Source organism: Gobio gobio (genome assembly GCF_949357685.1).
Source record: "Gobio gobio genome assembly, chromosome: 17".
Lineage (NCBI taxonomy): Eukaryota > Metazoa > Chordata > Actinopteri > Cypriniformes > Gobionidae > Gobio > Gobio gobio.
In genome coordinates this window covers 18,259,896-18,331,984 of record NC_137110.1, presented here as the reverse complement: position 1 = coordinate 18,331,984, position 72,089 = coordinate 18,259,896, and the positions used below count along the sequence as shown (strand labels likewise).

The following is a 72,089-nucleotide window of genomic DNA, read 5'->3' as shown; positions in this document are numbered from 1 at the left end:
AACTCTGCCCAGTGCAGAGGATCTCTTTTCTCGGTATGGAGATCGACTCGGTCGCCATGTACGCGCAGCTTTCGAGCGAGCGCGCGCAGTCTCTGCTGACTTGCCTCCGACAAATCGAGAGCAAGAATGCGGTTCCACTGAAACTTTTTCAGAGGCTCCTGGGGCATATGGCATCTGCAGCCGCGGTAACGCCGCTCGGATTGCTTCATATGAGACCGCTTCAGCACTGGCTTCGCGATCGAGTCCCGAGATGGGCATGGCAGTCTGGCACGCTCCGGATCCAAGTGACTCGGGCCTGCTTACAGACACTCACCCCGTGGTCGAACCTCAGCTTTCTACGGGCCGGTGTGCCCTTAGAACGAGTTTCCAGGCATGTTGTCGTATCGACGGATGCCTCTGCCACGGGCTGGGGTGCCATGTGCAATGGACAAGCAGCCGCGGGCTCCTGGACAGGACCCCAGCGCCTCCTGCATGTCAATTGCCTCGAGTTGCTGGCAGTACGGTTCGCCCTGCACCGCTTCCGGGCGTTGCTGAAGGGTCAACATGTGCTCGTCCGGACAGACAACACGGCCGTAGTAGCGTACATCAACCACCAGGGCGGTCTACGCTCCCGCCGCATGTCTCAACTCGCCCGCCATCTCGTCTTATGGAGTCAGAAGCGCCTGAGGTCCCTTCGTGCTGTCCATATTCCGGGAGTCCTGAACCACGCAGCCGACGAGCTCTCGCGGTTTCAGCCTCTCCCGGGAGAATGGAGACTCCATCCCCGGACGGTTCAGCTGATTTGGGAACAGTTCGGCGACGCACAGGTAGACCTGTTTGCCTCCCACGACTCTTCCCACTGCAGCCTGTATTATTCCCTGACCGAGGGCAAGCTCGGCACGGATGCACTGGCGCACAGCTGGCCGCGGGGCCTACGCAAATATGCGTTTCCCCCAGTGAGCCTACTCGCACAGCTTCTGTGCAAGATCAGGGAGGACAAGGAGCAGGTCCTTTTGGTCGCCCCGTACTGGCACGGCCGGATCTGGTTCCCCGAACTCATTCTCCTTGCGACAGCCCCTCCCTGGCCTATTCCTCTGAGACCGGACCTCCTTACTCAGAGACGGGGCACCCATTGGCACCCGCGTCCCGACCTTTGGAACCTCCACGTGTGGCTCCTAGACGGGACCCGGCAGGTTTGAGTGGCCTACCACCTACGGTGGTCGCCACCATCACTTCCGCTAGGGCAGAGTCCACTCGGCATGCCTATGCGTTGAAGTGGAACCTCTTCGTCACCTGGTGCTCTTCCCGCCAAGAAGACCCCTGGAAATGTCCGATCGGGTCCGTGCTTGAGTTTCTCCAAGAGGGGCTGGAGCGAAGGCTGTCTCCCTCCACCCTCAAGGTATATGTGGCCGCAATATCTGCCCACCACGATCTCTTGGAGAACAAAAAGGTAAGTCAGCACGACCTGGTCATCAGGTTCCTGAGGGGAGCTAGGAGACTGAATCCTCCTCGCTCTCCTCTCGTACCCTCTTGGGACCTCGCAGTAGTACTAACTGCTCTGCAGAGACCTCCCTTTGAGCCTTTGCGGTCGGTCGATATTAAGTTTCTGTCTATGAAGACGGCTCTGCTGACCGCATTGGCCTCAGTCAAGAGGGTCGGGGACCTGCAGGCATTTTCGGTTGACGAAGCGTGCCTGGAGTTCGGGCCGGCTAACTCTCACGTGATCCTGAGACCCCGGCCTGGATATGTGCCCAAGGTTCCCACCACTCCGTTCAAGGACCAGGTGGTGAACCTGCAAGCGCTGCCTTTGGAGGAGGCAGACCCAGCCTTGGCATTGCTCTGTCCAGTACGCGCTCTCCGCGCCTACGTAGACATGACGCAGTGTTTCAGGACCTCAGACCAGCTCTTTGTCTGTTATGGTGGAGAGCGGAAGGGAAGTGCTCTCTCAAAGCAAAGGCTGTCTCACTGGATAGTGGACACCATTGCTTTGGCTTACCAGCAGCAAGGCCGACCATGTCCCCTTGGTGTGAGGGCACACTCCACCCGGAGTGTGGCTTCCTCTTGGGCTCTAGCGCATGGCGCCTCGCTAGCAGACATCTGCAGAGCTGCAGGCTGGGCGACACCCAACACATTCGCCAGATTCTACAATCTCCGAGTGGAGCCAGTGTCCGACTATGTACTCGCCCCCCCGAGGGGCCGGTGATGGGCCAGGCTCAGGTGTCTTCGCTTGCTCGCCACTCCACTCCACGGACTGGATACGTGCGATATTTTCCTCAGGTGAGCTCCCCGAGAGCCCTGAGCTCCTCCAGCACTGTCGACGCCGACATCAGTTCAGTCTGCCCTCTCGAGCCCAGACCCTCATGTCCGGCCAGGTGCCCCATGTGCATGGTTCCCTCCGGCGACCCCCACATGTGTATTTCACCGTAAGTCTCCGCAGTGAGCGGGTTTCTTCCCTTGGCGTGTCCCCGCCACCCCTAGGGTTAAAAATCCACCTTCGGCTGGTACCCTAGAGATCTTCCATATGCAGCCCTCTCCGGGTCATATGTGTCTCTTAAGTCCTCCCCACGGGTAGGCATCTTGGCATTCCCTCACTGGGATATGCTTCCCAGTGTACCTTGGTAATCCTGTGTTAAGTGGGAGTCCTTCGTCCGTACTAGTCTTACGACAGGGAACTCACACTTATGCAGGGCGCTGGAAGACGGCTGAGTGGCGGGATTATATTGGGACCCCCATTCGTTAGTCACTAACGTTACGTCGTAGTGACTGAACGAAAGGGAACGTCTCGGTTACGGATGTAACCCTCGTTCCCTGAGGAGGGAACGGAGACGTAACGTCCCCTTGCCACATCAGCTGTGTTGCCTGGAACGCAGGAGTTCAGTCTTGGCTCCTCAAGCAGGTTACATAATGCGATATTGCCTCGTACTTCCTTATATACTCACGCAGTGAGGCGGAGCTACGTATGCAAATTCCGCATGCCCCATGGCATTGGCACGCCATTGGGCGTTTTCTCAAAACTCGAAGTTGATAGGCTTCTAAGCGAAACCCCCATTCGTTAGTCACTAACGTTACGTCTCCGTTCCCTCCTCAGGGAACGAGGGTTACATCCGTAACCGAGACGTTCTTTGATGCTGATCTAACCAGCAGAAGACACGAGCCAGGTTTAAATCCGAGTTGTTTTTGAGGTGTGTTTGCTGTCAAACTAAAAAAAAATAGTTTATTTTTAATGATTAAATACCATTATTTTTATTCGAAAAAGTTAATAATTGTATTTTATTGACAAAATATTTATTTTTTGTTAATTATATCAGATAACATTTTAAGCTGTCATTTGGTCATGTTACAATGTGCCCCTCACATGTTACAATGTACCCCACCTACGGGGCATGCTGTCACATTTCACTTCCATTCTTTCGGGGTAAATCAAGAAAAAAGTATACTCTCTATTAATGAAACAAAACCACATAATTGTACTAGACATGTGTGAAATTAATGTGGGGAAAAAAAATAATATTCTGAGCCCCAAGTTGATTTACACAAATTGAGAAAGTCAAAAAGCGTTAGGTTGTGCCCCGCTCTCTCTCCTACACAATATTAGGAAGGTGATCATAATGTTATGATATATATATATATATATATATATATATATATATATATATATATATATATATATATATAGTATAACAGTATAGAATATATAACAGTTTAGTAACAGTAATAGTAACTAGTAATAACAGTAATATATTTAATAATGTATAAGTATTTACCGTCTTACTTTTGATCAATTTAATGTTTTCTCAAATAAAAATTCAAATATTGACCTTAAAATGTTGAAAAAATAAAAACAGATAAAAAAATACATTTACATTAAGTATGCTTTTTACTGTAATGTTGTATTTTATGTAAAACCTTCTCTAATTATAAATTAAACTTTGCATGTCCTTTTTTTTTTAGATAAATTGTAAGTAAATATTAAACATGCAACATGTTATAGCCTACTGATAAATGGTATTACTATGGATAAGTGTGTAAACAAACACCGGATTAAAGTCCAGCACATGCCACTGTTATCTGTTCACCTAATAGATTATGATTTGTGACAGAAGGCAGTGCCCTTTCAGCAATGTGATTGTAAAGAGTGTTGACATGTTCTGCCATTCGCTTTTAGAGCTTTAGTGCGTTACTGCATTCCTCCAGCTTTCAGGCATCCGACAGGAGCCGCTCATTAGGGGGCTTGCCTGACTACTGTCAGCCCGGGAGTCTCTCCCGTGTAGTGGAGCAGCCATCACACCATCACACCCTCCCACCTCTGTCCCCTCATTCCTATCTTTCCTATCTGCACCAGGCTTGTTAAACAGAGCCCCACATTAGTCCGGCTTCTCCCTCCGTAGAGGCTCGCAGGCCTGTCAGCCCCGAGGTTTAGTTAATCACTCAGTGAGATCAGCCCTACGCTCGGGCCCCGGACGCTAATAGAGCGACGAGTGAGACTCAAACACAACATGAGGGCCTCGTTAGCACAGCAGGTATTTAAGGAAACACTCCGTTTCAAATGAAAGGATAATTTGTCTTCGTGCAGAACCACAGGGCCCATTTTGAGGGATGGCTGTGCGTTGTCAGCACTAGTGGCATTGGGAGGCTGTAGGCTGGCACCGTTGACACCATCAATTTGACGTTTAATAAATATTTCCGCAGAACAGCTGTATATTTTATCCCCAAATACACAAGTCATTTTGTAGCGTTGAGGGATTTTTGCTGACTGCTTTTTTCCCCTTTTTTTAGATAGAGACTCAATAGGGATAAAATATTATTTCTCTCTGCAGTCCAGTGCTGGTCCAAATAATAGTGCTAGCCGATAAAGGTCAAAGCAATTCCAACAGGTCCTCATAACTAGCCTATGTTTTTTGAAGTAGTTTACGGCAAAGTCCGTGACATCAATAGGCTTCTGAAGAGCAGTTTTTGAAGCCTCAAAGTCGGTCGCCCGTTGCCATCTTGGCAGCGCGTCACTCCCGGATAACAGAAAATGGGAAAAAGAGGCAGGACGTGCCTCTTTAAGAACTTTAAGGCTTTATATAATGTAAACGAATGAGTTAAAAAAAAAATCACCCCTCACAGTTGTCATGAAGGGCAAAACCACAATTTGTAACAGGCTGTAAACATGTTTTTTTTTTTTTTTCTGCTGTAAATTTGGGCATTTTTACATGGGGCTCAAAGAGATTCTGCTCCTTTCTGGAGCCTGTCTCTAGCGGCCAGTTGATGAATTGCAGCTTAAGTCACTTCCATATTGGCTTCAAGAGAACCTGTGGGAGGTTGCCGCTTGGTTTACGCACACATGCACACACACACACACACGCACGCACGCACACACGCACGCACGCACGCACGCACGCACGCACGCACACACACACACACACACACACACACACACACACACACACACACACACACACACACACACACACACACACACACACACACACACACACATTCAGTTGCTTCAATTCAATTATGCACAATTCAATATGTATAATCATATGAGTCAGTTCTTAAATTCTTCAACCAAACTGTCAAAACACAATTTGAAAATAAATAGAATAGTTGAGTTAGTATTTTAAATGAATTTCATTTAAATAATATATACATATTAATAATAATAATATCAAAAGTCATTTATAGGGGCCATTTTACCTCTTTGAATTAATTTAGCAGAAGTTTCTATTTACTGAGAGATTTTTGCTGACTGCCTTTTCCCTTCTTTTTTTTTAAAGTAGAGACTCAATAGTGATAAAATATAACTTCTCCCTGCAGTCCAATGTTGGTCCAAATAATAGTGCTAGCCGACGCTGATCAATGCAGTTCAAATAGGTCCTCATAACTAACCCGTGTGTTTGCATTGCAAAATCAATTCCGCCTTCTAAGCTGAATGGCAAGAAAAAAGTGAGGTATTCTTCCTAAAATATTTTTCATCTCTGGAACTATTATTCTCCAGTAGAAGATGCCACAAACATGCTTCTTTTTCTATTAATAAAGCACCCGAAGGCAAACACGTTTTTAAATGCACAATGTGGTCCCCAAAGGCAGAACGGTCCCTCAGGTGGGGTCTCCATGTTCTCGGGTGTTTGTTATTATGCAGTGTTAAAATGCCGTATATCTGCCATAATGAACTATTCCCCGACTTCCCTCACTGCTGCGCGGGCATTAATCCACCATCTCTGTCACGGCAGCAACGGTCCCTTCTCTCATTAGTGCTGGCAGGTATCAGAATGCAAATAATGAGGAACTGCCCGCCAGTCAAACTACATATATATGAGAGCGAAAGAAGGGGATTTAGAGTCCAGGAAGTGCCAAGAGTAAAAAGCAATCATAAATGAGAAAATGCCCAAGAGAGCACTCCTACATGCACTAACTGCAGGGGAGCACAGTGTCAAGCCACGCGCCTTCATTTTCGCTGGAAAACTCTCAGCGCGATGTGCCAATCAGCGTATAATGTCACTCTCATCGATGATCGGAATTAGATGGGGACAAAAGACTGGAGAACGTTTTGTGTCAATAACGTTCACCGTTCATCCTCAGAATTCCCTTTCATTTTGTTTACTGTATGGAGACATGATGACATGCAATACAAACAATTATTTTTCCACCCTGTTGATTTCGTCTGACACATTCTCTAGGGAGGGAAAAAGGCAATTTTCTGTATTTTCAAGGATGTGTCTGCATAGCATCGGGGTGTCTCTGTGGGACGATTGTGCGTAAAATCACTGCAATTATCGCAGGCGGTACAGCTTAAACGATGTGCAACTATACTGTATATGCATTATGAATGTGAGGTTTTGACCAACTTAGTGCAATGATGTGAAGCTTTAAAACAAATTACAAAGTACATCAAACTCCTTTTTCCCACTCAAATTAAATGCTTCTTGGCTCTGAAGGACATCCATAAACTGGAAATAAGACTGCAAAGTGCAGACTGAGCCCTGAAATGATTTAGATACTAGTACATTTTCGAATTATTAAGAATGTGATACACAATATATAAGCTTTATTATTGCAGTACACATAAACCTTAAAGCCACAAAGTTAAGTCTCAGGAAAGTGGCTGATTACAAATGAGGTCTGTGCATAAATCCTTGCGCTCTTAAAAAGTTAATGGTGATTGTCCTGTTTAATTGCCTTCTGTACACACCGGAGCACAGAAACCTGACAGGAAACTGAGAGTTGCACTAATTACCTCTGTAGCACTTTTAGACCCATGGCCTAAAAAGATCAACACTTTTAATTATAAAAATATTTCATAGGGATATTCCTTACATGAGCATCTTTAACATCATAAACAGTAAAGATCAGATTACGGTCCAATTTGATATGAACCTTTAATTTACTTTAGGTCACATACAGTAAATGTGTCTGTCAAATCTAATATTCCTGTGCTATATTCGAATATTTGTTGATTTACATGATAATGCTCTTTATGATATTTTTCTTGGGGTTTTTGAGTCAGTTGCTCCATTCATGTGTCATTATTGCTCATTGACATTTGGATTGTTGAGTTCCAAAACATGGTCTTCTGGAGTATCAAAGTCTATGTATGCAAGTCAGTCTTTAGAATCCATATGTTTGCGAGGAACAGATCCAAATTCAGCCCTTTATCCAGCGATCTTCATCTCCACTCTCAGCAGCAACTGTAAATATCAATATAACTGTAAATATTCATGGAAAAAATCCAGATCAACATTTTCATGGATTAATAACATAAATTCTGCTCTGTACCTCGTACAAAACTATTATATACCACCAGAAAGAATTGGGACTACAAAACATTGTCATCTGAATTACTTTTGGTAGTGCTTTTGCTATTTTCGCAATAAATAAATGATCTGTCTGTTGTGCTTGGTTTTGAGAAATGGTTATGGGTAGGTTTAGGGGTAAGTGTAGGATTAGCGGCTCCAAATATTGTTTTAATGCTATATTGTCACTAAAATTGACATCTCTGTCCATTACGTTTTATTTGTTTAATATTCTGTATAAAATGGGTATGTTTAGGTTAGGGGATCTTACATTTATCATATACAGATATCTTTAGGAAAGATTTGTAAATATTTAACGTTTTTAGATGTAAAACGCAATAATGCTACGTTTCAATGCCGCTAATATGTCCATATTTTACGTTTCAGCATCTATCCAAATGTACAAAAACACGTTTTGTGTTTTTGAAAGTTACGTATTAATACCTACGTATTAACAATGAGACCAGGCTGGCCAGTCACATCTTGTCTGCATTTCAAACCACCTCCTATTCTTCTCCAAAGTGCCTTGAAGGACATTTACACTTGGTCTTTTCATCATTGGATAGCTACCAGATCAGTAAAAATGCACAAAGTGACCAAGTGTAAATAAAATCCCCCATATATAGTCCCGTTATTATGAGGCTCTGAGCTTTTAACAGAGTATACTTGGCATTATGAGGCTCTGAGCTTTAAACAGAGTATACTTGGCAAACTTTTGTTTTAACTTATGTAGATTAATTAGATACAGTACAGAACCTAATTGTCAGAAAGTGTTTATTGATTTATATATATTGGAGGGCTGCAGATCAATGTGAAAACTCTCGACGTTCTACATGCCTGAGCAATTTTCTCCAGAGCCTATATTGCCACCATTAGCCACATCTGAATGCCCTGCTTCCAGTTCATTAAATATGCTGAAACGGTTTTAGAACTGGGCCAGATCCATGTCTTTCTTGATCCAAATGGAGCTGATGAGCTTTGATTGAAACTTGGATAATTCCAGCGAGACGCATTTATTTTTGGCATGTAAAATCATTACTTTTTATGAGGCCCTTTCCACAATTACATACTCACTGTTAATATAACTTTCAAACAGAATTACTTCTTTATGTGCTCAGATGCTTGTAGTCCATTAATTTAGTTTTATTGCCACTAAATTAGTTTCACTTACCCCCTCAGGCAGCATAATGTAATGTGCATAAATATAATTTATGCCCCTAAACATTTGCACTACAAATATGCGGCCCACACAAATGTCAATTACCTGCCATGTGCAGCCAGTTCACTCTAGCTCATATAAAATGGATGCACTTTAGACCATTTCAAGTTCGGGGGGCGGGGGTATTCTTGTTAGAAACGGCCACACACTGCTAGGGCACCTTGTGCTAGATAAGATAAAGTTACAGAGGAAACGATTTTCTTGGAGATTTTATTTTTTGTGTTACAGTGTCACCTTCACCTAAAAAAAACTTTCCTACGCTATTGCACTTTCATATTATCTTTTAGTGCAACCATTACATTTATATGGGAGCACATATTCCTTTTGGATAGGCTGGGTTTCAGTAAGGCGATGGTGTGACTTTGGGAGTTTTTCTTGATTGTGCTTGTGTGATGAACTATGAAGAACACTGAATGAGGTTGCAAAAATGGCTCTTCTGGGGAACATTGAGTTTTCAATAGAAGGAGTAAAAACAAACAGTATAGACAGTTCACGGATGGTAGATGTTTGTAGCATGCGATAGGAATGATATAATGTAGAGTTGTTGCATTTGTGCTTTTTTTTAAAACAAGTATGCTTCGAAAATGTTCTTTTTGGCATATAATATTGGTATATAAATGCTACAGTATTGGTATATAAATGGGACTAAATAAATTTAATCCAAGTTTAGTATGGTAAAAGGCTTTTATATTTTAGGTTTATAGGTATATTTGTGTGTGTGTCCGAGATACATAATATTAACATTATATAAAACCTTTTATCTGACTGAATTTAGTTTCCTCAATTGCAGCTGTAAGTGCATGAATCTTAATTGTGTGCGGTAATCATTGTGCCATTGTGAGGGCAGTTTTTCTTTCTTTGCATAGTGTGAATTTTACACCAATTGACAAGTGATGTAGCAAAACTGACCTTTTGTTCTTTAAATGTGCTCATATAAATAGCTCCAATGAAAGTTACAAATAGTTGAAAATAACAATTACAGTTTGTTGTGCACATAAGGGAGAATAATTTAAAAGGACAGTTCACTGCGAAATAAAACATGTTCTTTATTCACACTCATATTCCAAACCAATATGACTTTCCTTTGTATAACACAAAAGGTCAATTCAAAGAATTTCTGAGTCTTTGACATTTAATGAAAGTGAATGAGAACTTGAGTTGTCGAGCTCCAAATTGACGAATAAAGAACCATATCATAAATCTTAAAAGTGGTCCATGACTCATGTACTGTATTTCAAGTCTTCCAATTATAACTTTGTGTGAGGAACAGACCAAACGTTAAGTCGTTATTCACGGATAATCTTAAACCCCGGTGGGCTGTTAACCGCTGTGATCAGATCATTGAGCTTCAGTTCCCATTCACTGTAATTGCACCAGAACATTATTCAAACTTTCTTCTTTTGTGCTACATGGAAGAAACTGGTGATATCAACCTTAGGTAGTAAAATACAATCCACATAAATAGCAAATAGTTATGCATCCTTCGCAAAGATGTATCTGCTCGATTTTAGCCTTACTGAAGAACCACCAGATAATCACCAATCCTCCACCAAATTACACAGTGAGTGCGAGAGACTGTGGGTTGTAGGCCTCTCTGTTGCTGTCTCTGTTGCACCAAGACCAGGTGTTGGGCAAAGCTGAAAATTGGACTCACCAGAGAAGATCAGAATCAGTCAGATCTGTCTTTGTGAATGAATGCTTGACTCAAGCCATGTATAAGGTTATCCTGGAAGAAAACATGCTTCCTTCTGCTCTGGCAATGTTCCCCAACTCAAAGGATTGTTTCTTCCCGCAGGACAATTCTCCAATCCACACAGCCAGGCCAATCAAGGTGTGGATGGTGTACCACCAGATCAAGACTCTGTCTTGGCCATCACAGTCTCCAGACTTGAACCCCACTGAAAACCTATTAAATAGGTTATATTACTTAAAGGGGACCTATTATGTAAAATTCACTTTTACATGGTGTTTGAACATAAATGTACTTGTGTTGGCGGTGTGTGTACACAACCACCCTATAATGGTAAAAAAACAACCACTCCTTTTTTAAATCACCATAAATCATAAACAGTGTCTCAGAACAAGCTTTTTACAGATTCCTGGCAAATGATGTCACATTTTACAGGCCCCGTCCACGAGTGTTGATGGACACTGCCATATTAGCAAAGACCTCGCCCTCAGAGAGCTGTACAAAGTCTGACATGTTTATCTCCTCCCAGAGCGTTTAACAGCAGCAAGTAAGAAATGTGTTCTTAATAAAGCTACTAAAGTTCATTCAGTCAAGAGCATGAGTGATTTTCTGTTTATCTTTTGTTGTTTGATTCATATTAACAGCATATATAGCAGTAGGTACTGTATATTACACTGCTTTCACTTTAGTAACGTTACACATATCTAATATACACACAGGATTTCCGTACTTGCTGCATAAGTGCAGACATAACCAACTGTTTTCATGTGAACTTTGTGTGTTTCTGACATAACCTTGTGTGCATTTGACAGTTTAATCACAACAACACATGAAAGAGAAGTAGTCTAGTTTAAAATACTCATGGACGCACCGACATCCAGCTGTGCACATGCGTTCGGGGTGTGTGTGCTCATGTTGAGAGTGATGGCTTTAAAACTCATGCAGATGATAATATTTCATGATGATGAAGAACTGCAATGTCACTTGGTTGTGTCCGCGATAGAGGCTCCGCCCTCTGGGGTGGGGAGCAGCAGCTCATTTGCATTTAAAGGAGACACACACAAAACAGCTAATTTTTCTTAAACCCAAAAATTGGCATTTTCAAAGTTGTATATTAAATGATCCGTTAGGAATTTTGATCTGAAACTTCACAGACACACTCTGGGGACACCTGAGATTTATATTACATCTTGTAAAAAGGGGCATAATTGGTGCCCTTTTAAAGCCAAGCTATTTAAATTTTTTCGCCAGGAGTGGCATGAATTCGCCAAACAGCAATGTGACCGACTGATAGGGAGCATGCCAAGACACATGAAAGCTGTGATTGGAAATCAGCGTTATTCCACCAAGATTTCTAAACTCTTGTTAAAACCAAGCAGCAACCTTCCAGTCTCTCTCTTGAATCCAACACAGAAGTGATTTAAACTGCAATTCCTCAACTGGAATTTCTCAAAAGCAATGTTGTAATTAGATTGTAGAATAAATTAAAAATCTTCATTTTACTCAAAGAAAAACTTCAAATTTTGCAGTGGTCTCTTAATTTTTTTCCAGAGCTGTATATATATAACAATCTGACAGATTGCAGACTTCAAGATGGCAAGAGAAACATCTAAGATAATTGGGTGATCTCTCAGCTGACATGCATTTGTTTAGTGTAAATGTATGAGAAAATTTCAGAATTCAACTGGGCGGAAATCATTATTTTAGAACTGTCTATGCAAGAAAACAAAGTCTCTCCAGATGTGTCTGATGTGCAATACTTTATGTTCCAGTTGTTGATTACCAATATTTAGTCATCATATCTGATAAATGTTTAGTCATCATATCTGATATCCCTCATAATTGCTTCCTATAATGCTCATTAGCCTGGCCTCTTCTGTTGCCCCTTCTGTTGTTGTATTTTTGCAGGGTCGTTTCTTCAGATATATCACAGCTGACCAATCAATAACTAATTTAACTTTTGGTTTATCTGTTAGAGATGTTGTCTAACTCTTCTCTTTTGTGGCAGTTTCATTATTTGTTCCCTAATGATGTGGCTTACTTCGTCTCAAGGTGAATCTATAAAAAAAAGTTGAGGAATAAGTCATCAGTGGTCTCATTTATAAAACGTGCGTACGTAAAATCCATGCCAATGTCCAGATTTATACAGTCTTTGACGTGGAAAAGTTCTTAGTACCACATCAAGTTCTAAGCAGGCATACGCATGTTTCCTTGTGGCACAGTCGGAGGACTGCAGGTATTTAGAAATCTAAGCAGCAATAAACATAATACATAGAGTGAGGGTACGCTAAAATCTACTTTTCTCTGCATCACACATGCACGCATTTGAGAAATTATCTTTGATCACATGTAGGACGGTTTCTACGCAAAATTTTCTAAATGAGGCCCCAGATATGCTAAAGCAGTCAAAACTGCTCCAACGTGGGCTTTTATTTTTTTGCTGTCAAAGCTTTTCTTATAGGTGAATTGGCTCTCGCAAGAATCAGTTTTCAGAAAGACTTGCCTGTCAGCTTTTTAAAAAAACGTATGGATAAGTTCACCTGATGAGATGTACTGGTATTTACCATAGACTGTAAAAAAAATATGGACGTAGTATCCATGACATCACTCATAGGGTTCTGAAGAGCAGTTTTGAAGCCTCAAAGTTGGCTGCTGCTATCTTGGCAGTGCATCATCGTGTGTCACTCATGGATAACAGAAAATGGACAAAGAGGCGGGATGTGTGTGGAGCTGAGGTGATGTGATGACTAACAGACAGCAGACAAACGGCAATCCACCTGCCACTCAAAGTGGCCATGCCTTTAATTATGCAGAACTTTAAGGCTTTATATAATTTAAACGAATTAGTTATAAATAAAAATCACCCCCCTCACAGTTGTCAAGAAGGGCAAAATTTTCCATATACACCAAAACCACAATTTGTACCAGGCTCTAAACATGTTTTTTTCTGCTGTAAATTTGGGCATTTTAACATGGAGCTCAATGAGATTCTGCTCCCTTTTGGAGCCTGTCCCTAGCGGCCAGTCGATGAATTGCAGCTTAAGTCACTTCCGTATTGGCTTCAAGTGAAACTGGTGGAGGTTGCCGCTTGGTATTTACTAAAACCAAGTTTTTAAAAAAATTACTTGTTCTCTCTCTCTCTGTCTCTCTCTCTCTCGTGTGTGTGTGTGTGTGTGTGTGTGTTTAAATATCCCAAAACTCTTCGGACTGTCCATGTGTGTTATATATATATTTTTTAATAAAAGTTGTAATATTTTTTCACTATACAGTGCCCTTCACTAATATTGGCACCCTTGGTAAATATGAGCAAAGGCGGCTGTGAAAATAAATCTGCATTGTTTATCCTTTTGATCTTCCCTTCAAAAAATACTCAAAATTCTAACCTTTCATTGAAGTAAAACAATTGAAAGGGGGAAATCTCATGAAATACAGTAAATGTTTTGCTCTAGTTCACGTTGTCCACAATTATTGGCACGCAATTATTGCAATGTCCTTTTCCCAAGACAGCTCTGAGTTTTCTCCTATATGCCTGATGAGTTTGGAGAACACCTGACAAGAGATCAGAGACCATTCCTTCATGCAGAGCTCTCCAAATCCTTCAGATTCCCAGCTCCATGTTGGTGCTTCTCCTCTTCAGTTCAGCCCTCTCATTTTCTATTTGGTCAGGTCAGGGGACTGGGATGGTCATGGCAGAAGCTTCATTTTGTGTTCAGTGACACATTTTTGGTGTTTATTTTGATCAATTGGATCATTGTCCTGATAGACTATCTAACCACGGCTCTAGCAGAAGCGGTCAGGTTTTGATTTTTCATCTGTTGGTATTTTCTAGAATCCATGATACCATGTATCTGGACAAGATGTCCAGGACCTACAGCAAAAAAATAGGCCCACAACATTAAAGATCCAGCAATATATTTAAAGGGGCTATATGCGTTTTTCTGAAATTTAAACTCGCGACTGACACCTGTGGCCAAAAAACAGAACTGCTCTCATTTTCTGCTCGCTCTCGCAGTGGTGGTGACGTCACATCTGCAGACAGCGTGGGAAAAGACGACCCGCCAGAAAATAGGAAAAATAGGATACAGGCTTATAGGTGCACCCACTGTGAGCGGACAAGGTGTCAGTATGCTCATCAGGAGATGTTTGAGTCATAAATGGTAAAATAAAAAGGCTATTGTTACGTTTATTTTGGGGAAAAAGTTGCATATAGCCCCTTTAACCGTGGGCTGGCAAAAAGCTCTTGTTTGTTTTTTTTTTTTTAGATTAATCTGACCATAGGACCAGGTCCCTTTTGAAGTCCCAGTCCTGTCTGACAACTGAATATGCTACAGTTTGTTTTTGGATGAGTGAGGAGGATTTGTCTTGAAACCCTTCCAAACAACTTGGTGGTGATGCAGGTGATGTTTGATACAATTTTTTTTTAGGATTTCTGACCCCAAGACTCAACTAATTTATGCAATTCTACAGCTGTGATCCTTGGAGAGTCAAACTCAAACTCTCACAGTATAGACACACGTCCTCTTCCAGGCAGATTCGTAACATCTTTAGTTGAATATAACTTCTTAATTATTGCCCTGAAGGTAAAAATGGGTATTTTTAATGCTTTATCTATTTTCTTACAGCCATTTTTTTTTATTTTGTGAAGCTCAACAATCTTTTTCTGCACATCAGAACTATATTCTTTGGTTTTACTCATTGTTATGGATGATTAAGGGAATTTGGCCTTTGTGTTTCCTTATATTTATCATGGCTGGACAATTTCATGCTCCCAGTCACCCTGTTGTGCTAAAAAAAACATACATATGCATGGGAATATACTTCAGAGATATTTTACTCATAAGAATTTCTAGGGGTGCCAATAATTGTGGCCAACATGCATTGTAGAAAAACATTTTTCCCTTTCAGTCGGTCACGTTCGACGTACGTCGGAACTGACCGACGAATTGGGATCTCAATTCGTCGGTCAGTTCCGACGTACGTCGAACGTGACCGACTGAAAGGGAACGTCTCGGCTACATATGTAACCCTCGTTCCCTGAAGGAGGGAACGGAGACGTACGTCGGAACTGACCGACGAATTGAGATCCCAATTCGTCGGTCAGTTCCGACGTACGTCTCCGTTCCCTCCTTCAGGGAACGAGGGTTACATACGTAACCGAGACGATTTCATAATAAACTTTCCACTTTCAATTGTTTTACTTCAATGGAAGTTTATAATTGTGTGTATTTTTTGAATGAAAGATCAAAAGGATAAACAATGCAGATTTATTGCAAAGGGTGCCAAAAGTAGAGGAGGGCACGGCAACTTAAGACAACAAACAAAGCCTCTAAATAAAATGACAAGTTTTGTGCAATTCAAGCAATTAGATATATTTACAGACGGCACATAAAAATGACTTTTATTTAGAGTATTAACAAATTCATGTTCTATACATTTTATGGACATTACCTTTGTAACTTGTCACAAATAATTGATTTTATAAAAATAAATGTACATGAAACAGCATATATAATAAGTACCTTGCTTATGATGTGATTTAATTTTTATTTATTTCCTCCTACATTCATATTCAAACAAATACTGTAAAAAAAAGTTTTAAGCATCAACAAAACCATCTATTGTTGATTAGGATACTGATATTTTTGAGAGTTACAGTGTTGACAGACAGCATAAAAAAGGGGAAATACTGAAAGTAAGTTGGAATTTTGCCCAGACACAACACACCTGATTACACTAACAAGGTTTGGCTCACCATGTGTTTACAGCCTCTGTTTTTCTTGAAGAGAATAAAAGTACAAAGAAAAAAGTTTCTGGACAAGTCCAACTGCACGCATTGTTTATTAGGACTGGGGCTGATGTTAAATTCTGCAGTGTGCCATGAAACTGAAATAAGGTCATCACTCTATGGGTTATTGTAAATCATCATTGCAGTTAAGAAAAGAAAAGGCAAAGGTTTGGCCATTCTTCTGAAGTGGCCCATTACATCAGTGGTTCAAACAAACACCATAACTGTGGCATCACCATCAACACTGTATCCCAGCAGCTGTCCAATGTTTTTTCTTTTCTTTTTCTTTTTGAAAGTATACCAGGCCATTTAACTACAATTACAGAAATAGCTACAAATATACTTGCAGTGCCTTATTAGCTACATAGTTTGGTAGTTTCATACTCCATTGAGTTGGGCTGCTTGGCGCTAAAGGCCTGAAGAGCAGTCTGGATTCGGACCACATCAGTGGTAGAAAGTTTGAGACGGTGGCGTAATAAACAGGCGAACAGGTCCAAAGGTTGCTGGCCCGGTGGAGAGAGTCGGTTGACCCGGTCTCGGATCTCCAGCAGCTGGAGCAAGGCCGAGTCCTGCGAGCCCTGTGTGTATGGGTAGTCCAGCTGCAGGATCAAGTCCTGGATGGCATCTGGATCAAAGTGCATACTGTATCCAAACACCTGCATACTGTTGATTTTCATGTAGCCCAGGTTACGGGATGAATCCATGTATTCCAATGGCTCGAAATGGACGCTGCCATTACCCTGAGCTGATGCTGTTTTGACACGGCTCCTCAGGTAAATGTGTACTGTCTCAAAAAAGGTTTTCCACTTGTTACCTAGAGTCAGGGTCCAGTTATAACAGTCAAGTGGGATGTCTAACTTGGTCCTTTCCCAGTCAGGGTAACTGTTCTGGTCAATGGGCATGATCCAGCTCTCAGAATGACTCCCTCCAAATGGGTTGATGTAGACGGACAGCACGGGTTCCAGGGTGCTGTTTTTAGTAAGGCATATCTGCAGGGAGATCCCAAGGAGCATGTGAACGTGGTTAGACTTGAACTTGTTGCTCTTCAGTGTCAACAACATCCTCTTCCTCCAGCTGGGATCAAACCAGTTGTTGAGTCTGACGTCATTGCTTATGAACATGGCATGAATACTAATCCGCCCGTCCTTCTTTTGCAGCAGGTAACGCAGCTCCAGGTCCTGGAGGTCGGTCTCAAAACCGATGTAGTTGTCGGTAGAATCAGGTATGGTATTCCTACAGGTCCCTTGGCTCAGCATGTAGCCGGGATTGCAGCTGGCACAGCGAGAGCGGTTCTCATAGGAGCAGGAGGCGCAGTGAGGACCGTCACCCACAGAGCACGGGATAACACCCTGGCAGGACGGGTGCTCATAATGACAGGAGCAGGTTCGCGTTTCCTCCATGTAGGATCCTATCTGATTGTTCTCACTGCAGTACATGATGGACAGGATATACCTCAGCCAATAGCTGAGAGGCCTATGGTAAAGGAAGGAATGAATGTGATAAGTCAGATTGCCTTGAAAGTCCTAAAGGATTTTGTATTTCATCATAGATAGAATCGGACGATAAAGTAAGTGGCAATATTAAAGATGTCACAAGAATTAATCAAGGTACTTGATGCTCATGGGAACATGTTTTATTTTGTTCATTCTCCAATAGCTTGAAGCGTAACCATGTATGCTTTGTATTGGGGTGTCATGATTTGATACATATCACGATACTGATATGATATTATTGCGATACACCAAGACATATAGTAAAAGGTTAACAAAAAATGTACTGTTGATTAAATTGCTACATTTGGTATTACATTGGGGTGTAAATTAATAGGCTTGGATTTTGTGCTGTAACCCAATGCACAGGACAATGGTGACACCAGAATACTCATGATTCTGAAATACAGAATTATTTTAGACGAAGATGCTTGCACTCTGTCACTGACAACTAGATATATTTAACATAATGTAGGCCACTTTTTACTGGTAACATAAGACATTTGGCATCAGGACCCACAAATATTCCCCCATTGCAATATTATAGTAGTTTAATGTAGTACTGACACTAAAACTCTGTAAACTTGCATTTTTTCATCACATAGTAACTATTCACAATACACATTGTCACTATCCACGATACATATTGTTGCATTTTTGTATTGCGATATATTGTGACATGATATATTGTTACACCCCTTCCTTGTATTGAACAAAATAAAACATATAATGTATGTATGTGTATTGTACAGTTTCTCACTATCAAAAAAAGAATTGAGCAAAACATCCAATATAATATAAAGAAATAGTTGTGATTTAAATGTTGCTTGCATAAAAATGTACTCAAATAATACTAATATATATTACTAAATATTTTTTTAATTAGTCAACAAAGAAGAAAGATTGAAACTAAGATTACTTTATTCATAGCAATGCACATGCTGTTTTTTTCTCATAATAGATTACTTCACCCAAGTAGAAAATTAGTAAAAATCAATACTTAAAAAAATAACACTAGTCACTAAATTATTTCCAAACAATTTCATCCATTTTATGAGCATGAAAAAAATGCCATCCAGCAAAAATTAACATAACATGCATATTCAGACACTGTAATGATTCTCTCTGCTGCCACTGGCAAATGAACTCAGTGGAGTGGATCAGCACGATCTGTCACATGGAGTCAAATTGTAAACATCAGCTAAACTGTACTTGTTTCCCATTTTCCATTTCACTTTGTTTTTCCAAAAACAACAACATAGTAAAAATTAATCTCATACAGCATTTTTCAATCTTAAAAGTAAATGATGCGTCTATCTAGTACCATGTAGTCTGTGAAATATTTGAGCCAAATCAGTCACTTTTGACACATATTAATTTCATTGGTTAATAATCCTCACTAAAAAACACAAATCATAATCAACCTGAAGAGGATAATCTTTGGGTTTAAATAAATATTCTTAATTCTGCTTTGAAATGGCTTACTATGTATGGTAATTCTTCTTTTCATAGTGCAAAAATCTATTTCAGCAATTGCCCTCTTATGCTCTCCTGAGAGATAGCCAAAGATTTTCATTGCCATGGAATTTCCACTTGCGCAGAGAAAAACAGTTTACCCTGGATTAAAACATAAGTGATGGCAACAGAATGTATAAATATTCATGGCACCAGGCTGCCTGAGAGACAGTCAGTATGCAGGTGGTTGGCAATGGAAGAAATCTCAGCAGCCTGTCAGCATATTTCACTGACAGCGAAACGGAAATTCACACCAGAGACAAAACATGCTCATGCACATTTATTCCACGAGACCACAATTTCATGAGAATTTCCATATTTCTAGAGTGTAAAAAACATCTGATGGAAGAGCAACAATAGCTTAAATAAGCGTTTTTGCTCTTATGGAAAATTACACCCATTAAGGAAAGCGTATTTGTAATCGCTCAAAACCAGCTATCGGATTCAGACTGTATTCGACTATTATTTTAAAGCACCAACTCCGTTTAAAGCAATAGTGAAAGACAAAGTGATATGAAAACAAATATATGGCAATGCATTTTATGAACAAATTTACCAAGCTGTTGATAAATTCCGCCTGACAAAAGAAATGGGGAAAAAAGTCATTTAAAGGAAGTGTGAAAATCAAATAAATCAAGTGTGAGTGATGAAATGACAAAGAAAACAAAACAGTAAATCAGGAACTCAAAAGCAGTCTAATAAAATGTCTTTTCCATTTGTGTGCTTTATTTTTCTTGCTGAAACTTGAATCATATGTTATCAAAGTGGAAGGATGCTCTTGAAGATAGATCAAGGCAGATTGCAGAAACATTTCAAACATATGCAGTTATTGTTCTCATGCCCTAGACTCCTCAGTCCCGAGATAGGAAACTTTGCAAAGTATTAGTATACTGTACATTGGGACTTGCGATCTGCAAATATAGAAATGTTTGTTTTCACAAGTGCTGCAAGATAAAGGCTGTTTACTTCACATATTTAACTAACAGCTTTATAAAATAGAATCATATTATAATAATAATAATTAATTATCTGTCTAAATCTGTGTTAGTGAGCACTTCTCCTTTGCCGAGATAATCCATCCACCTCACAGGTGAAGCATATCAAGAGCTTCTCTGAGACGGTTTCTGACATTTTGTGCAGAAATTCTTTGGTTATGCAAACCGATTGTTGCAGCAGCTGTCCGGGTGGTTGGTCTCAGACGATCTTGGAGGTGAAGATGCTGGATGTGGAGGTCCTGGGCAGGTGTGGTTACACGTGGTCTGCGGTTGTGAGGCCGTTTGGATGTACAGCCAAATTCTCTGAAAAGCCTTTGGAGACAGCTTATAGTAGAGAAATGAACATTCAATTCACGGGCAACAGCTCTGGTGGACATTCCTGCAGTCAGCATGCCAATTGCCCAGTCCCTCAAAACTTGCGACATCTGTGGCATTGTTCTGTGTGATAAAACTGCAGATTTTAGAGTGGCCTTTTATTGTGGCCAGCCTAACGGCCGTTTCACGCCGCAAGCGTGAGCGGCGCGTGAGCAGCGCATATTTTTTTCGCCGCCCATGTTAATCAATGAGTGCATTCACACCGGGAGCAGGAGCAGCGTGTGAGCGTCAAGCAGGAGCGTTGCGTGAGCAGCAGTGAAGCGGGGGTTTCGCCGCCGAGCCTATTTTTGCTGCGCTGCTGACACTCAATTAAAGTGAAAGCACACTTTTAATGGACAAAATAAATATGATTTCACACAAAAGGTGCTCAAAATGCACACAAGAAGCACGTGTAGTGTGTTTTAACAAGAACTGAAGTGTGTCAGAAAAGAAAATGAAAAATAAAAAGATATTTGTAGAAGATTTACCCATTTAAACCATTTTAATTAATTAGCTTGGGTGAAAGATACACTCACCTAAAGGAGTATTAGGAACACCATACTAATACTGTGTTTTACCCCCTTTCGCCTTCAGAACTGCCTTAATTCTACGTGGCATTGATTCAACAAGGTGCTGAAAGCATTCTTTAGAAATGTTGGCCCATATTGATAGGATAGCATCTTGCAGTTGATGGAGATTTTTGGGATGCACATCCAGGGCACAAAGCTCCCGTTCCACCACATCCCAAAGATGCTCTATTGGGTTGAGATCTGGTGACTGTGGGGGCCATTTTAGTACAGTGAACTCATTGTCATGTTCAAGAAACCAATTTGAAATGATTCGAGCTTTGTGACATGGTGCATTATCCTGCTGGAAGTAGCCATCAGAGGATGGGTACATGGTGGTCATAAAGGGATGGACATGGTCAGAAACAATGCTCAGGTAGGACGTGACATTTAAACAATGCCCATTTGGTACTAAGGGGCCTAAAGTGTGCAAAGAAAACATCCCCCACACCATTACACCACCACCACCAGCCTGCACAGTGGTAACAAGGCATGATGGATCCATGTTCTCATTCTGTTTACGCCAAATTCTGACTCTACCATCTGAATGTCTCAACAGAAATCGAGACTCATCAGACCAGACAACATTTTTCCAGTCTTCAACTGTCCAATTTTGGTGAGCTCGTGCAAATTGTAGCCACTTTTTCCTATTTGTAGTTGAGATGAGTGGTACCCTGTGGGGTCTTCTGCTGTTGTAGCCCATCCGCCTCAAGGTTGTGTGTGTTGTGGCTTCACAAATGCTTTGCTGCATACCTCGGTTGTAACGAGTGGTTATTTCATTCAAAGTTGCTCTTCTTTAAGCTTGAATCAGTCGGCCCATTCTCCTCTGACCTAGCATCAACAAGGCATTTTCGCCCACAGGACTGCCGCATACTGGATGTTTTTCCCTTTTCACACCATTCTTTGTAAACCCTAGAAATGGTTGTGCGTGAAAATACTCAATCTGCTCAATACTCAGACCGGCCCGTCTGGCACCAACAACCATGCCACGCTCAAAATTGCTTAAATCACCTTTCTTTCCCATTCTGACATTCAGTTTGGAGTTCAGGAGATTGTCTTGACCAGGACCACACCCCTAAATGCATTGAAGCAACTGCCATGTGATTGGTTGATTAGATAATTGCATTAATGAGAAATTGAACGGGTGTTCCTAATAATCCTTTCGGTGAGTGTATATATATAAAAACATTATTTTAGGCTACACAGACAGGTCTAGGCTCTAGCACTACCCAAATCAAACAAGAGTGTGCATTTTATTTTCGTCTGCGGTCTTGTAAACTCATCGAAGTATGAATGAAACCACATGATCGCAGTTTTCTTGGTTGTGTTTGTCATTTACCATTTACATGCAAATGTTGCAGCCAACACCTCCCCATGTTAACAAAGTTTCAAGACTATCAAGTTTATAAATGACCACCTTCTAAAAACAAATATAGGCTAATTGTCTTTATAAAGAAATGCTCACATATGATATAAGTGAGCATTATATGTAGTATTGGAGCTGCTGCTGTGACGCTGTACAAACACTTCCAGTGTGAATACTCTTGCGCGTCTGCAGCTGCAGTCACGGTGTAGTTAGGCTGACGTGACGTTCACGAATTGCTCACGCTTGCGGTGTGAAACGGCCATAGGGCACACCAGTGCAATAATCATGCTGTCTAATCAGCATCTTGATATGCCACACCTGTGAGGTGGATGGATTATCTCGGCAAAGGAGAAGTGCTCACTAACACAGTTTTAGATAGATTTGTGAACAATATTTGAGAGAAATAGGCCTTTTGTGTACATAGAAAAAGTCTTAGATCTTTGAGTTCAGCTCATGAAAAATGGGGGCAAAAACAAAAGTGTTGCATTTATAATTTTGTTCAGTGCATTTCCTACCGGGTGTTCAAAATACATCGTTTTGTGTTTTATATTGTGTAAGTTTCCGGCTAAACGACTAACTCACGTTATTACTGTCTTACTGAAATACTACTGCAAATCAGCTGTGGGCAGTGTTGGGGGTAACTCATTACAAGTAACCTGAGTTACATAATCAGATTACTTTTTCTAGTAACTAGTAAAGTAAGGTATTAGTTTTAAAATTTACAACAAAATATCTGTTACCTTTTCATATAAAACAATATAATTTAATTACAAGTACTTAATTTGGAATCTGATTATGTAATCCATATTACATGTAATCAGTCACTTGGACACTAAGTGTCAAGGTCCTGTCCTGACAGTCTTGTCTCTGTTCAATGTCTCTTTGTTTGTCTTGTGTCTGACCACATGGCTCTGTCTTTGTTTGTGTTGGCCATGTGCTCCTCTAGTCCCACCTCCTTGTTTGCTGTTACCACACCCGCTTGTTTAGTCTGGTCTAGTCGTTGTTTCACAAATTGTGCTCACCTGATCCTCATGTGCTCTGGTCCCTTTATATTGCGCTACCTTCACTCATGTTCTTGCTGGTTCGTTGCGTGCCTTTGTTGTATGCCTTGTGTCTGGTTTATCTAGTAGTGATAGTTATTGATCTTGTCAAGTTATAGTTTTTTGCTATCTTTTCCCTAGCCTAATTTTTTGGATTTCTCTAGTTTTGATTTTGTTACTCTCTCTTGTTTAACAGTCTTATTTTTCTCCTTCTAGTTTCCAGCCAGGTTGCAGTTTAGTTTTTTTGTTCTTCGTTTCTAGTATTTAGCTTTTTAGTATTTATTTATTTAGCTTTTTCTCTTATTTGTTATAGTTTATTTTGAATTTTATATTTATCTCTTTTGTTTTGTTTTTCGATTCCTGATACTAAGAGCGTTTTCACACCTACCTTGTTTGGTCCGGATTTTTGGACTTTTCAGTTTGGTCCGAATCAAAATTGCAGGTGTGAAACCTCCCCCGTACCACGGTCCGGACCAAACAGACAAAATTTGGTCCGACGAAAAGAGGTAGTCTCTGTCAGGATCAAACTGAACAAAGGTTCGGTTCGTTTCTAGTGTGAAAGCATTTTCTGTATGGTTCGGACTTTCAGACCATTTACAGGAAGTTTATGTTTAAATATTATAACGTTATTTTTAAATTCAATCTAGGCTACATTGATTATGAAAAGTGAAAATATGCGCAATATGTCAGACAGAAAGTCAGAAATAATTTTGTATGATTTTGCTTAGAAAGCATTTCTTTAATGGGAATTTCGTTCTGTATAAATTTTATCTTAATTTTAATCAACGTTTAATCAGATAATTGCCTGGATTTAATAAATAAGAAGCAAATAGTCTATAGCAATAATCACGGGAGCGATCACATGCTTTGCACATGAACTGGAGCGCGTCTCAAATAAACCGAAACTCAGCAGGCTACTTGCCTCACAAACATGAGAAATATGTGTATATAAAGCTTGAAATGTCATTTTTTATGTAACGAATAAAAAAATAATCCAGCAATGCGCACTGTTCAATAGTGGCAACGATATGCGTCCGTTCATTCAACTTGTCAAAGACGCTGACGTCAGATGCACGTCCGTTTACAAACCAATCAATGTCCAGATGCAGCCCACATAGATGATGACGAGTGGACGCAAGTGCTTTTCCTGCGTTTCCCCTGGTCATTGACTCTCCTGACTTGGCTACCAGTCTGGTTCTACGGCAAGTCACATCACCAACTGTCAAGCCTGGTTCCCTGAGCCGCTGCCTTATCTCCATCGTTGGCCATCACATCCTTGCTGTCTCAACCTTGACAAGCCAGTTCTCCCTTTGTGTCCTGCCCCTATTTTTTGGACTTTGTTCCTGCCTCACCATTCTTGTGCTGTGTCTGTTATTGTTAATAAATTTGACCCCCCGGTCATTCTGCATCTGGGTCCTCACTCTCAGTACCTTGACACTAAGGGCCTTTTTACACCACTCTTTTACACCACCGTCACTTCATGCATTTTTACTGATCGGATAGCTCTGTGATTTGTTAAAACGGTTCCATTTACACTTGGACACATGTGTCGCCACAAAACGGATATAGATTTGATCTTCAATTCTATATGCAAATTTAACACGTCATGTCAACAAAAGCAACAGATATGTGCTATATTTTATTTATAATCAGCTAATTTCAAGACCAAAGACCGAAATAGGAGAACGAGCAGCATCTGCCCTGGTAAGATCATGTCACTACTTTTAATGAAGATGATTGTGTTTTGAGCATCTGCGACTTTCAGTTTACACGTTGGCTTGCTGAAGAGATACTCAGCTACTCATCTGCGGCGATATGCTATATAATGCTCACATGTTTTTTTTTAGTTTTTTTACATTTTGGGAGTAGTCAAATTTACATATGTGGTTTCAACAACCAGGTACATTTACACTTGTCCAGTTTCGTCTGGAATGAGTCTCAGACCAACTCCGGAAGTGTTTTGAGCGCTCGTAAACGCGCCTCGAAAGCATTTCAGAGGACATTTACACCTGGGGCCTCATTTATAACATGGTGCATGTTGAAAATGTAGAAACTGTCCTAAATTTGATATTACGATCATTTCTCAGTGTGCGTACGAGTGATTCATAGAATGACAAAGCACAGAAAACATGAAATCTATAAATTGCAAATTATCTTGTACTTGCGCACAGCTAAATGGTTTCAGTATTCCGCCTTGTAAATGATGCCTAATAAATGTAATTTACATATAAAAGAGCACCAGTCATCGCCTACATACCTTTTAGAAGGGCGAGCTGCAAGAATAGCTTAGATTTCCAAAACACTGCAGTACCCCGACAAGGAAAATTGCGTACGTCTGTTTAGACCCTGATGTGGCACTAAGCTAGCCTAGAAATCTAGACGCACCCTAGCGGTAGAAAATCTAATTTGCAGCCAGGGTAGTCTAGCAACTCTCCGTTGGCTTGCGAGCTGCAAAAAACTAAACTCTGGTCAGGCCAATCACATTGTGTATAGAGTCAGTGGGAAGGCTTAACATAATGACGGTAGAGTTGGCGCAGTTCCGCATGCTACTTGTAAACAAAGAAGCTGGCGAACAGTGGTAAAATCGGCTTTAGCCACGACTCTGGAAGATTTGGAGTTAAGCTTTTCTTTGAGAAAAGAACAAAGAATGGCACTGAAGTCATTCTTAACAAAGGAAGATTTGTTCTGAGTTTTGCCGACCAGATACGGTGAAAGATTAATCTATCAACTAGCTCAGCTTAACCTTCTTCGTTGCTCTGGTTGGTTGTAGCGCTATCCTATAGCATGCAGAGGGAATTTCAAAGACAACCGTTTATCCCGCCCCTCGGATTGAGCCCTGCCAATGGTGAGTTCCCAGACCCAACATCTTGATGTGGGTCTGGCTTGTCAGACTAGCGCTAAGCATGTCAATGACAGTTTTATAAATATGAGCATTAGCATGGATTTTAGTGTAGGGGAGATCGGGGCTCAACCTAACGCAGGTTAGTTGTAACACATGGTTTAACACTTTCCACATGCCAGGATGACAAAATTTAGTGTATTTACTAGTTGCCATATCAACATTATATAGAGAAAAAATTGCGTCAAAATTAAAAAATCTTAGAAAGATGTCACTGAACATTTATTTAACAATAGCAAAAGTAAATGTCTTGCGTTCATTTTTCATCTCAGTTTTTTGTGTTTATTTAAAATAAAACAAATCTGATATTATTTTAATATTATATGTATTATTTAAGAGTTCTTTAATGCTGATCTAACCAGTAGAAGACACGAGCCGCGTTTAAATCCCAGTTGTGCAGGTGGGGCATGTTGTAACAGCGTTACATTGTGGCCCTATAAGAAATATGCCATTATATTCTATACTTTTCTTAATTATATTCAGAAACCGTGAGAAAAATGTGAATAAAGACTACGAGTCAATGTTCAGAAATGCTTAATTATGATTATTTATTTTTTTTAACTAGGCTGTATAACTCTTTTTGGAGGTGTGTTTGTTGTCAAACTCAAAAATGTGTTTATTTTTAATGATTAAAAAATTTCATTTTTTTTATTCGAAAAAGTTAATAATTGTATTTTATTGACAAAATATTTTAGTTTGTCATGGATATTTTTTTGATTATATCAGATAACATTTTAAGCTGCCATAAGTTAATGTTACAACATGCACCTCATGTTACAATGTACCCCATGGGGCATGTTGTCACATTTCACTTCCATTCTTTCGGGGTAAATCAAGAAAAAAAGTATACACTGTATTAATGAAACAAAACCACATAATCGTACTAGACATATGTGCAATTAATGTGGGAAAAAAAGAAATACTCTGAACCCCAAGCGTTAGGTTGTGCCCCGCTCTCCCCTATGTATGTTCTATAATCAAATCTGTGCGTATGCACACTTTATAAATGAGGCCCATTGTCTCAATAGTTCATTCATACTTCAGATGCGCTACGCTAAGGAAGCATCCCCAAAGTGTTGTTCCGACGCAGTGCGGCCCTTAAATACATCTAGTATACTAGGCAAATCTGCAATAAAAATTTTTTTCCATAACAGCAACATTCTACATTGACAAACATACAAAGATATTTCCAGAGATGGAATGAAGTATTTTTACTTTACTCAAGTAAATTTCAAGTATCTGTACTTCATCAGAGTGTTTTCTATGGAAAACCTTTACTTCACTACATTCCAAAGCATTATGTTTTACTTTTTACTGCACTACATTTCATAAATAAGTTTTTAGTTTTTTTACCTTTAAGTACATTCAAAATGTAGTACTTTCTTACCTGTACTCAAGTAAAACTTTGAATTACTTTTACTTGAGTAAAAGTAAGAGTACTAGATTTCTAATTAAGTATTAAATGAAATTCAATATGAAACGTAGTGCAGTAAAAAGTACATCATGCTTTGGAATGTTGTAGTAAAAGTTTTCCAGTATACTGGATATTTAAAAGGAAGAAGCATTTCTAGAGCAAAATTGAAAATCTGAAAATCTCATTGTCCTTTCCAGGGAATAAATTATGTAATAGAAATTTTCAGTGGCATCTATATGTCGCTGCATCTGCCACAACTGTATTGCATGTCATCCCGACGCACCCTTCTAACTTAAGTGATAATATGGGGATATCAGAATAGTATGTCTTTGAGAAGTCAATATGAATATTAATGAAGCTAGAACTTTCAACTGTGAAGCTGATCATCGCTTTAGGCTTCGCTTTCACCTCATCTGACTCAAGTAGTTTCCACTTGAATTGACTGCCTGCGTGGTTTGCATAATTCTCATTTTTGCACAGCCCTGACCCTCTACCATCTTTGAACACTCAGTTTCAGACATCAGTCGTGAACTTTCTCCTTCCACAGCCCTTACCAAAGGCACTGCATTATCATGCCAGTGCAGAGCCCATAAATTACCTGTTTCTCGTGTCTTCCATTAAAACACAGCATGCACTTTAGCCTATAGATGGGAAGATAAAACCTATTCATCCACTAACTCCTGAAATGATTAGATGGGACAGTCTCTATCATTTCAGAGAGGCTGGGACTTCAGCCAAGACACTAGACTTAACACAATTATGCTTGCCACAATTGCCCTCAGATATGGACTGAGTAGTGTGTTAAAGGCATTTCTTAATTAATTAGTTTGGAGGACATGCATTTTAAATCTCATATTAGCACATCCATTTGGAAACAGTTCCCAAAAAAAAAGAAAAGAAAAAACAAATCCAATGTAACATCACAGAATATGTATGTGACTTGTGACTAATTCAGACGTTATAGGAGAATTCAGTGTTTGACCTTCATATGAACATGCATTTTGATATTTTGTAGTAAGAATCAACGTACTGTTATTCTGTGAAAAAAACATTTGACAATAAGGTCTGTTAACATCTTGTTATTGGCAACATCGGGTAATTGTGAACAAATAACAAACAATCATTTTACAGCCTTTTAATAATAACAAATTATCATGGTTAAGGGGACAGTCTACCCAAAATTATATACATTCAGTTTTTTTTTTAACTTATATTTCACATTGGGGGGGGGGGGGGGGGTCTAATGCTATTTCATGCATTCTGACTTATTTACGCTGTTAAAGAGTTGGATTATCATGCTAAACATGGCCAAAATTTCAAAAATTTATTGGATGTATGAAGGAGTATTCTTTATTCAAATGTGTTTCGGAAAAGTTTTTTTTAGAGTATGGCCCTGTATGACGTCATAAAGGGCGGAATTCCTTGTATGGGCACTTCTCCCGGATGAGTGTGTCAACCAGAGCGAGAGCAAGAGCACGGCCATCAACGAACTTCGTTCGGGTTACGAAAGCCGTCTGCAGCGCTGTCATTTTGTTTTAAGACCACAAAATCAACAATGTCACTAAAGAAGTGTGTTTTTGGTTGTGAGGAAAAGATAACCTTGTTCAGCTTCCCAAATAACCAAGCGTTAAGGAAACAGCGGATGCAGTTTGTTTTCCCGGAGCAGCAACGGAGTTCTGCAAGTGTGTTTGTTTGTTTCCGGTCACGAGTCGAAACCATAGGCAGTGAGTCAAACTGCATAAAATGTCTGTTTTGTTGGCAATCGTAAACAACGTAATATAAACAACATGAACATATAGTGGCGAAAGTTATCCAGGGATAATGCCATGATGCATTGTGTGTGTGGTCATGACTTTTTAGCTCCGCCCACTGCACGCCTTCACAAGTTCAGCTGTTTTTGGAAAGAATCGGTACAGCATATCTGTCTTTTATAAATATCATAAAACTAAAGACTCTACGGAGATATGAAGGATGCAGTACTACTCTATAGGTACTCAAGATTAACATGAGATTGGCAGAAACTGTGTGTGTTATGTACCCTTTAAACAATTTCAAGTCATATAAACAAGCATAAATTAACTACTACTGTTTTTTTATCATTATAAACAAAACATATTATTGCATTATTATATTATTTTTGTTTTTAATGCCACCCCAGCTATTTGGCTACTTTCATGACAAAAACCAAAATTGAGTTAATACAATTTAAAATAGAAACTAAATAGCATATTTAAGAAATATTTTCCATAAAAATTCTAATACAAAATTTGGATTAATATGATTAAAAAGCTTTTCAATGGTATCGTCAGAATAAAGCATTTTTAATGAGCTTAATAAATGCTGTAAAAAAAAATTTGCTAATTGTTTGTTCATGATACCCAATTAAATAATGTTAACAAAAGGAACCTTACTGTAAAAGTACCAAAATCCTTTAAGAAGCAACGACAAACAATTTTTTTACCTTTCATCACATTACAATCAATTATAAATATGGGCATGTCCATTTATAACCCATTAGGAACATGGCAAATATCTTACCTCTCCCTGGGCACAGATATTTGGGGTTGAGTCCGACACCTTTTGCTGAGTTTGAAGAGTTTGCCGACAATCCGCTGTGCTTTGCTGAGCAGCTGTTGAGTGCTAGTCTCCAACAGTTGAAAGCGTTGCTGAACGCCAGGGTCCACCTTCCAAAAGTACTGCACAGCAGATGTGTTCAGAGCATAGAACGTTGGTAATCTCCTCACAAAATTTTGGAAGTCCTCTAGAAAGGCAGACAAGTGTTGAGAATAAATTACTGGAATGACTTTGCCTCATGTCGGGAAAAAAGAAATCAGTCATGTCCGATAAAATGAGTCAACAGTGAAACTGGGGGTGGAAGGGGAGCAGGTGGAACGTTATTTTCATTCCTTTGATGAAAATTGAAAATTGTCCTGTGTGATTGAACACTGATAGGCGAGGACAGCAGGGTATTTTCAATGAATTGCTAAGAAACGCTAAGCCGCTTCTAAGAAGGACAGGCTGATTTTGAAGGAGCACATGTGGTTCAACTTCAACAACAAACAAACAATAAAAAATAAAAAAAACATTAAGTTCTGACAGGATGGCAAGTCGTTACAGCAAAGTAGAATCACCTCGGCCACACAAATGTCTTCCAGCGGAGGGAAGTTCATTTTCATTTGTGGCAAGAAAAATCGATAGCCGTGTTATGGTGCTCAACGCCCCAATCAATGCTTTACCTAACATCTAACAAGAAATGATCTCAGTGGCTATAATTAACAACACAGATCCTCATCATAGCCTGACAATTCCAGTCTGTGCACAATTGGATTTTTCATGCAATCAAACATTAGGTAATTGAAAATATTACAAGTTCCATTTTTAGATATCCATTGATCTGTCCAAGTCTCCAAGTTTTGTTTTGATTTCGAATTTCATTACAAAACAAAAACTGTGTGGTGCCCCGACCGAAAAGAGAAGCGGACTAGTAGATGATCTCACTCCAGCAGATGATTGTTGTTTATTTATCTGGTTTACAGTCATTAGGCAGTGGTTTTTCACTCCCTGCTGTTGCTGCAGGAGGTAGAGCTCCAACATGGCTGTGATGCACACAAAAACCTGCTTCGCACTGGCTCAGTGCCTAGCTTAGGGACAAGTAAGCCTGCCAAGTCCAAAACGCTGCTTTACCACAATGACAATGACACTAGATCCCAGGAAGCACTTCCCACTATTTCCTTGTCAGCCATCAAATGTAACAAGGTGACAACAATCACTGTTTAATGTCACCCCACTATGTGTCAGGGATATTCACAGATCTAAGTGGCATAACAGAATTCATTTGGTGATGGCATGCCACAGGCCTCTCTGAATTATGACTAATTAAAAATAAAAATAAAACATGACTATGAAACCTCTTGCAAGACAAAACCACTGCTTGGGTTTTAACATTTAAAACAATAATTCACCTGATTCTCATTTAATCACTCCCAAGTGACTGTAAGGAGAACTCCCCATTGGGACTAATGGTTTTGTGTAAAAAATTTATAAAATAATCCTAAAAGTAGTCCATATGACTCTATATATGACTCTATATACTATTAACCCTTAAATTAACCCTCGGGTCTTTAGTGATGTCATTCATTATCCTCCTCCTTATTAGTTTTTTTTAAGTTAGACATCAACCTTCTTAGTATTCCTCAATCAATTCATTATAAGCAATACACAAGAAAAAATTATACAATTATAAAAGTATGCCTGTTTTCCCATTCATTTAAAACAAATTTGTTTAGGGTCGCTAACGACCCAAAGTGTGTAATTTTTAAGGGTATTTTTTTCTGCACAACAATAATTTAATCTTTGATGACTTAATACGTGCAATTCATTGACTGATACACAATGATGAAGCGAAGTTTCACTCATAGTTACAGCAGGCAGAAAACAAAAGAATAGGAAGTATCATCAGCAAAACTTGAAATGCAATCAAATGTAATGTCACTTGTCACTGTCACTTGATGGTGGATCTGGTGAAGAAACTGTCAGCAATCCAAATATAGATTTTGAAGATGTTGAAAATGATAGTTTTTAGAATACGTTTGAGATGGCGAATATGAGCCAGATGCTGAATGTGCTGGGAAATTAGCTCTGACGAGGACAGTGATGATGATATAAAACATCTGCTCAAAGTGAACACTTCCAAGCTCCAAAAGGTAACAAAACATGCTTTATTTTATTCTTCTGTAATTATTACTCTAATATCAGGAGTTTTATATTATCGCGAGAGGTAGAGATGCATCCGTGTCTCTAAAGACCCGAATATGTAATAATGATTGGCAAAGCATACATGCATTTAAGAGTTAAGTTATACAAAAGCATACAAAAGACTGAAATTTAAATGATTATTTGCTGATAAAAGACTATTCAGACTAACAAGATTTCACAAACTGCTACTTCCGAGCAAGCAATTTTGCATTTAAAAGACGTCTAATAGCCGTTCAAACACATCTAGACTAAAACAAGGCAAAATTTGGGCTGTCAGTGAAAATTTAATAGACTAGTCATCTAGAACATGAACATGTCAAATAAATTAAACCAAACACCTTGTAATCACTGTTGACTTTTCTTACATGATGGAATATCATACATCTCGCAAGTAACATTATTTTGGCAAAAACAACATGTAACCAAATTCAAGATTATTTTGGCTAAAAGTAGGTTACTCATAGCCGGACTATATCCGGTCTATAGTTAACCGAGACGGTGAAATGACGGCTATTGCTTGCTGGGTTCTCTCATGAACTTGACATTGTAAAGCAATATTTTCAGTAAATACCCATTTAAGCCAATTAGAAATGCTATTGTATAGCTTTAAAACACTTTTATGATACATTTATGGTTAAGCTTCAGCTTTAGAAGATACAGTCTCCCAATTGCATTGAACAGAGATGTCATTCTTAAACAAATCTCTTTAGTGTTTTTCAGAAGAAATGGTCAGAATTTTACATATTTTAGGTTAATAATTTATTTGAACTATTCATCATGTTTCTTTAAATGTAACTAGTAAACTTGAAAACTTGAAAATTACACAATCTTACCAGACTCTTCAAACTCTTGGTTGGCTTGTGTCCATGATTCTCTGATGAGTTTCAGACTGTCCTGCATAGCCTTCAGGTCTTCACCGGGACAGTTGCATTGGGGATAATCAACACTGCATTTGCACCAGCAGTCGTTATCCCGGCACACAAACTCACCCTCGGAGTGACAGCCAATATAACTGAGAGCTGCCTCCACAAATCGGCTCCTTAGGTATTCTGGCAGAATGGCCTGAAGCCCTAAAAGAATGCAAAATTGTTTATATATAACTACATAATATGCATCAAAAGATCAGGGTCAGTAAGATTTTTTTAAAACAAATTAATATTGTATACAGCAAGGGCATATTAAATTGATCAAAAGTGACAGTAAAGGCAAGTATAATATTATAAAAGATTTCTGTTTCTATTAATCAAATAACCATGAAAAAAGTATACATGTATGTCAACATTGATTATAATAAGAAATGTTACTTGAGCACAAATAAGCATATTAGAATGATTTCTGAAGGATCACGTGACACTGAAGACTGGAGTAAGGATGCTAAAAATTCAGCTTTGCCATCACAGGAATAAATTACATTTTAAATATATAATAAAATAGAAAACTGAAATTATATTTTACTTTCAAATAAAAAAAATGTAAAAAATGTAAAAAATACTTTTTTTCAAGATAGTATCTTGGAAAATCCTTGAAACCTTTAGACTAAGAGGAACAAAGGATGGTTATGGAATATTTCTGTGAACACACTGCTACGTCTTTCAATAAAGAATAAAATTCAAAGAATGATAATATCATTGGAATGTCTGAGAAAGAGTTAAATAATGAATGCGCTACCTTGTAGATTAATCTTGTTCTCAGGACTCTGAACCAAAACGGAACTGACAGAATCGAGGTTGTCATAGTTACTGCATCCAAGAGGGCCTGTCCTTGTTTCGGTCACCTTAAGGGAAGACAAGAGGAAGCACATGACAATACTCTGTGCAAAACAGAGGCAGAAATGACACTGAGGCCATTAAATATGCAGAGCAGGCAGATGACTACCTGTGAAATCAGAGTAACAAAGATTTATCCAGTGCTTCTACAAGCTCAAAAAAGGCATATTGTTTTAAACATGCATTTAAAAGAAGTCCACACAGGACTACTGGTAGAATATATATGCAATGTTGCATAACTATGTTGTAAAAGTGTCTGTCCAGAATATCATAACGATTCTACCGTTACGCCAAGGACATGACTGTTATTGAAAAAGCTATTATTTGGACCAAATTCAGTAATGTAGTGAAGGGCAATAATTCACGGTGAACGTAATGTACTTTCACTGTACGAAAATAGTGAAGGTTAATGGACCTGTTGTGGAAGTAAATGGCTGAATGCGACTTGGATTTTACTATAAGTTTGGTACATATTAACACAGATACACTAGCCTATATTGCCAAAAGTATTGGTACACCCCTCCATATCATTGAATTAAGGTGTTCCAATCACTTCCATGGCCAAAGGTGAATAAAATCAAGCAAACTGCTTCTACAAACATTTGTGAAAGAATGGGTCGTGAATTCAAGCATGGTACCGTATTATAACAAAGTGGAAGCAATTGGGAACAACAACAATGTAAAATCAAATACAGTGCGCAGAAGTCACCAACTTTCTGCAGAGTCAATAGCTACAGACCTCCAAACTTCGTGTGGCCTTCAAATTAGCTCAATAACAGTGCGTAGAGAGCTTCATGGAATGGGTTTTCATGGCCGAGCAGCTGCATCCAAGCCTTACATTACCAAGTGCAATGCAAAGGACTCTAGAGCAGTGGAGACGTGTTCTCTGGAGTTACGAATCACGCTTCTCCATTTGGCAATCCAATTGATGAGTCTGGGTTTGGCGTTGCCAGGAGAACGGTACTTGCCTGACTGCATTATGCCAAGTGTAAAGTTTGGTGGAGGGGGGATTATTGTGTGGGGTTGTTTTTCAGGGGTTGGTCTTGGCCCCTTAGTTCCAATGAAAGGAACTCTTAATGCTTCAGCATACCAAGACATTTTGGACAATTTCATGCTCTCAACTTTGCCCCTTCCTGTTCCAACATGACTGCGCACCAGTGCACAAAGCAAGGTCCACAAAGACATGGATGAGCGAGTTTGGTGTGGAGGAACTTCACTGGCCTGCACAGAGTCCTGACCTCAACCTGATAGAACACCTTTGGGATGAATTAGAGCAGAGACTGCGAGCCAGGCCTACTCATCCAACATCGGTGTCTGACCTCACAAATGCGCTTCTAGAAGAACGGTTAAAAATTCCCATAAACACACTCCTAAACCTTGTGGAAAGCCTTCCCAGAAGAGTTGAAGCTGTTATAGTTGCAAAGGGTGGGCTTAAGAATGGGATGTCATTAAAGATCATGTGCATGTAAAGCCAGGCATCCCAAAACTATTGGCAATATAGTGTATTTCAAATCCGGCATGGCTGCCGTTGCAGTAAAAGGCACTGTTTTTTATATTGTAAGGTAAAGTACTAAAAATAAATGCAAAGAACAACTGTTAGAAGAAACTATTGTACACTGTTATGAGGCAAATTGATCAATATTCAAGAGCAGACAAATAGGTAGAAATAAGAGTAGAACATCCCCGCCATATCACTGACAACTCACTGACAAAGCTATCGACACGGTATCTTTGTTCCCATCCAAAATGGTGCCGCTCAATCATTCCTGACAAAAGCTTCACTTTTTTCCCTGACAAAAGTCACTGTATATCAAGGCTTGTCTGACACATAGGAAGAAAACCAACTGCCTGTGGGCAAATATATCTCCCTACCTGTCACTTACAAATTGTTCTCTGTTCTACATTGTCTTCTTTAATATTTCCCCAGGTGAGTGAATAAAAGTCTTCATGTCGTGTTTGTAGATTAATGGTGACCCGAGATTTCCGTCAGGCGGAACTAACTTTTCTTCTTCTTTGTTGGAAGAAAAGTTGCCTTTGTTCGACATCTACTCGTGGGTCACCGGATAAACGGTGAAGCGGATAAAATTAGACAAAGTAAACAGTATAGTGAACCCTCCAAGCAGAACGCAGTTGTTGTCATGCAAGTGAACCACTGAAAATGACTGAGGACCTGGAAAAGCCAAGGAAGCATTTCTAATGTGTTACACAAGCAGCAAATCCCCATTATCGAGAGCTGCTTTATTTAATTTCCATTCAGCGTGTTGAAATAACTTTCAAGCCAGTGAGAGTAGTGAAAGTGGAATCAGGAGGAAAAGCACAAGTTCAGCAAGCCTACCGCTGGCATTTCCATTCCTCTTATTGACGCGTCCACGCAATTAATTAAAATCCAAGGAGCCTCTACAGGGATCAGCAGATTAATTTCTAACAAAGACAGATGTCCGACTTAAAGGGAAAATTGACCAATTGCAAGTATAAAGATGGGTTTTTCTATGCATAGCAATGAGCCGGTCCACAACAAGGGCTCGACGGAGCGGAGCATGTGCGGAACTTGGGCTTTCTATAATGAAACGGAGAAAAATAGAGAGCTGTTGCTGCAACTAGTGCATCTGAATTGGAAATTCGGAATTTACCTGAGTGTGCATTATGTGCCATCCATTACAGATGCTGAGTACAAACCATGTGGACTGAAAACTGTGTATTTTTTCAAATTATCTGTGGTGTTGTATTTGTGCTGACTACATCAGAACTTCCAGCAGCAGGCGTTGAAGAGATCAGTGACTGGTATTAGAGTCGTTTTCAGTGTGGCTCAGGGATGTATTCAGGCAAATGGGTCAGTTGTGACTAGTAACATTCTCTCTCAATCACTCTGAAGTTCATAAGACTGTCCCCTCTATCTTTATTAAAGAAGACCTGGCGCCCATGATCCCTGACGTGTCGTTCTATACATAGTTATTGTGTCATTCTTTTGTCTCTTACTGTCACTGAAACACTGCATAGTTTAGAATGGGTAATAACAATAAAGGTACATAAAGCTCACTTTTAAAGGAAGAGCTCACTTAAAAAGGAAAATCTCATTTACATACCCTCATTTGTGTTCCACAGAAAAAAGCCTAAAAATCCAAAGTGACTAAAATGATTAGCTAAATAAATATTAGCAATCCATTGCCTTTCTCCCACAGTAAATGAGTAAAAACAGACAGGTTTGTAATTCCCACCTGTGATTAATCCAACAAAGACTCCGGAAAATATCAGGATGAGTGGGCCTGCGTATTTGAATAATAATGGATTTTAAGATGCCAATCCCAGCTTTTTTGATACGCTAGAAATGTCATTAATGTTTCATAAGCATTGGCACTTATTATAATATTGCTTTACACAAAGTTCCGGATAGAATGGGGCTGTATTTAATCAGGGAGCATTAGTCAAAAGGCATTTTCCTATTTGCATCAGGCATGTTTTTACAACGCAATGGAAGCATCTTTGAGATATTCAAGCAGCTGTTTTCATGAAAAGTCCCTTTCCGGTGGGTTAGTGTTCCCTTCGTTTCAGTGTGTGCTATGGGGGAAGCTTATCATTGGAGGAAAGTGTGCATTAGAATGGAATTATACCCTTCTCTACAGAAAATGGGACTTTATTGAAAGCAGCAGGGAATCCTCAGCGAGGCTAGTAGTGGTTAATGCTCTCAGCTTCAGCTCGTGAAATCTTAGAATGAAACACAAAGGCATGCTCTCTACAAGAGAGCTTCATCTGCGTGCATTAGCTGGAAATTCTTTTTGATTTTTCAAGCGTTTTTCCTCGCAGTAGGATTCGGAAGTTCTCGTTCTGGTTTATGGCAGTTAAGAGGGGGAGACTGGGGGAGGTGTAGAGGTGCTGGCAGAGTTTTCATGCCTCCCAGCTTGTGCTCGGGATGCTTGACTGATGACCCAGGCAAACGTCAAAGCACTACCAGTGGCAAAATGCCCAACTCTTTCTCTGAATCATAATTTTTCATAAAGTTTTCCACAGTTCATATACTCTGCCACAGAGTTGGTGTGAGTATTCATAGCATGCAAAAGGTTTTCCATTGCTTAACAGAGAAGAATGTGACTTTGAGGATACAGTACAGAGGAGATTGAAGAAAAAAGCTAAATGTATTATTGAGTATTATTAAAAATGATGTGCATTATTTTTTTAACACACTTGCTTATTTAAAGGGATAGTCCGCCTAAAATGAAAATTGTCATAATTTACTCACCCTCATGTTGCTCCAAATATGTATTACTTTCTTCTGTGGTACATAAAAGAAAATATTTTGAGAAATGTCGGTAACCGGTCAGGTCAAGTCAAGTCAAGACACCTTTTTTTATATTGCGCTTTATACAATACAGATTGTTTCAAAGCAGCTTTACAGTGATACACTGGAAAATAATGATTCAGGGACAAACAGAATTCAATTTTGCTGTAAAGCAGCTCTAAAAATACAATAGTAAACAGTAGCGGCTCCTGGTCGTAAATTTAGGTAGGGTAGATTCTGGAGCGAGGTTTACGTGAGGTCACATGAAAATAGGTGGGGCAGCCAGAAATCTGCCACAGTGGCTCTCTATGAGAGCTATCTCTCTATCTCAATTCCATTTTTCACCATAGATTTACATTGAAAATGTGTGGGGCGTTGTAGAGTTAGAGAGGGCTCTGAGACCGGCTGCCCCACCTATCATGAATCCATGCGCTTCATTTTAATAAATCCTGCTCACTTCACGACTTAAAAAGTCTAGAAAATCCGAAAAATATTTGTTACAGAATTCTGAATGAATTTACAATTTATTATTAATTCAGTGTATATAGAGGTCTATGTTTGGATGAATATTTTGGTGGAGCTCTGCCCCACCTGCCCATACAGACGAGCCGCGGCTGATAGTAAATAGTCATTATTCACTTGAAATCAGTTCAGTATTGATTCAGTTTGGTTCAATAACTGTGTGAAGTTTAACAATTATGGAATGAGTTCAATTCACAACCCTTTACAATGCGAGTAAATCACTTGCATATGCGACTAAATCTGTCATCATTCAGCTCAGTTCAGTTCTCATCTAACAGTGTCAGAACAGTCAAGTCAATAAAATTGTTGAATATTAAGTGTCCCCAACTAAGAAAGCCAAAAGGTTACAGTGGCAAAGAACTCAAACAAACAGAAATAGAGAAAATCCTTTTGGTTACCATTGATTTCCATTATACAGTATGGACAAAAATACTATGAAAGTCAAAGGGAAAGAAAACGGTTTGGTTACCAACTTTCTTCAAAATATCTTTTGTGTTCTGCAGAAAAAAGTTATCCACGTTTGGAATGGCATGTGGAATAATAATAATAACCATTACTGTTATTATTACTAGACAAAAAAAACACTTATCAAATCAAAACATTTACCGCTTATCTGCCCTGTTGGAAAAAAAAAACAGCATATGCTGGTTAGGTATGTTTTGAAGCATGGCAGCTGGTTTAAGCTGGTTTATGCTGGTTCTTGGCTGGTTTAAGCTGGTCAAGTGCTGGTCCTAAGGTGGTCCTGCGGAACTAGCTCCAGCTCAAGACCAGCTTAAACCAGCTCATGACCAACTAAGGACCAGCATAAACCAGCTCAAACCAGCTGCCATGCTTCAAAACATACGTAACCAGCATATGCTGTTTTTTTTCCAACAGGGAAATTATTATAACACATATAAAATTAGTCTAGTGGCATTTGTTTACATTTTAGATTGTGATTTAACTGACTTAACCTGATTTATCTGTACCATTTATACCTCTAGAAAGATTACAGAGGAAAATAAATGAGAGGGGTTGATGGTGAAGAAAGTATTGCACAGGGAGTTGCACAAAAATGAGACTCACTATGACTATTTATTTCTAATGAGAGGGGCAAACAGTCACAGAATTTAGAGCAGGCTCAATCCTGCAAAACAGATGCGGATGACGAATACAAGAGGAGCTTGTGTGCAGGGCGGCTGCCAGGAGAAACAGAGTCTGTGACATCTGCAAGACGGGGGTGTGAGCAATCGATCGATATCGGATTGTTCAAATGAAGATCACGATTAATCCGAAAATTGATATTTTTACTGACTCCCCATTCATTAGAAAATCAAAGTTCTAATGAGCCCTTGACCCATTGCCTGATGTTCATCCAAGCCTCTTCAGAGTTATAAATACTGGCCACTTAGCATGATGGCTTGCAAGTATATCACCTTGATTGCAGAAGGCATATCAGGCACATCATGCGGTCTGACATGGCTACTTCAACCATCCTTATGTATCTAAACATGCCCTGTTGTTATAAACCTCACCTAACACTCCTCCCGTCTGTAAATCAAAATGAAATGTTGTGACTGTTGTCAACTGGCACTCAATGCATTTCCTGTCCACCGTCGTGTCTGACTGTGGAGGTTAAAGATTCATTTATTATTGGCGGTGCAGAAAATCCTCCTCATAAGTCTCTTATTCATTAGAGCCTGACACCTCACTTATATTCAAAATGGCAAATAGGCTGGGCTCTCAAAGAAATTATTGAAATGGAACAGATAATTTGTCACACTGATGCATAATTCCAGCAGCACCTTCATATTTATTTATTTGCTATATTCCCTCTATACCCTCCCCCCAAAAGATATCTATTCCATTTGAACAAACCACTCTCTCTCACAAACGTATGTTTGCCACAGAGAGTATCACCAATTTGGTATAGAGGGCCTTTGTATTCACATCCGTCTTCATCCACATGAGGTAAAAATCCATGAGCTGAATTAAAGACTGCTGATCCTGAGAATATTTCACATCAATCACGTAAAATGCCAGGCAAATAAAGGCATCTAAAAGGACCGCCATCTACTTATTTCCATCAAGATAGCTTAAAAGCTCTTAAGCTAGGACATGTGCTGTCAGGAGGTAATGTGTCTTGCTCCCTGTAAATACAAATCAACTACAATATAGTAGGGTTCCATTTTTTGTTATACTGGAACCAAATGATGTTCTTCCACCAATGCTGACTGAATACCATACTAACAGACAAATCACCACACAGCTGAAACAAACCACATATTCAACAAGTGTAGACAAGTGTAGTGTAGAAACATACAGTGCAAACAGTGCAGTCTGATTCTTGAATGAATGACCATTTTTTTTAGGGAACTAAGCACTTGCAGCTTGTAACTTACTGTGGAAATTAAATCAGTGTAGTAACTGACTGGTTGTTATCATTATCATTATCACGTGTATTTAAGTTCTGTTCTTTTCTAGTCTCTGTATTACGTGTGGTGTACTTTCTCCTGCCTTAATCTTCATGAATCTTCTGAATTATCAAGTAAAGAGAAGGTTTGATCTGATTTCGCCTTCACCGTGTTTATCTACTCCACCTGTGTGTGACAGAAGACCGAACCAAAGAAGTGTTTAACGCAACGTGTTTTATAGTGTGTGTTTCGTCTCGTGTTTTTTGGGCCTTTGATTTAGATTTATTTTTTGTTCCTGTTTTTTTTTTTTTATGTGTCTGACCGGTGTGCGAGCCGGCTGCACCATCCATCACAGAGGGAGTACTGGTGGAATTCGAGGGCATGGAAGTGAGCCCTGCCCACCCTCCCGCCACTGAAAGTAAGTTTTTGGTCTCTGCACCGGAGTATTGTTTTGATTCTGGAGAAGTGGATTTTTTTTAGCCCTTTATCTTCATCTGAATCTGTTGGGTATTTCCTAAACTCTCTGGTCCCGCCCAACCTCCCTCTCCCACCACCTCTTCATGAAACTATAGAGACTACTTTATTTTTAGATTTTTGTGTTGCCCTTCCAGCTCCTCTCCAGTCCCCAACCATTTCTGCTACCCAGTCATGTCTGCCTCCCATCAGCCCTTCTGTTCCACCTCTGCCTCCTCTCAGCGGCACGGCTACACCGCTGGACTGCTGGGAGTCATTTAATCCTGGGTGTGGGGAACCCGTAGCTCTGCATCCGACCTCTGTGCATTCCTCTCCACCTCGACCCGATGCCCTGACTCCTATGCTAGCGCTCCTTGTCAACACCCTCGATGTCAACAGTGACCATCGGACATTCGGCCTCACCGGGCTCCCTCGGTACGCCGGCTTCGCCTGGGTCGGACATCGCACCTTCTTTGCCACGGACTTGCGGGCCGTTCGATACTCTCTGGCCCTCCACCCCTTCGGGTCTGGCAAGCTCCGCCCTCCCTCAGGCTCTACCTCCACCCTAGGTCGCTCCAGCTCAACCTCTGCCCTCTGGAGCCCTGCTTCCACCTCGGTGGGTCGTCACTGGTCGCCTAGGTCATTTGTGCCATTTCATTCCATCGGATCACCGACTACGCGGTGGGCTCCACCTCTAATGTTGCCGTCGCCTCCTGTCGTTGCCATGGTGCCAGCTGTGACATCCTCCATGGCTCCTCCCTCCAGCAATGCCGCTGTGGAGCACAGTCCTGGTTGTGCACTGGGATACCGTCTGCCGTTCCTTGTTCAAGGCCACCCGTTGGATCAATCCACCTTCAGCACCACCCTGGACTTTTCTGTTCTGCCTCCTCCCGGTCAGCCGTCCACCTCTTGAGCCGCCTCCTGTATCCTCTGCCTGTTTCGCGATCTCCTCATCCTCCACGCCTTCTCTACTTACTTGTTACTTTTTTTCTTTTTAAAAAAAAAAATTATCTCATTATTTGGCAATGGACTTACACTACTGTTCAAAAGTTTGGGGCCAGTACGATTTATTATAAAAATTAAATTAATATTTTTTTCAGCAAGGACACATTAAATTGGTCAAAAGTGAAGGTAAAGATATTTACATTTATAATGTTACAAAGCATGTTCTTATGAACATTATATTCATCATAAAATCCAAAAAAAAAAAAATCTAAGTTTCTACAAAAATATTAAGCAGGCTAAGCAGCACAACTGTTTTCTAAATTGATAATAAGTAATCTTTCTTGAGCACAAAATATTAGAATGATTTCTGAAAGCTCATGTGACTGAATTAATGACTGCTCTGGAATCACAGGAATAAATTACATTTAAAAATTATATTAAAACTTAATAATAATTTTAAATTGTAATCATATTTCACAGTATTACTGTTTTTACTGTATTTTTTTATTTAATATGCAGCTTTGGTGAGCATAAGACTTCTTTCACAAACAAACAAAAAAATTGTACACTACCGTTCAAAAGTCGGGACATTTCTTTTACTAGTATACGTATAAAAAGGAATCTTTAATCGAACCATTAATGAACTGGAATATGAAAGCCGGAAGCGTAAAATAGTTTTCAATTCCCATCCTACCAGATCAACATAGATTTATGCATACTACAGATACTATATACCTACTGAACCATTTTCTGTTTTCCAAATAACCATTTGAACTCTAACTTCAACAACATTCATTTAGAAGTAGTGTTGACAAAAATACTGATATTTTGATCCATATCGATTCTGAAATGGTTACAATACTCTTTTGCTGCAGTATCGATACATCAATATCATCTGTGCGTTCTTGCTCTCTCTTCTCTTCGACAGCAAATTGACGCACACCTGTCCTCTGTCACTCACTCTTCTCATTTCCTCCGGTTGAATAGTGCCTGTATTGCGCATAAATTTACTCATTCCTGCAGGTTTCACGCGGACCACTGATCTAAATAAGTAGAGCACATAAAGCTGCCTCTCAAACCGCTCGAGAGCGCAATTAAAAATATATATATAATTCTGGCTTATTGAGCTTAAACGTTTTGAGTAGACAAAAAATGATGTCAAAATACTTGTCTTGCTAAATATTCAGGTAAACACAGTCAGCTTTGGTAAATAGTTGTGCAACAGTATATTGGATCTGTGCATAAACTCTTTAAGTGACAGCTCTCTCATATTCCTGCTGCTGTCTCTCATGTTAATCAAAGAACAAAAGAAAAAGAGAAAATCACTCACTGTTCTTGACTGAATAATTTGTGTAAACTGTAATTGTTAGCATTTATCTGTATTTAATTTTTACAATGAAGACTATCCAGACTATTGTATTTTACATTGTATTACTTTATTTAATTTCTGTAGTATTTCTTCCCCCGAATACTGTTAGACCCACTTGAAAAACTTTAAGTTAGTTAGGTCAAAGCTTCAAATAAAGCCTCACTGTACTGTGTGTAAGCTATTGCAACAAAATTACCCAAATTATCTTTATGGCAGTAGCCTATAAATGCCGGTTATACCCATGGTATCGAATATCGATATTTTTCAAGGTATCAGATCGAAGTTAGAAATTCCAGTATCGTGACAACACTATTTAGAAGTGTGTAGACGCTGCGCATCATGCAGAGAGTATGTGGGTTACTGTTTCAAGCACAATCACAATGACCTAACACATTGCTTGCTACAGATAACTTGCAATAGATGAACTCATGTATGAACTAAAAGCTATGGAAGCTTGTTTCTGCCACAGAATAAAACATTTCAAAAGATAATTGCGACTTTTTATCTCACAATTGCGAGTTTACATCTTGCAATTCTGACTTTTTTTCTCGCAATTGCAAGTTTATATTTAGCAATTCTAACTTAATTTCTAAGAATATTGAGATATAAACTCGCAATTGCGAGTTATAAAGTCAAATGGGGGGGAAAAGAGAGACTTTTTTTCTCAGAATGGCAAGTTTATATCTCGCAATTCTGACTTTATAACATGCAATTGTGTCTTTATATCACTTTATATTCTGACTTTATAACTCAAAATTGCGACTTTATATCACGCAATTCTGATAAAAATCAGAATTGTGAGATAAAAAGTCGCAATTATCTTTTTAATTTTGTATTCTATGGGGGAAACAAGCTTCCATAAAAAGCTGAATATGTGTGTAAAAACAGTGCCTTTCGAACACAATTTAACTTAACCAAATGCTCCTCTGTGTGTATAAAATAATTTTGTTCCCACCTGTGATTCATTAATACTTCATATCTACACAACCAGAAATACAAGAACAAAAGTGAAGAAACTACTGTGCTTTTTTAACATTTAACCCATTTTTTTTAATCTCCAAATGATGCAGCTGCAAAACAATTGAAACAGCCGAGCTCAAGTCAAACTCCTTTCCAAAAATAAGCACTCAAACGTGGGGTCAGGTCCCCAGGTCTGTGCGCATCTAGGCCACAGGGTTACCTTGATGGCAGTGGAGGCAATCTGGAGGTGGTGCAGTTTTCGCAGTGTACTCTCTCTGTCTATGAAGTAGGAGGCAGCCAGCTGGTGCAGGGCCTCCAGAGTCACGGCCGTGCCATTTGAGTCAGTCAGGTCTGCCGTCCGGCTTAGCCTCCTCTTGTCCACAAATATGGTCAACGCCTCCTCACCTGCCACGAGGGCAAAGCAACATAAAAGAATGAGGAACGCTGGGGAAAATGGCTTCATAAAGAATGTTCTTTGTGTTTATGTAAGGAAGAGTGAAGCAAGGGAATTGTCTATTCAACAAATCTCTGGAAAACATACTATAAGAAAGGAATAGAAGATGGAAAATGTATCAACAATATATATATATATATATATTTTATTAATTAATTATGCAAACACTGTTTGTTAACTGTCATTAAAATAAATCATTAACACTTTGCATAATGCTCAACAGATCCACATCCATATGAGTATATATATATGAAAAACATAAAGTTTCATGTTAAAGTTTTTTAATGAAATCGTATTAATACAGCTGTCAATCGATTAAAATATTTAATTGCAAATAATGTTGTGTAATTATTAAGTTCAGAAGGTTGTGAGGATGTTGCATGCAGAAGAAAATACACATATACAGACCAGAAAATAGATTTATGCAAAAGAATTCATATAACAGTAAATCAATTAAAGACAAAGTTTTATGTTAAAGTGTTTAATTAAAACTTATTAATACAGCTTTAATTTGATTAAAATATTTTTATTAATATATTTATTGAGTTTGACAGGTTGTGTGGATGATGCACGTTGAATATACATATATAAATACACCAGAAAGTAGATTTATGCATCAGATGCCCTTTTAAATCATATTTGTACAAAGTTTGTAAAAAATTTTCAAACATTTTTTTTAAATACCACAAACAGATATCAGTGAAACAGGTGTCACAGCCATATACTTTCATGTGTTCACATTTGCAGGTAATGGGTTGCCTAAAGAGCAGAGAGTTTTCAAGAGTAGATGTTTGTTAATATGTCAAATTGAAAAAATGCATTAAAAGGTAATATGTTAATTTTGTCAGCCCCAGTAATTAATGTAAAAATGTAATTATTCTCTAAAAACTGACTGAATCATTTAGTTAATTTAATTAATGCTTTTTTTGATGATTGTTTTAGATTATTGGCTATTGTAGACATACATTTTAGAATTCCTAATTAAACTATAATGTAAATATTATATCCTTGTTTTAGAACACTAGCATCTCATGTTATTATGTACCAAGACACGTCAAAAGAATGTCTTTTTTTCAATGGAAATGATGAAATTCTGTAATAATGAACAGGCAGCTTTGTTGAAGTACCTCCAAGTGTAGCTGAAAGCAGAAAGTGTGTGCCATATTTCCTGATGATGTTCTCGGTAATGGCAGCGAGGGTGGGTCTGCGGCCCAACTGTCTGATGGTTTGCATAAACTCTGGATCGAGGGGTAGAGCCACGCCATTGTCCTCTCTCTCCAGAGCCAGGCTGTTCACCTTCCAGCGCCCAAACTCTCTGCAAGGTCACGTACAAACACACACACATACACCCTTTTGGAAATGTCCTTCATTTGAGCCACAATGGACACAGGAGGGTGAAATCCCAAACACATTTTTTTTTTTTTCAACAGCTGGGAGAGTTTGTTTTAGTATTTGGTTCAGTGAAAGCCCATACAGTTAAAGCTTCTCTGAAATTGATGTTCTGTATATTCCCCAAATGAAAAAAAAAGCAGTTTAAAGAGAGGTCTGAGAAACCTTCACGCAGCTTGAGTACGACGCATATTCGGTTAAGACCTGCTGAGGAGAAAATGCGATGACTGCATGACCCCCGTGCCTGCAATTCAAATCATATTATGCATTCTTTCTTTTTTTCCAACTTCAGCTTTAGGAATTGCTCTCGTCTGCTTTTAAAGCTGTTGTCCTCTAGATAATGGTTCAATTTGTGTTTCGTTTTTTTTTTTTGCCTGTGACTTTTGCACTGAAGAAGGGCTGACTGGGAGTAATCAGCAACAATGGCAAGCTTCTTTCGTTCATGAATAAAAGGCCAGCGGAGAACAGCTGGAATACTATCCTTTTTCTGTCTTTCATTTATGGCAACAACTGCTCATTGCAATACAATGAAATGGTCCTTATTTAACCTTTAGTGCTGTAACGGAAAAGTATGCAACAAGACTGTATGGCTGTACTAATTTATGAAATATGTCAGTATATAGGATAGACTTTAGGATTATGATCATCACCATTATGCCAAAGGTAAAATGCTTTCATTATTAATTAATAGCTTTGTATGATAAAAGAAAATACTAGCTATAAAGAAATACTGAAATGGCATATGCAAAACACAAACAAGTGCTTTTAATATAAAACCATAATACTATATTTAATATTCCATATTGTTCATTCTACATGACATACTTAAATTACGGAAGCTGGGGAAAGACATCTAATAACAATGTGCATTGATAACAATCGTTTTAAGCATATTTATGTTCATACATATTATCATTCAATATTAATTAAAGTTAAATAATCCTAAAATCCAGTAACGGAACAATCTTGCCGAACTAATGAACTACACTCTCAGAAAAAAAGGTACAGTAGAGGTACAATTTTGTTCCTTGGGGACCAAAACACATAACTGTACCTTTACACAATTGGTCCTTAGGGTGCAACTATACCATTGTTTTTCTCTACTTAGAGCAGGGGTAGGCAAGTTCAGTTCTAGTGAGTCGCTGTCCTGCAGAGTTTGGCTCCAACCCTGAAAGACATCTATAGAACCTCTTATTGAGAATTAACAGAGGTTTAGATGTTGATGTTTTATTGAAAATGTTCAATCACCATTATGGTGATGATCAGTGTTTCATTTAGTTGGGCAGTTTGACTTGATTTTTCATGTGAGTTTGTGGTTTACATAATCTGTTCAAATCAAAAAAAGCCATAAACAAAAATTGTCATGAAGAAAATGTTTGACCTTACTCATAATAAATACTATTCACCAACAATACTTTCTTGCTACAGATTAGACAATCTGAATTCTTATTTTTAAATACATTCTAGGGGGGAAACCGTTTAGACGCACACAGATATCAAGAATCAACATATGAATCTCAACAATGTTGACATCCTTAATGCTGCAATGCATGCTGGGAGCCATGAGATTTATACTGTGGTGGCTTAGTAGGTTTGGAGCTAAACTCTGCAGGACATCAGCTCTCTAGGTCCGAACTTGCCTACCCCTGATTTAGAGGTAAAACAATTTTCCCTTAAGGGTACCACCCCAGTGAGGGCCACTTGTACTTTAAAAGGTACAATTTTGTACTCTTTTTTTTTTTTGACAGTGTAGGACGACTTTCTACCTCTTGTTCCAGCTGTTATCTGATTTTTAGATAATGTATTTTTTTTACCTTTTTTATTTATTGCTTTCATTTTTTTATTTACATGATTAATAATAAAACATTTCAGTAATGTAATATATTAAATCACAGATTTTATTTTAAATCACTTTGTTCACTCAAACTGAATAATACAATGACTGGCAAATCACAAAATCAAAGAAATAGATCTGAAATATTTATTCCTTAAATTCTCCGCTCTTCTTCCCGTTACTTTAAAACAATAAATAATATGTTCAAACTGAATTTACAGTCATTTGTGGTTACTGTCACTCACAAAAGACTATATTCAGAAGGAATGATTCTTAATATTATAATAAGGTAACACTTTAGTTTAGGGATCAATTCTCACTATGACTTGTTGCTTATTAGCATGCATGTTACTAGGATGCTGACTGTTTATATTTATAAAGCACATATTAATGCCTTATTCTGCATGACCATATTACATCCCTTAATCCTGCCCAGTACCTAAACTTAACAACTACCTTACTAACTATTAATAAGCAGTATTTAGGAGTTTATTGAGGCAAAAGTTGTAGTTAATAGTTTCTTAATAGATAAATATGAACCGTAATCTAAAGTGTGACCAATAATAATAATATTAATAACAGCAACTACATCATGCTCTGCAGACTTTTTGTCCCATTTTTCTTGCAAACAAACAAACAAACAACCACAACAACAACAAAACAAAAAATCCATTCCAATCTAAATCAATGACTATATCCATGAATCATCAACAGAAAGATTTTGAAATTCCATGTGGTGCAAATACACAAATTAGGGCTGCATGATTATGACAAAAATCGTAATTGTCGCTAACTCAACAACAACAAAAAAGTAAAAAATATGCATGGTATGTTATACTAAAACTAAAATTATAACAATGGGAAAAACCTGTAAAAAAAAAAAAAATCTTAAGCACAGATTAATGTAAGTTAACTTTTTATGTAATTGTGCCTTTGAACGATTATGTAATTGTGCATCCGTAATTGTAATCACGATTAGAAATGCCGTCCTGACATAAACAACCAGAAAACTGACTGAAAGACTGAATAAATCACACAAAAATTGTCACAAATGTCACAATTCGGGACAGCATACCCCAGAGGGCATCTTGCCTCATTATACCCTATATATTATATTGCAATACATGGCTTGCTAAGTGTTTGTATCTAAATAATAACAGATGACACTTATTGACAGCAGAAAGGAAGAACGGCAAGGACAATGAGACAGAGAAAGACAAATGGAGGGAAAGAGAGAAAGAAAGAAAAGCAATGGGGAGAGAAAGTATGATCGACACTGTGTCAGAACAAAAGTTCTTGATGGACAGTTATGGATGGAGCTGGAGGCTAATCCACCACTGGGCCCACGCTAGAGCCTCACAGCAGGAGAAGGCATATTGAAGAACTACCTGCCAGGCTTCCCCACAGAGACCTACGGCTACACGGAGTCAGCGGTGAGAACACGCTCCAGAGGAAGCAATCTGAAGCCAAAGGGAGACCGACAGTGTCACAGTACAAGCAAATGAGACCAGATTGTTATGCTGTCGGAAGTAGCGATATGCTTGAAACATCCGGGTGAGTGTTACATTCTGATTTATGCAACATTTTTGCAATATTATGCAACACGCTGTATAATGAGATTTATGGATAGGCGAAAAAAGGTTTTGTGTTAAGTTAAATTACATTCAATTTTTAAACTAATTAGTTTCAAGTAGAAATTAAATTAGCACAATCAATCATGCTCCATCCCGTATATGTACGTAAATTCTGTAATACATTGCGCCTCACTAAACCACACTTATAGAAAACAGGAAGTACAGAATGAGTAAAAAGCTGTTAACACAGAACACGTTCTTGCGCTCAAAAAGATGTGGAGCAACGGAATGGAACACAATCCAGGGTCTCGAGAAGTTGAATAACATTTGACATGGCACAGGTCATTTCTCACCAGAAAGAGGAGTGAATAAATAAATAAATAATGGTGGAGACTAGAAACAACAACTGTCTCTATCAAGTCAGTGTTATTTTGTTTTAACACAGTTATCAAACGCTCTCACAAAGGCACACTTTCAGTCAACAGAATACAGATATACACTATTGTTCAAAAGTTTTTCATTTTTTGAAAGAATACTTTTATTCAGCAAGGATACATTAAATTGATCAAAATTGATAGTAAACACATTTATAATGCTATAAAAATGTTTGATAAAAAAAAATGCTGTTCTTTTGAAAATTCCATTAAACAAAAAATCCTGAAACCATCATAGTTTCCATAAAATTATGTAGCACAACTGTTTTCAACATTGATTATATTAAAGATTAAAGATAAGTTTTTAATGTTGTTTATGTCAACATGTCCTCAACCACACCTATATAGGTTGTTTGTCACTTCCCTGAAATATGACCCATAGGAGCGTTTACTAAAGTTGCGCCCTAATCGACAACAGGACACTTTCATTTTAATTTATGAAATACAACCCATAGGAGCGTTTACTAAAGTTGTGCCCCTATCAACAACAGGACACTTTCATTTTAATGCTTTGTTTCCTTTTATTGCGTAGCTCAATTGATAGAACATTGCAAAATACAACATCATGTGATCATACAATCGTGGGTTCGATCCCAGGGAACGTATGTGCTCATAAAGTGTATATGCACTATAAATCACCGGGTATAGGGGTGGGTGTAGTTGTTAATAAAAAATGATTTTTGCTAATTGGAAATATGACAAATAAAAAAGTCCACACATTGCATTTAAATGAACACGCATTTTGATTGGTAACGACAGTCAGACGTAACACGACACTGTCATTATTTGTACGCCAGCTAGAGGGCGCATGACTAAATAAAGATTGTAATAAGGTCCTTGAAAAACGACCTATAAAGTCTGTTATATGTCTATGTGGTGTTTTTAATGTGCTTTCAGGCAAACCATGTGCAAATTCATAAGTCAACACCAAGCTAAGTATTTTCTCTTTAAAACTGCAGTGAACCAAAGACAGTCTCAAAAACGCGGTTAGAAATCGCTGGTGTTTCTGACGTCACAAACTTGTCAACATCATGCCAACATGTGGGCAGGCTTTAGCATTTCATTATCTATAACTGCTCTGAAGCAGGGGACTCTCAAGAGAAGCCATCCTGGTATATTTTTCTGTTGTAAAATCGTCTACATTTAGCAATATAGCAGGTGAATTATGTATATTATGATGTTATGATAAATTTCAAAGGATGCTGATTTTTAGAAGGCAGACTGAGATGCTGAACGGGAACATGGTTTGTGTAACATTAGCAACACATTATTAGCTGTTTGATAACCTAGTCAAGCAAAAGGCTAATCATATCAATTACCGTTATGTGTCTGATGTTGTAAAGAGCGATACCTCTGTGCAGCGTTTACTACAGTAACTTGAGTAGAAGTTGACCGAGTGGGTCTCTGAGCTGGTGTGAGTGAGTGGAGATTGGGTTAATTTGCATATTCATGGCTCCACATATACTAAATGAAGCAAGGGTGTAGAGTTACATTCAAGCTATTTTAAGGTATAAATAAATTGTTTTCACAGGAAGAAAACGTGTCATTTTGGATATCAAAGATGAGTTCTAAGGGATACACTGATTGACTACAGGGGGACTTTAACTATATGTTTCTTGAGAAACAAATAAGCATTTTAGAATGATTTCTGAAGGATCATGATCAAGATCAAAATCTTACCGACTTTTGACTGGTAATATTCTGTAAGTTTACACAGATCATTTATCATTTTTAAAGTCATGCCATTTGCATTTGTGTTCTGCATTGAAAATATATTTGCATGTTCTCTTGCATTTTTTATAACTTTTGAGGCTGTTATTCCGCTATGTTGACCTACAAACATACTATAAGTGATTTAATGGTTAAACACACTCATAGTAAGGACGGATGGCATTTGTGTCCAAGACATCAGTGTCAGGCTGCAACTCAAACAGTCCATAAATCTAGAAACTCGTGTAATAAATGCTTGCTGCACAAAAATATGTCAAAAGGTGTCAGCCTCTGATTGAAAGCCTGGTGGTCTGTCAGCACTCGTAGATGCACAGTTCTTGTGTAAAAAAAAAAGTGCCGGTACTACCGAGGGTTGAAATCATGTTCTGGGGGGTGTCCACCATGGTTGAAATCACATTCCGGGGGGCCTAAAATATAGAAGTTCCGGTACACATACCCACTTCGAGCACTGCACATAACTATGGATGGCATTGGGGGATCAAGTGCTAATGTTAAAGGGTAACAGCCATGTGTTCTCATGAATAGTTCCTGTGATGGCAAAGATATAATTTCAGCAGCAATTACTCCAGTCTTCAGTGTCACATGATCCTTCAGAAATCATTCTAATATGCTGATTTGGAACATTTCGTAATATCAATGTTGAAAACAGCTGCCTAATATTTTTGTGGAAACAATCAAAAGAAAAGTATCTTTTTAACCATTATTTATGTTTTTTATGTTACTTTTGGCAGTATTTAATACATCCTTGCTGAAAAAAAGTACTCCTTTCACACACACAAAAAAAAATATATATATATATATGTATATAGTCCATAAAAGCTGAAAATGCTCGGCAAACCCAAGCCATTTGTGGACTTGCTAATTAATATTAATACTATAAATTCATATAAATACCCTTGTTTGAGGGATTCTTCAAATCTGTCAGCTATGGAGAGTTCATGGTTCCACAACAGCTTCGGCACTTACGCTCTGTTGTTATATCGTCATAATTGTTCCGCATTCTCATTGGTTAGCAGGCAAATGGGGGATTTCATGCACAAGGAAAGCTATCTGCGAATCGCTCACTATTGCTGCCAGATCTCGATGATCACCAAAAAACACATAGTATTTGATACAAAACTAACTAGACTAAATCAACTGAAAAAAGTAATAACTTAAATTATTTTCATAGTATTTCATTTTATCCATAGGGAGATTGTTTTTTTAATTATATATATTTTTTTATGATAAGCTAAAGACAGATGTACTGTAAGTACTAACACTGTGTAGAATGAACGTGCGTGTCTCACTTATTAAACCCATCCAACGTATCTGCACCGGGGACATTTTTTTTTACATGACGTGCCACCCAGAATACCCGGTTAAACCCGCTCGCACTGATTTACAGTATACTGAACTAAACTATACTGATCCCAAACTTCAAACCGATATATTGTAAACTGCTTTCACCTAGAAGTGTCTCCTTGATGTTTTATGACCCTCTTATATATGAATGAGATACTGATAAAAACATAAAAACAAATTTCTTAATTCTTTTTTTTTTTAATCCATAAAATGCCCTTTATTGCTGTGTTTATGTGGTCTTAACTTGATTTTCAATTCAAGAATAACCTGAGGCAAATTGAGAGCTCAGGCTACACCTCATTAGTTGTGTTTATCAAACACTTCTTCATGCTAACATTAATCAGATGTAAACACGCTCATTAGGGCTTCACTCATTCCACGGCATGAGTCATTTAGGAGTTTGAAAAAACTTTCCGGACCTAAAATTAGAGCTAATTGGTCAACAAAGGTCATTTATTATATATAATCCAAGTGTATTTCTTCATACTGAAATATTGAGCCATCAAAGCCACAGTCATCATCACTCCTGTCAGTTGTGAGATATGACTTAACATACGCACCTCTGTGCGCTTCCATCATTCATTTCCCATAAGGGAAGTCCAACACCTCATCTCTCTCAGTCGAGCTATGGCCCTGATAAACTGAACTAGGAAAACAATCTACCATAGCAATGACCGAGCAGCCAGTAGGTGTTTTGTCCTTGATTGTGTTTCCAATGCAAGTGCAAGCATACTCAGGGGATATACATGTCTTGAAACATAAATAATGAGACGATTAGCTAGGGCCTGACGCTACTAGCCTGATATCTCTCTCTCCCTCTCCTTCTGTCGATCTCTCTCTCTCGCTTTCTCTCATTCCCACCCACACTCTCTGGTTCTCTTATATAGGGTGAATTATGGTATTCTGGGTACTCTGTTGTGAACATTTCTTGATTTATAACAAGCAAGCCTATGTGGCTTTAGCATATTCTAGCTGGGCTGTCATGTGATAATGCCCTATTTGTTAGAATGAAGTTTGGGCGTGACAATGGAAGTAAATTGTAAAGGTCAAAACTGCAAACAACGCTCTAGATTATCATAATTCACCAAATGTTGATCTAGGTTGCTAGCTGATTTGATTACTTTTAGAACTACTTCCCTTGATGCAAAAAATAAGCAAAATAACTGGCCATATTGTGTCTAGAATGTCAGTCATTCGAAATTATAATATATCTTTATAAAAGCAATATCACATTCATAATCGTACTCTTGGATTTAAATAAAATTCTCCTTTACACTCTTAAAAATAAGATTCCAGAAGAAGTGTTTACAGTGATGCCATAGAAGAATCATTTTTGGTTACCCAAAGAACCTTCTTCTTAAAGTCAAGACCATTTGAATAATCTAAAGAAAGTACAAAGATTCCATGGATGTTAAAGGTGCTGTATTGACAGCTAGTGGTCGAAATAGGTACTGTAGTCCAAATTCAAAATATTGGAGATCGTTGTTTCCCCGCCCCCTCCTCCTCAGACTCTACGCTCACACAGGGTTACCAGCACGAGTACACGCAACAGGAGTGAGCGCAATTGACCGTTCGGAAAGATCCGCCCCCTTTAGTTACTATTGCTATGTTCAACAAGCCATGGCGCTCTCACACGTTCTCACGTAGAGAAAATACATCGAGGAGCAAAGAAGACACTGACAACACGCCGACAGACAGGACAGAGCAAGTTACTTTTGACATGAAACAAAGTCTAAACTTTGAAATTGTCATTTTTTAAAAAGAAATTTAAACAATAAATACCGGTTCGTGGCTGTCGTGATCGCTGTAGCGGTTAAAGCTGCTCGTGAACCGATTATCTCTTCCTTGTAGTTCATTGATAAGCACGAAATAAACATATAAAAGAAATGTTGTTTCAACTGCGGAAAGATGTCAGTACACACCGTTTTTCCAAGTTCAAGTCCACCTACGTTAATCTACTAACTCTCCTGACTGCTTTGTCGGACAAACCGGCAGATTCGGCGCTGTGATTGGTCAGATAACCTGTCAATCAAACTTGCGGCGAAGGGTGAATTGACAATGAAAGCCACACTGTAAGTTGATTTATCCGCGTTTTAATAATCTCTCGTTCATTGAGATTGTTAGATGGATGCCGAGGCTTTTTAGGTCCGGTAGAATCTGCGATCTCTGGCCCAGTTTGTTTGCTGGCTTCCATGGCAGCAATACGCTGTGTTTTCCGCCAACTGGCAACCTGGGGTGTCGAAATACTATTGAGTACACTGGCAACGTGCGGTATTGACACGGAAAGCATTGTTTTTCAGAGAAACAATTAGGTGGATTTAGCATGTTTCCTAAATATCTGCAAACATATTACTATTTTTATGCTTTAATAAAGTGGAAAAACTTACATACAGCACCTTTAAAGGTTCTTGGTGGAACCATCTGTGCCAATAAAGAACTTAGGAGTTTACTTGATAACATATAACTGGTGAAGGAAAATATAATAAGGGCAAAATAAATCCAACATTATAGAAGAGGTGTGCAATGCAACCATTTCTTTTCACAAATGGAAAAGAAAAAAAAAAACTTGTCAAGTATGCCATACCGGAACCCCTTCATGTGTTTAATTTGAAATTCCACACCGGTGAACATCACAGTCTTTGCTCCAGTTTGATTTTCAGGACAACGCCAAGATATTCGTTTGATAAGAGTGGTTCAAAGAATTTTCTACAGAACCCGGCTGTCATTAATGTCCTGTACACAGCACCCACACGACTGCATTAAGTTAAATATCCCTCTAAAATAGCACAATGTAGAGCCACTAATTGAGCAATCAATGATCTGAGGCTTTTATGGAGACATTATTGTCGTTAGGCTAAACATTTTCCGTCTAAAGCTATTTGAATGCTGAAGATTCCGGAGGCTAATAGACTCATAATGCTTCAGGCATTAATAACACTTATGACTTGTACATGTTTAAGAATGTATGATAATTCAATTATATGTATTCATCTTAAACCCTTTCAGAAGCTTTCTTAATTGGAAATCTTGATTAATTCAACATCGTCCTCATTCTAAGCTTTACCCTGTGCTGGAAAAAGCACCAGTGCTATGGATTTTACAAATCTTCCTTTAAATTAAGATTAACAACATTAATCTCACAAAAAATGTTAGACCTAACCTTATGGATTTGACCATTTAACTAAGTCCCGTAATTATCTTTAACAAAAATGATCTTCTTTTGTTTACAGTCCACATATAGCATTTACAGACTTGTGTACTGAACAAATGAATCAAAAGGGAATAAAGTGGTGCACCACCATCAACACTATCACATAAAGGCAGATGTTGTAAGGGTTTCCTTACAGCTCAACTCTCCTGCTATGGGTGTATGTAAGATATTTGATTGAAATATCAGGGACTCATTTAGCATCTGAAACAAAAAGCAAATACATTGGAAACACAACCATAATGGTAAAGTGGCAGAATATCTCTATTGCTTTTTTTATGTATAAGTAAGATGTATTTAAATGTTCCTAATACTTTTAATTCCAGTAAAAGACTGAAAGTACACATGTCCTGTCTAATTCTCAAATGAAAAACATCACACACTCTGTCGACTTTAAGTTCCATTCCAGAGTGCAGGAAAAACTTGAGCAAGACAGTGTTTGCGTGGGAGAATTACTGCTTATCCTCATTGTTGCTCACACAGCTCTGGCTAAGCCGACAATTGCTGTCACCTTGTACTCGGGGAGCTTCGCTATTACCATCTCAGAGAGGAACAAGCGAGCACGTATGTGCTCCGGCAACCTTTTCCGCTGCCATCGGCTTGTCCGCCTCACCCACCTATCCTCCCGTGCAGAACCCTCCCATCATACACTTGTCAGGCAGCATATGTCTGGTGTTTTATGAGATCCCTTTCATGCATCTGACAGGAAGGATAGACACTACTAAGTCTTTACTGTACCCTTGGGCTCTGTTCAACCTTTGGCGGAAGGTAAATGGGGAGAATGAGAATGGCACAAATTTACCTTGAATCTATGTCACCGCACACCTACCTACTGCATGTGACCACAAGCAAGTTATGAATTCGTAACAACCTAGGTGTGTTTCCGCAAACACAAACAAACTGCAGATGCTGATGTTGTCAAATTTTGAGGCGAGAATTTGGTGGTGGGGTGGGTTATTATCCTGACATATTTTATAACCACGCAGATGGGACAGCAGCTCAATTTTTGCAGTTTTATTTACACTGATCGTGTAATGAACACGGTTTTGAGTCAAATATAAAAGTAGCACTACTAGACTGTAAAAAAAAAAAAACATGTTTCGAAGTTGTAAATAAAACAAACATTATTCGAGTACATTTTACAAGAAAATACTATTTCAGTGTTTCCACTTAAAAATGTAATGTTTAATCCAAAGTGTTACTTGTAATTTATTTGTAATTATTTGTGAAATCTACTAGCAATTTCTGAGTAAAAAAAATTTCTACTCCAATTGTTTTTTCACACATTGTATTTTCAAAGAAAAGATGACAGAATGTCTGACACATGCACACACATTTAGGCTTATAAAACTGTTCCAGTGTCACACATCATTATCTTTCCTCAAATTTCTCATACAAGGCAAAGAGTGTTAAGAGGCCAGGAAGAAGAATTGATTCTCTCTCAACTAAGATCCGTAGCAGATGCAAACTTGTCCCTCTCTGTACTGCCAGTGTGAGAGCAAGGTACTTAAAAGTCATTCAGGCACAAGGGATGTTGGGATAGGAGCCCTGCCTAGCATGAAAAGTAAAATTATGCACCTAGACACGCGCACCCCAGCACTCGCACACACACACGTAGACAAGCTGCCGGTTTCCACCAGCAGGGGGAGATCTGACATTGAGAAAGCACCACTGTACTTTTGTTGACTTCTATAGTCTGTCTCTAGCAAAAAATAAAGCCGGTGGAGCATTCACAGATACACACGTATGTTGAGGAGAGAGCGTCTGACTAACCCCAATGTTGCCATCTCCATCTGTGCCTGGCAGCGTGGTCCAATGGCCCTGCCAAATGAGCCTGTCAGTCAGGTTCAGTTCAGCCAACTCTTTTCCTGCTTTTCTCTTCTCCCCTTTTGGGCTGTTTATCACTTCATCTAATCCTCAGCTCTAACTCAGCACAACTTCCCTCAACACCTCACCTCACATCAGTTGCAACTAATAATCTGGCATTAAAAGTTTCAAACTACATTTTAAACTTGAAAACAGCTGTCAGATTGACTCCTCATGTGCAGAGAGTGTTTACCCAACATGTCTATATTTACATAGTCTCATTTATATTGCATAGCGGTATCTACAACAGCGTTTTTCACCAATCCAGCCATGTTGCAATTTGGATGTGAAAGTTTGCACACTAGTAAGCAAAATGAGCCAGCCTCCATTAAAGTTTCTTGTAAACGTTTTTTCTAAACAGTAACATGTACAAATAAATGAAAAAGCACCATATATTCGGCATATCATTAATAAATCCGACACATTCTACACATAACTGCCAATAAAATAACAGAAGAAATTATCCAGCTCACCTGTAAATCTTGTATTTGGTTGTGAAGCCCTGTTGATAACGCTCCACAAATTCTGCAAATTCCTGTGAGTGATGAAAAGGCCCTTTATCTGAAAGGAGCCACCCAAATGGACCAGCGGCATCATGGGAGGCTGCCACAGGGGCTAGAACCCAGCAGTGAAGGCTTAGTACAACACATACCCATAGACTCATCAGATACGCCAGTCTAAAATCAGTACACTGGCAGCTCATGCTTCACCCTGCGACTCGACATTCTCTCCAAACTTTCCTTGCCTTCTGAAACAACAAAGTCAATACAGTGAATTCAATTATAACTGTTTCCAGACAGCTTTTTTTATTTATTTTTTTCAAACACAGCTGTAAAGACATTTAAAGACCAGGGTTTTCAGTATGGGGTCCCTAAAGTCTAGGAGGTGTGTGTGTATATATATATATATATATATATATATATATATATATATATATATATATATATATATATATATATATATATATATATATAGGCCAAAGACTTTTAAAATGTAAGCTCTTATGACATTTCTAACTATAACTCATTTTTAACTTTCTTACTTTATGTTCTTTTACGCATTATCCCTAAATAATGTAGTAATGGTATTTATTGTTTTTAATAAAAGCCTTTTCTCAAGTGCTACTGAGAAAATCTGGTTAGTATAATCTAGTAAAATGGGGGACCCTGGGTCTGAGAATCTGGCTGGGGGTCCCAGATTAAAAACCCTTGATTTAACGTAGGCCTATATACAAATAGAATTAGCTATTAAAATATATTTCCATACACAGGCATTCAAATATAGCCTGTATTAGCCTATACTGTCATTTTCTAATTTGCCATTTTCAAACTGGGTTTCAGAAAGATTATACTTGTAATTACAATGTGTTTTCAATTATTAGTTCAATTATTTAAAATATTTCACTACAATTATACTTGTTTAATTGAATTATATTCATAGTATTATTAGTAAATATTTTAGAGTAAGTTTACCTTTTCCAGTTGTCCGATGTTTCAACCACTGAAGTCAACAACCTCTACAGTTTACCGATTAAGGCAAATTATTGTAAACGCAAATTGTTGAGGGTGACCTTTAAAGATTTGGCTCAGTTCAACTTGTTTTAAACACCATCGCGATGCGAGAAGAGCCCTGGAAAGCCAGCATCCAACTCTCTGCTTCCACTATCGTGTATATTTCCAACGTCTTGTGCCGTATAATCCGGGTGAAGAGAAGAAAAAAACTATCGCGAGGAGAAACGGTCGCACTGTCTTCACTCTTCTCTCTCCAAGTAAACAGGTATCTTATGAATTGGAAGTTAGGTTGAAGCAATCCCATAACCAACGTCTTGAAGCAACCCCATAACTGATGCGATTAAAGTCTACTGTTTCCCCTCGATATATTAACTTAAGCCGGTGCCCAAGAAGCACTATATAAATGTCTACTCCAGAGGTCCACTCTGTGCAACTGCGCGTATGTCGGTTGGATGCTCAAACTAGACGGTTCCCATACACACCATGAAAATATCCAATTTATTTCAGAGACAAGCCTCCTCCACTCCTCATTGGCTGTTCGCGAGCAAGAGGGGCGGGGTTTCCCTGCTGAGAGAATGTAGGCTACTTTGTCGGGGTGACAATGAGTTTGAACATTATGTGCTTGTTATGAAAATAATATTATACTTATTTATGAATGGGATAATTATGATACAAATAGTAGCCTACTCGAGCGAGATCTACATCGTATTATTCATTCGAGTTTTCAGGCTAAAAAAACTAAAAGGCTTTATTAGGACATACATATACAAAAATGGAAGAAAAGTAATATTTCTTAACAAGTTGCCAATTTGTCATGATACACTACAGAAACATGGGAAAAAAATGTAAACAGGAAACTAATTTACAAACCAATACAATTGTGACATTGCAACAAAATTAACTTGTAAATGTACATGCATTTATTGGTTTAATATATTATAGAATAGCCTATATTAACAAATATATCAAGGGAGCATGAAATCATGCAATTGTCTTTTTGTATTATTATGCACAATTATGCACAAAATCAACATTTCTAACATAAATAATTGCACTGTAAATCTTTACAAAACTACATTGCACACAGCATTGGTTATTTAGATAAATCAAAATGAAAAACCTCTATCCAGACAGATGAATAAGTATTGTATCTTGTCTTATCTCAAACAGTGTCCATGATTATGTTCATAATAAGCAGAATATTACCTTTAAAACACATTATCAAAGGAGTACACTGGACTGACAACGCTGACATCTGTTTTAAACACAAGAATGAGTAGAAACAGTCTAACATTGGCTTCCAATTGATTTTCAGTGATCGACCGTGTGAGGAAATGAGCAATCTTGGGAGGAAAGGAAGGGAAAGAAATCAAAGACAAAATCAAATCAAGTCCTCACAGTGAGACAGTGAGAGAAATATCAGCACAGTTTTCCCGAGATATTTTCAGATGTCGAGGATAGTGAAAAGACATCCGTATAGGACCAACAGCAGATCAGTGGATTGTGCAGAAAACAGCTGTTTGACAAAGCTGAGACAGCACTCTTTAAAACCAGTCGACTGCTGTAGGCGGAGTTGAGATCTAGATCATAGTGTTTTAGACGACAAAGCAGGGAGGGACATTTATCAATGCATAGACAGAAAGTCATTACAACAGGTAAATATTCACTTAAAATACAGCCTTGATGCAGTGGTGTGTTGTCTTGGTGAAGAGTAATCAAGGAAGCAAAGTAAAGATAATGTTTTAATTAGCTATCATCTTGACAGCCGAGGCAGGGAATTTTTGCATATCTTTTCAGATGCAATATGCGTATTCACTTTTTTCCCTCATTTCCCTCTCTCCCTCACTCTGCCCCTCAATGGCTCCTGTAAAAAGGTTAGACTGTGAAAACATGAGAATCTTTAGAAAACGTAATTGCAGGAAAGAGAAAGTCACTTCTGTACTTGCTTGCATAATTAGCTTGAAGATGCCCATTACATATTAACTAAGTTCGTGCAACCAGGCAAAAGTGATGTTTTATCAATGTATGTTTGCACCAAGAGGTTTCAAAGGCTATTCATTGTCATAAGCAGTGTGTGAAGCTTTAGTCTCAGCCACTGCATGTGTAGCTGAAGTGTCAGACTCTCTTCTGGCTGTATGAATCACCCGAATAGTGATGAGGCCAAGCCAGTGTCATGCTCTCCTTCTCTAATGACTCTGACATATGAGCTTTGTTTCACAGTAACAAGCACCAATGCTACAGCTAGAAATGTCTAATGATGATGTCTGAAAAAACATTAACCCTCCCTTCTCAATGCCACGTGGTCAATGTGCAGGCCCATAAATCAATCCTCAATGTTGCAAGTTTGTAAGTGGTTTTGTTTAACAGCTAGCTTGCAAACATCAGAATCCTATAAAGATAAAATGGGTTTGTAAATGCCAGTGTGCCTCAAAAAAAGGGGGTGAAAAGCAAAAAGTCTTAATTCCGTTAGCTCAGTATATAATCATTCTGTTATTCAGGTTAAATCTCTTTATTAGTCTTAGAGCTGTCAAAATTAGTGTGTTAGCGCATGCGATTAATTTGTTTCATTTTAACACAAAAAAAATATTTAACATAATTATCGGAGTATAGGAGTATTGTAATGCTAAATAGCACATTTGTCAAAGATCAACATCCCATAAATAAGCATCCAATCGCCACTTAGATTGTGGTTGATGATCAGTCATTTCATGTTATGCACAAAATACTTTAGCTGTGTATCATGTTTGTCCCCATCTGCCTTCTAGAAGATACAATATCTGACATACTGTACGTTAAAGAAAAGATAGCTCTGTAGCATTTTTTTTTACAGTGTTTCCCAAGCACATACAATGTACTTATTACAGTAATTACAATAACTGGGTAAAACCTAGGTACTAACCCTGAACCTGCTCCTACTCCTAAACCTAACCTGTAACCCTTACCTTCAATTTCCAAATATGTTCTTAGGTAAGTACACTGTAAGTACACGTACTGGAAAATACAAAGTGCAACTGATAGCTCAATAGAAAGCAATATTATTATTATTTTTTTTAATCTGAAGAAATCAAATATAACAAGTCAACCGATTGTTGGAAAAATAAATAAATAAAATAAAAAAAGATGGATAAAAGAATAAAATGGAGAGCACTGTCATTCCATACCTCAGGTCATTTGCTAATGGATTTTTTTTTTTAATAAACCACTAAAGAGATGCATTATTTGTGTGATGTTCTGCCCTCAGAATGGATCCATCTTGATATTAGATTCTGTCATGGTTGAGAGGCAACACAATTTTCTCTTCTTATTTGCGGCGTGACTTTTTGCTTGAATAAGGTGGACTAAAAAGGACTTGGTGGCAGGCACGTGCAGAGGGGGGGGCTTTGGGTGCTCGAGCCCCTGCCCTTTTTCAAAATGAATCAAAAGTGCCCCTTTCAGACAAAAATCAATGATAATATATCGTGGTCAATAAAACTAAATAAATGTGATTATTATGACATGACAATGCATACAATAGTAACGAACGGCTCAAAAGTCGGAGAATTTCTGTTGAGGCGTTGTCATAACGCGTTGCTATGGGTCGCGTGCGTTTTGATTGACTGCTGATTTTTCTCTGTTCGGAAACGGCTCTCGAGCCAAATATGGTCCTTTCAGAGAGTGTGTGGCCTCACGGGAAAAAAGTAAACCAATATTTTTTTTCATCCATAATCAGAGCTAATGTGTTGATTTAATTACAAAGCTATATATTAGCTATATATTTTAAAGTATTACACAGTTCACCAATGCCCGTTTGTCATGTATAGGCTATACACCAACCAATCGTGATCTGGCAAAGCAAGTTCAAATTCCATTGGGCGATGTGAAGCGGTAATTTTCTGTTCTTATTCATAAATCGGTTGAAAATTACATGAACAGACGAACTAACGTTTGTGGAACAATTTCCTGCGGTTTGGCTCATTTTATAAATTGCATCACTGACAAAATGGATTTTAACAGACAACAAACAAATCCCTGCACAAAACCACAGCAGCAAAAGTCGCATTAATGGTAAGTAGTTATGTATCCTATATTGATACACCGTTTACTATTTCATGAAACTATCAAAGTTAACAAAACCCAAGTGCCACCGGCTCCTACAGGCCTATTATATGACGTGTAGGCTGGCGAAATGGTTACGTGAAAGGACTTTATTATACACTATTTTTGAATATTATGCAGCATTATCAAATAAGTCTCTTATGTTCATGAAGCCTACATTTATTTGATAAAAAACAGCAATATTGCGAAATATATTAAAATAATGGTTTTCTATTTTAAAATAATTTAAAATATAATTTATTCCTGTGATCACAGCTGTATTTTCAGCATCATTACTCTTCAGTGTCACATGATCATTCAGAAATCATTCTAATATGAGGATTTAATGTCAATGAATGAAACTGTGATACTCCTTTCAAGATTCTTTGATTAATAAAAGGTTAAAAAGAATACAATGTAGTAATTTTTCATAATATTAGGCTACTGTTTTTTCTGTATTTTTGATTAAATAAAAATATGTATCTATCTATCTATCTATCTATCTATCTATCTATCTATCTATCTATCTATCTATCTATCTATCTATCTATCTATCTATCTATCTATCTATCTATCTATCTATCTATCTATCTATCTATCTATATATGTATATATATAGATAGATATATGTATATATATATATAGATAGATATATGTATATATATATATATATATATATATATATATATATATATATATATATATATATATATATATATATATATATATATATATATATATATATATATATATATATATGTATATATATATATGTATATGTGTATGTGTGTGTATATATATGTATATGTGTATGTGTGTGTATACATATGTATATGTGTATGTGTGTGTATATATATGTATATGTATGTGTGTGTATATATATGTATATGTATGTGTGTGTATATATATATGTATATGTGTGTGTATATATGTATATGTGTATGTATATATATATATATATATATATATATATACATATACATATTTACATATTGCCCCTTTTTTACATTTGAGCCCCTGCCCCTGACGAACTCTCTGCACGGCCCTGCTTGGTGGCATTTGTCTGGGGAATGAACAGATTGTACAGGTCATTGATAGAAAATGGCATATCGCTGCACAATGAATTGTAGTAGTTGCTTGATGAATGGCACAGTCCAGAGGGTGATACTGGTGGATATCAGTCTGCAAATATCATATAGCTCAAGAGTTTCCTTTTCATTTTATATATACTGTACATTCATTTAATCATTATTAGCATGGCCATAGATGATATTAGTTGATAATTGAGGTATGTATGGCTGGATATACAGAACACTGGTTCTCAACTTTTGGGTCAGAGTCCAGTAACTAAACTGAAACTATCATATAGTGCTTATAAACTTTTCAAAGAGAGGAGTTTGGAGAAATTGGGAGTAAGTTGCAGAGGCCTTGTGTGCGCAGTGTAAACATGATTATTGTAATTTTAGAATACTATGTGTGCATGCATTTACTAATCTCAATTGCAAAAAAACCCAAAAAACATTCAGTATTACTCACAATTAATAAAATCAGTGAAATGCAATCTCAAAATATTACTCAAACCTGCAATAATTACATATATTAAATTACACAAATATACTTTATGTATTACTTTTGCGCTACTTTTTTCCTCCGTGCCCAGCCCAGGTGAGAAAAAGTAATGCAAAAGTAATGTAACACATTACTTTCCATAAAAAGTAACGCAATTAGTTACTTTTTTAGGGAGTAACGCAATATGTTAATGCAATACTTTTACAATTAACTTCCCCCAACACTGCTGACATCTAATACCCTGATAAATGTGACATAATTATCGCTTTTCCTGCTTGAATAGCTGAATAAATGTTTCTCTTGGAGTAAAGATCAAAATAATAACACCATAATCTTTTCAAACAATCATTAAATCTTGCCTAAAGAGAGGCTTAGTTATTAAAAGACCGTTTAATAAAGATCTCGGTTTGAACATCGTCTTTTTTTGCCATCTGTCTTTAAGTAATCTCTGTCAATGAAAAGGCTGGCAGCATTCTTGGTTTGGCTCGCTATCCTTTACCATGCAGCCAAAAAAAAAAAAAAAAAAGGAAAAAAAGAAAAACAACTGATTTCTTAACAGACTAGCACTGTGCTTACTGTGACTAGAACACAAACAATATTGTACTTGTGATCTGAGGGTATACTCTAGCACTCAGCCTTCTACAATACAGTTCCACAACATGCTTCATCATTCCGATCAAAAACATTGGGATGGACATCAAGAGTTGGAAGTTTAGAAGTTTAGAAATAGGAATTTCCAGGTTTAGTTCAAGTTAAGCTCAATCAACAGTATTTAATATTGATTAACCAAAAGTTAATGGATTAGTCCAATTCATAAACTTTAAAATACAGTTTCAATACTGTACCCACAAAATGTAAACCATATGGTTAACATGATTTTAGTGTAAAAAAAAATTGCTAGACATTTTCTGTGTAGAGTATATCCAATTTTACAACTTGACAATGCAACACTAAACTCTTAAAAAAAGTGTAAATATATATAATTTAAACAGATTTACAATTGAAATAATGTTTCAATATTGTAATAATAACATTTTAACAAAAATGTATGTAAATGATTTTATAAGATCATAAGCTTCATATTTTTGTTATTTGTTAGGGGGGGGGGGGGGGGGGGGTGTGTGAAATGCTGTTTCATGCATACTGAGATTTTTACACTGTTAAAGACTTGGATTCCCATGTTTAGGCAACATAAACATGGGCAAAGTTTAAAAAAAAAAGTTGGACGTTTGATGGAGTATTTCTGTGCCAAAAATACTCCTTCCGGTTTCTCATAAGTTTCAGAAAGATTTTTTCGAGTATGGGTATATGTGACGTCAGATGGGGCGAAATGTCCTTGTACAGGCTCTTCTCCTGGTAGGGCGCGCGCGCGCGGCTAGAGCAAGAGAGCAAATGCACGCCCATTATAGCGCTGTGCTCGGCTTCAGGGAAGCTGGCTCCGCTGCAGTCATAGGACGTCACAAAATCAACAATGTCAACAAAGATGTGTGTTTTTGGTTGTCCAGGAAACCCAAGACAACCCTGTACAGCTTCCCAAAGAACCCAGCGTTAATGGGATCCCTGCATTTCGGCGACGATCGTTTTATAAACAAGGCCCAGTTCAACTCCGGATTTGTAGCTCGTCTAACACAGAAAGATGGAGCGGTTCCAGCGATTAAGGTTGGAAGCAGGCGGTGAGTAAAACTGCTTCAAATGTCTTTGTGTTGTTAGCTATTGACTCGTTCATTTAAATGTGCTACCATTCCATTGTTTTTCTATGTAAACACACACTAGTCTGACTTGCGAAACCGTTCCGCTTGCTACTGCTAACTTTAAAACACATATAATAGTCCATAAATCATATGATGTCCTCATAAACCATGAGTAAACACACAAAAAATGTTGTCAAACTCACGCTGTAAGCAGGTATTACCATTATAAGTAATACATTTTACAGTACATACCATAGAGACGTCCTGCTGTAGTCGTCATTGCTGCTTCTCCTGTTTAATTTCAGCCTCTAGATCTGATTCTGGATCATATATGTATGGGTAAATCCAATTGATCTCTATGGTTTATTAAGGATAACATTTTTTTCCACGTTTAAGGATGTCACAGCTTCCTCAGCTCTCAACGCAATAGCTGCACGCGCTCGTGATTCTTTAGCTCCGCCCACACGGTACACCTCCAGCTGCTCGTTTTTTTCCGGAAAGACTCGGTACAGCGTATCTTTCTTTTATAAATATAATAAAACGAAAGACTTTTCGGAGATATGAAGGATGCAGTACTGCTCTATAGGCACTCAAGATTGACATGAGATTGACTGAAACTGAGTGTTTCACCCCCCCTTTAATTTTATTCCATTGAAAGTGTCTCACCGTAACCTTAACCTAAGTTGAAATTATCTCTTGTAGAAATCGCCATAACCTGTTTCATTATAGTTCATTATAGACTCAGTATGAACGAAAAACTGAGGGTACTTAACATAACAACGATGCTTATATCCCCGTTTACATGGATCCCCGAAACGAAACTGTATTATGCCAGGCCAGTAGTTGGAGATGTAACTTTGTAAAGAAACACTACGGGCCTATAGACTGAACACGTAATGACGTCACTTTCACGTTTTTGTTTTTGTACCAAATGGATTTGAATTTAGCTTCCAGAAGACAAAAACAAATATTTTTACATTTGATAATTAAGCTTTTGAAGCGTACAATTACACCGGTGAGATTAGAACGTTCAGTGCATCGCATTATCAACTGCTAAATTCAAATCATGCTTTGTCATTGCTTATATGCTTTAAATTGGTTTATTTCCACTCTAAAAAAAAAAGGCTCGTAATCATAGGGGAACCTTTTTTAGTGCTATATAGCACCAATTTTGGTGCTTCAGTGGTTCTTCAGCGGTTCTTCAGAGGTGCTATATAGCACCTTAGTCAAAGAACCGGTGAAGAACCTCTGAAGAACCGCTGAAGAACCTCTGAAGAACCGCTGAAGAACCACTGAAGCACCAAAATTGGTGCTAAATAGCACTAAAAAAGGTTCCCCTATGATTACGAGCCAAGAACCATTTTTGGTGCAATATAGAACCGTTTTTTTTTAGAGTGTGTAAGCTACAAAATACGAGGAAGACTGAATCGATACAGGAATTATACACTGTAAAAAATAAATCTGTAAAGGACTGGCCAAGAGTGCCGCACACGTCCTGAAAAGTGAAGCCAAAGCGCCTCAAACCCCCAGGTGGTTGGTCCCATAGCTCATAAACCCCGCCCCCTCCATGTGTTCTAATGTGACGTGAGACAAACTAAACAATCAAATTACACTTCAAATACATTTTTCTACAAAGATAGTTTCTGTAATTTTAGGTAGTTTTTATCTCGCTGATGTAAGTTCAAGTATTCATTTTTAAAATTGGTTTGGTTTTAGTTAGTTGTTTGATGCTATAAAAACGGGGGTATGACGTCATGATTGACAGCTTCTCTGAGCGAAGTTGTCACTGAAGCACCAACGGATTTTCAGGAGGTGATTGGAGCTTTAACTTTAATTTCTACATTTCCACAACTGTTTATTTCACACCAACAAAATTAGCTGTTCAGCAGCTAACAGATACTGCGGGAGTGTGAGTGTTTTGATATTGCGGCTCTTCTTCATGCTCTCTACTGCGCAGACTCAAGTCCCAAATTAAAGCAAGATGTCAGCGCCATATTCGGACGTTGGTGGCTTCACTTTTCTCCAATAGAAGATAGTGAAGGGGTGTTGTCCATCTTTGGCAGCTTATTACCAGGACATTTTCCAGTAATTTTACGGACATTTCTGTTAACCCTAAAACAAAACATTCTAAATAAAGGGTAAAACACCTGTAAAAAATAAATACGGAAAATTCTGTCAAATTAATACAGTACATTGTGCCCTATTTTTTTTTAGAGTGTACTTAATATTCTGGAATAGTGACAGTAAATGTGTTAATAATGTTCTCGCTTTCATAATTCAAAAGAATAATCGGATATGATGACACAAACAGTTCTGTTGTCACCCCCAACCCCCCAAAGTGGTGCCCCCTCAAAAATAGCAAGTGCATGTATCGTTGTAACCTGGTAAAAACCTGTTTTTTAAAAGCTTACACTGGACCTTGTGTTAAATATAGTGACTTCCAGCTACTTTTCTACCGAGTGCTCATCTTGCATGCAGTACCATTTGACAGTTTGCTGTCATCAACATTTTGATTAATTAAAAGAGGAAAGGACTACTATGAGGAGAAGCAAATTGTTTGTCATTTATCCATCCACTATGTCAGTTTTTTTCAAAGAAGTAATTTCAAATGTTTACAACGGTCTCAGGGAAGTTAGTACTCTTGAAGTTTTGTTAACTCACCCTAATCAAATGGTTGATCTCACTTACTTCCAGAGATATCAGAGTAATTGAATGGCAGTTAGGACAGCAGTGGGGATTCAACTCACTCAAGGGGAATAGCCAAGGCAGAGTCAACAAGGAAGTGTTCAAATGACCTACTGAAACAGGGCCAAGGTCTTGCTGCTGCCTATGAAACTGTTTATTTACTTATTACTTGCTTCAATTTCTTTCAAAGTTGTTTAAGATATCTGGTATTTTCTATAACAGGTATTCTTGAACAAAACAATCAGCTTGGTAAACATTATCAGTTCAATAACAGTCATTTAACTTGGAATAGTGTCTGTAGAAACATCAAGGACATAAGTCAAGGCTGCTGATTTAAATTAAGCTTTTATCTAATGTGCCCATCACCTTTGGCAAAAGGAGAAGTCTTATAGGACATACTTCATTCACTGAACGATGGCGCAGTAAATTAACCAAATCCCACTGCTGAAGTGTCAGGTAATGATTTCCCTAATTACTCTTTAATTCAATTTCAGAATATATTGACACCCTTCAGTGCCTTTTGCATCTCTTTTTCCCCCTCTCTGCCTTGCACTTCATCTCTCTCTCTCTCTCTCTCTCTCTCTCTCTCTCTCTCTCTCTCTCTCTCTCTCTCTCTCTCTCTCTCTCTCTCTCTCTCTCTCTCTCTCTCTCTCTCTCTCATGCACGCACAAACACACAACTCACATTCTTACTCGGGAGAGACACTAGACTCCTTTCATGCATGACTTGTGACTGGTATAACTCTCTATTTCGTTTATGGTTCATAACATCTTGCCAGCTTTGCTGCAGTGCATGCAACAATATCTTTATTGCAACATTTTAAAAAAAAGTTGGCACTAGAAAGAAGAGAAATCTTGCACTATGTATTCTTGTACAGGCCTACATATGTGTGTGCAAGCGTGAGTGAGTGGTCATCGGGGTTGGGCAAATTCAGAATTTAGGAATCGGCTCACTTTCACTGGGTTAGAAATTCAATTGAATTGGCCAGACCTGCACAGACAGGATGAGAAGGAAGAGAGGAAGAGAAAATTGGTGAATTGCAATTCAACAAACTAAACACAAAAGATTAATTTAATTTCAGTTTCAATAGTTAGTTTCATTTCAATTTCATTCAGTTTGACTTATTATGCCTATTCATTCACTAATTAGGCATATTTCTTAAAAGTTCAAGTTTTAGGTTTGCAATACAGCACCAAAAT

General features: G+C 38.3%; 1 protein-coding gene across 1 annotated transcript; it reads right to left on the bottom strand.

The window, feature by feature from the left end:
• Positions 1 to 15,917: 15,917 nt before the first annotated feature.
• Positions 15,918 to 61,335, bottom strand: brinp3a.1 (bone morphogenetic protein/retinoic acid inducible neural-specific 3a, tandem duplicate 1). The gene is made up of 8 exons (XM_079841672.1): positions 60,833 to 61,335; positions 59,834 to 60,108; positions 47,108 to 47,295; positions 45,747 to 45,931; positions 34,514 to 34,619; positions 33,679 to 33,915; positions 30,629 to 30,851; positions 15,918 to 17,924 (listed from the first exon to the last, which is right to left on the bottom strand). Exons 2-8 carry the CDS (start codon positions 60,061 to 60,063, stop codon positions 16,808 to 16,810), a joined length of 2,286 nt encoding a protein of 761 aa, XP_079697798.1. The 5' UTR covers positions 60,064 to 60,108; positions 60,833 to 61,335; the 3' UTR covers positions 15,918 to 16,807.
• Between the last annotated feature and the right edge of the window lie 10,754 nt (positions 61,336 to 72,089).

Excerpts from the sequence above, each read along its gene's own strand:
- brinp3a.1 (XM_079841672.1), bottom strand. The coding sequence starts at position 60,063 with ATGAGCTGCCAGTGTACTGATTTTAGACTGGCGTATCTGATGAGTCTA. Across the intron at positions 47,296-59,833 it reads ACCAAATACAAGATTTACAG|AGAGTTTGGGCGCTGGAAGG; the intron begins GTGAGCTGGATA and ends GTGACCTTGCAG. Across the intron at positions 17,925-30,628 it reads ATATCTGTGCCCAGGGAGAG|GCCTCTCAGCTATTGGCTGA; the intron begins GTAAGATATTTG and ends CCTTTACCATAG.